The 71,823-nt window shown below is 46.3% G+C and overlaps 1 protein-coding gene across 2 annotated transcripts; it reads left to right on the forward strand.

The window, feature by feature from the left end:
- Positions 1–19,345: 19,345 nt before the first annotated feature.
- HLX (H2.0 like homeobox) lies at positions 19,346–29,745 on the forward strand. Of its 2 annotated transcripts, XM_028724591.2 has the most exons (4): positions 19,348–20,245; positions 22,802–22,981; positions 23,936–24,120; positions 28,785–29,745. In XM_028724591.2, the coding sequence occupies exons 1-4, from the start codon at positions 19,708–19,710 to the stop codon at positions 29,181–29,183; spliced, it is 1,302 nt and encodes a 433-aa protein (XP_028580424.2). In that variant the 5' UTR covers positions 19,348–19,707; the 3' UTR covers positions 29,184–29,745. The 2 variants fall into 2 exon arrangements, with proteins under 2 accessions (XP_028580425.2, XP_028580424.2); XM_028724592.2 differs by lacking the exon at positions 22,802–22,981 and having other exon boundaries at positions 19,346–20,245.
- Positions 29,746–71,823: the final 42,078 nt, after the last annotated feature.

Genomic DNA, 71,823 nt, shown 5'->3' on the forward strand with positions numbered 1-71,823 from the left:
TCCCCATCCCTGCCAAAGACAATAATTCCCCCCCCCCCTTCTTTCAAAATAAACATCGCCCTGGAATGTGCTGCAGCAAATGGCTGAGGTTGTATTATATTTCATGCAGCTTTCTAAACAATTTTCAACCCTTGCTGGCTCTCTGTCAAACAGAAGGCGACCAACAATAGCACAAGCCCATTAAAGCTGAGAAGGTTCCTTCCTGAGGTGAACATGGCCAGAAATAGTCATCTTGGCTCGCTTTTCCATTTGGCACTGGGGACTAATAATGCGTGTCCCACTAATGGAAATTATCTAATTTCATCCGAGCGCAGCTCCAGAGAGATCTGGGCTGACGCACAAACAATCAATACAGCCACATTCTTCTTGAGGAGTGGAACAATGGAAGGCTGGTGGAACCGTGTGGAACAACGTCACCCCAAAGAACAAACAGAAGGTGTAAAAATAGGCATCTAAAGCAGCCGGGTTGTTCTTCATTCACAGGGAAGAACAGTTTGTTGACTTCTCCCCTTGGCACACTTGGTTAGATGTGCAAGGGAAGGCCGACGAGAACCAAGAGAATAAATAAAAGCCATCTTTCCATCTGCGTCTGAATGTCCTAAGAAACCCAGAGCGTACATTACACATGCCTTCCGAACACCAACCATGCAATTCCCACTAGCAACGCAAAATCATTTTTCACTGAGCTGCTCATATACTAAGACTGGAAAAAGCTAGCTTTTTGTATGGTTTTAAAGAGTGGCTTTATAAAAATCCAAGTGTTTTAAACACATTAAAAACCAAGTAGTCCTACCTCCTACGCCAATCATGTCCACACATTTCAAGCCTAGTTTCAGAAGATTCTTTATTATTTGTTGTGTGTTTTTTTTCATACCAGTGCAAGTAGATATTGCACCAGTGCAAGCAATATTTTCTCAAAAGCTCTGTAAACCTACATAGACCTTCTCTGAAAATTGTCATCAAATGTCTACTTGATCAAAGAAGGGATTGGTTGGGCTTGATGACACCTAGTGATCAAGAGTATGCAGTACTAGCACCTCTCTTTTTTTGGTTAAAAAGTGTGACACTTATTGTAACATCTTTATGGTGAGTGCTGGCACCTATTTTTCTAAAGAAAAAGCAGTGGTGTCGCCTAAAAGTTCCTAGTCCACTGAACATGAGAAATAAAGATGGTCTCCTTCCTAAGGGTAAGGTAAAGTTAAAGGGACCCCTGACCATTAGGTCCAGTCATGACCGACTCTGGGGTTGCGTCACTCATCTCACTTTAGTGGCCGAGGGATCTGGCGTACAGCTTCCGGGTCATGTGGCCAGCATGACTAAGCCGCTTCTGGCGAACCAGAGTAGCGCACGGAAATGCCATTTACCTTCCCACCGGAGTGGTACCTATTTATCTACTTGCACTTTGACGTCCTTTCGAACTGCTAGGCTGGCAGGAGCAGGGACCGAGCAATGGGAGCTCATCCTGTCGCGGGGATTCGAACCGCCGATCTTCTGATTGGCAAGTCCTAGGCTCTGTGGTTTAACCCACAGCGCGTATCTCCCATCATACCTGAGTATTGGCCATGCTGACTGAGGAGGATGGGAGTTTTGGTCAAACAATGCCACAGGCTCTCCACTTCTGCCACAGAAGAAGGGCATCTGTGAACTGTATTAAGGTGAGGGAAGGAAATGAGGGGAGGCCTGGGACATGAAGTAGCAGCCACCGGGAAAGGAATTAGATGTAGAAGAGAGATGACTGCAGCCATAGAAAAAAAGAAGAGAAGCAAGCAATGAAAGTAGGAGAATATACCTCTTTTGCAAGTGTGAGAATAAGATCGCATCATGAAATGACAGCCAATCAGCTAGTTATTTATTGCATGCATATCCTTCCCCTCTTCCATTATGGAGATTAAGGCAGCATACATGGGATTCCCAAGCAGTCTCCCATCCAGACACTGACCAGATCCAGACCTGCTTAGCTTCAGCAGAACAGCTGTATGACATGCCCCAAGACCACATCCTTAAGACTTAGATTGAGGATAAACCTGCACGACTACAGGAATGTCAGTAATGGAGGTGAGGGGTTAACTGTGGCTCTGGGGTAGTCAAATGAGGTCTTCAGAAAGAGTCTGGAGCAACCGACCAGGGCTGAATCAAAAGAGGCTGGAGAGGAAGAAGCAGGAATAACAGTCATAGAAACACAGAATGGTAAGGGACCATGGAAGTCATGTAGTCCAACTCCCCCCCCCCCCCAATGCAGGAATCTTTCACCCATGACCCTGAGATTAAGTCTCACACTCTACCAACTGAGCTATCCTGCCTGGTGAACCCTCTAGGGCAGGCTTCCTCAACCTCGGCCCTCCAGATGTTTTGAGACTACAATTCCCATCATCCCTGACCACTGGTCCTGCTAGCTAGGCATCATGGGAGTTGTAGGCCCAAAACATCTGGAGGGCCGAGGGGGAGGAAGCCTGCTCCAGGGCTTAATCACAGATGGTGTGCAGCTTGTCCTTCTATTCTTTTTGCACCGCACTGCTCGAATCATGAATATTTCCACAGGCAAGGTACCAGACCAATGGACTATGCAGCCATTCCCCAAGCCCCGCTTCCAAGGCGTGGGATCCCAGGAATTTGCTGCAGCGGCATTTTGTGTGCTGCCTGTTGAAGCGCAGAGGTTGAGAGAGCGTCAGGCCAGCGGTCTGCAGTTTTACAAGCTGGAGACCAACACACCACACCGTGGCAGCTCCAATCAATGTGAGCGCTAAGGGGGAGTCTCTCCGTCCTCCTTCCTAGCTGCCTTTGAGCAGGGGGGTAGCTCAAGTGTTTCAAAGCCCACAGGAGCTTGAAGAGAGGAAACAGCGCAAGAGCCGAGGCGGTAAACAGTTGCTCGAGGACTTGATCTACCCTTCAGTAGATTCAAGCTCAAAGGCAACCCTAAGGGGCTTGTATATGAGCTACACAATCATACATGTTTATTAATTTAAGCCGTAAGAGTCCCAGTGGAGGCAGGAAGCCTGGCTGTGTTTTGACTGTGATGAGGCAAAAGGGGAGGCAATAGGACATTTTAAAGGGCCGCTGTTATGTTGGGGTTGGATGAGTTTCTTCAATGTACAGGGGGTGGGGGGTGGAAGAGGCTGCCAGGGCAATGGCCCTGGGCACATCTTTTAAGGGGACACTATGCATTTGGCTCCTCATGCCACCCTGCCAGCCTGCGCCACTTTGCAAGGCTGGGATCTGATCTGAATGATTTGCCAGGTGAACCTGCCTTGTGCCAGCTATCTAATTTAATATTGCCACTCTGCCCAGTGGCATAGCGTGGGTTGTCAGCACCCGGGGCAAGGCAAGTAATTTGCGCCCCCTAACCCGTGGATTTGCGCCCCCTAACCCGTGGATTTGCGCCCCCTAACCTGTGGATTTGCCCTAACCCCAGATGTTGCGCCCGGTGCGGCCGGCCCCCCCTGCACCCCCCACGCTACGCCACTGACTCTGCCTCCACCGGCAGTGGATTTCCAGGGTTGCAGACAGCAGTCCTTCCCAGACCTACCTGCAGATACCAGAGCTTTAACTTGGGTTCTTTTCCAGGCAAGACATGTGTTGTACTACTGCGCTTCTCTAACGCTGCAATCCTATGCACATCAACCTGGCATGAAGCTCCATATGAGACTCACTTCTGACTAGATATGTGTAGGGTTGCACTACAAGTTAGCTTATCTTATGATGCAGATCTACATGATTTTTAATCTGTGTTACACTCTTGGACAATGGAGGCTCCATGATCACTGCAGATGGTGACAGCAGTCATGAAATTAAAAGACACCTGCTTCTTGGGAGAAAAGAAATGACAAACCTAGACAGCATCTTAAAAAGTAGAGACATCACCTTGCCAACAAAGGCCCGTATAGTTAAAGCTATGGTTTTCCCAGTAGTGATGTATGGAAGTGAGAGCTGGACCATAAAGAAGGCTGATCGCCGAAGAATTGATGCTTTTGAATTATGGCGCTGGAGGAGACTCTTGAGAGTCCCATGGACTGCAAGAAGATCAAACCTATCCATTCTGAAGGAAATCAGCCCTGAGTGCTCACTGGAAGGACAGATCCTGAAGCTGAGGCTCCATTTTTTTGGCCACCTCATGAGAAGAGAAGACTCCCTGGAAAAGACCCTGATGCTGGGAAAGATGGAGGGCACAAGGAGAAGGGGACGACAGAGGACGAGATGGTGGACAGTGTTCTCAAAGCTACCAGCATGAGTCTGATCAAACTGTGGGAGGCAGTGGAAGACAGGAGTGCCTGGAGTGCTCTGGTCCATGGGGTCACGAAGAGTCAGACATGACTAAATGACTAAACAACAACAACAACAACAACAACAACAACAACAACACTCTTGGACTGTCTGTTTTCAGAGGCAGGTGAGCTATGCTGTCTAGAAACTGCAAATGATGACCTGGCTTCTTCTATTTTTATTTTTATTTTTTTTGTAATGGGTTATCAAATAGCACAGTGCAGCCACCACCTGGCTCCATCTATTGTTCTTTTCCTTGAACATATGCCATCATTCACTGGCAACCTGACAGCATCTCAGGTCCTTCCGAAGTCTAATAAACCTGAATTATAGTAAAGCAAATCTGAACTTTTGACCTTTTGTGCATTGCTTAGCCATTAAGGAAATGTCCATTCTTGTTTCTGTTGCATAGGAAAACCGTCTGCATCCAAACTAACACTGAGAGGCTCTTACATTATCCCTCCCCTCCGCCGGCACAACGGGATAGAACAGAGCAGTCTTAGAATTGCACCCTGTACTATTGCCAGTTGACCAGCAGGCGGCGCCAGAACATTCATTTTCCAGCGTGACCTTTCTCTTTGGGGACAGGTGTGCATATTAACCGGGAAACTGCAATTCTTTCCCTCAAAGAATTCTGGGCAGCGGGCACTGTAGTTTACCTCTCACAGAGTTACAATTCCCAGCAGCCATTTTTTAAAAAAAAATAATGATTATATTTCAAAAATATTAAGGAGGTACAAGTCCATAAGATGATGTAGTAATATATCTCTAAGCTTGTAGAGTTGTTTTAGTTCCCAGCAACCCTTAATAAATAAACTACAGCGCCCAGATTTCTTTGAGGTGGAAAATGTGTTTCAAATGTGCTTTAAAGGAACAGTGTGCCTGCAGCTCTTACCACTGACAATTGTCTTCCTGTGCAGTTAAACTAGATAGAGCTCTCTGTTAAAGTCAAGGACCTGGAACAATTTCACCAGAAGGAAAAACTCAAATTGGGTAATTATTATTATTATTATTATTATTATTATTATTATTATTATTATTATTATTATTATTATTATTATTATTTATACCCCGCCCATCTGGCTGGGCTTCCCCAGCCACTCTGGGCGGCTTCCAACAAAATATTAAAATACAGTAATGCACCAAACATTAAAAGCTTCCCTAAAGAGGGCTGTCTTCAGATGTCTTCTAAAAGTCTGGTAGTTGTTGTTCTCTTTGACATCTGGTGGGAGGACGGAGGGCGTTCCACAGGGCGAGTGCCGCTACTATAATATAATTATTACAATAATAATAATAATAATAAGGCTTTTTTTCAGCCAGAACTCTCTAGTGGCACCATTGCTGTTCTGGCATTTCTTTTTCTAGAAAAATAGCACTGATGGATACCCACGTACGACCAAGGTTCAAGTCCCCGCTCAGCCGTGAAGCTCACTGAGTGACCTTGGACACTGTAATACTCAGGTTAACCGACCTCACAGGGTTGTTGTTGTGGAGATTAACTGAGGAGGAGTGGGGAGAATCATGTAAGCCACCTTGAGCTCCTTGGGGCTATAAATGTGATAAATAATAATGTGAACAGAGACAGGGTTCCCTGGCTTCCTGCTTCTATAATACTAGAATTCAGGATTACCCAAACGAATCAATCCAATGGAATTTGATTTGCAGAGAGCAGCCCTGCAGCCACTGGGAAGCCAGTTTTAGCCCAGGGCTGGGTTTGAGGGCAGCGGCTGTCCAACAGGGCAGGCTTCTCTCTCATCTTGAAGTAGGTGAAGTAATGTACAGTGGTACCTCTGGTTACGTACTTAATTCATTCCGGAGGTCCGTTCTTAACCTGAAACTGTTCTTAACCTGAAGCACCGCTTTAGCTAATGGGGCCTCTCACTGCCGCCACCGCCCGATTTCTGTTCTCATCCTGAGGTAAAGTTCTTAAACCGAGGTACTATTTCTGGATTAGCGGAGTCTGTAACCTGAAGCGTATGTAACCTGAAGGGTACGTAACCCGGGGTACCACTGTATATTGCTAGCTCAAGAGCCCTCATCGAGACCTGAAGCCCAGAGTCTAAAATTACCTGCCTGCACTGCCGTTTTCAGCAAACCACCGTTTCCAGTGAAGGTAAGAGCTGTTCAAAAGCGGAAGGATGGAGTAAGTGGGCTCTCTCTCCTCCTGGAAGCAGAAAGTGACCATCTGGCAGCCCAATCTGTAGTACGTTTACGTAGCAGTTACATTCCAAGGCACCGTGCATTTAACTGAAGTTGCATATATTGGGAACACCATTGAAAAAGCCTGCAAAAACCTCCTTGCTCAGACTCCAACTCTCCACTGGCTTCAAAGGTCAGTGCAAAGGGAATGGGATTGCTAGATGCTGTTTTGCACCATTTTTGTTGTTTTTGCTGTCTTGGGGTGTGTGTGCCGTTTTTGCCCCTTTAAGTGCCACTTCCAGGTTTGAATAATGTGTGTGTGCACAGCTGTGTACATATTGGACGTGCATGAAATGGTTGTTGCCTGTATTGCAGATCCTGAAATAAGCAGGAAACTGGCTCTCATAAACACCAGCCAGCAAGAATGATGGGAGCTGTTGTTGCAGAGGCACCAATCCCCATCTGATCCAAATCAATGCCAATGTTGTCCAGACCATTTTCCAATGGATGCGATAGGCCTTCTCATATGGCCTCATTGTTTCCATTTCCCTCACCTTGTTACACCAAGAGTGGCTAACTTGTGGTTCTCCAGATGTTGTTGGGACTCTAACTCCCATCAGACCCGGCCAGCCAATAGACAGGGATGATGGGAGCTGAAGTCTAACAACATCTGGAGAGCCACAAGTTAGATGTTCCTGGGCACTTGACTACACAGACCTCATGATGACACATTCAATGGATCTTAGTAACATAGTAACATGCCTTATTCTCAGTCAGGACTCAGGACACCTAACTCAGTATTGTCTACCCCGAATAGTAGAAGCTCTCCAGGGTTTCAGACTGAAGACATTCCCAGGGATGCTCTGCCCTTGAGCCATGACACTTCTTACAGTCCTATTGTGTTAAATTGGGCTCAGCTGGCTCAAATCCAAGTATTTTCCCCTAGTTTGCTATGCCCATGTCATTCCTAATTAGCTGATAGGGTTATCAGTGCAAAAGAACAAAATCTTAATTCAAATTAACTGGGGGTGAAATGCAGTTTTGGAAAATGGCCATTTTGAGATTATTTGAATTTTTGAACTCTGTTGAACTTATCTCCGAGTAAGCAGATTTAGAAATTGCTTTCAAATTATTTAACAAACAAAAGACTTCTGTAGCCCTCTCTAATGCAGTGGGAAGTAAATCCCACTGAATCCTATGTAAGTTAAAGGTAAAGGGACCCCTGACCATTAGAGGTCCAGTCGTGGCCGACTCTGGGGTTGCGGCGCTCATCTCGCTTTATTGGCCGAGGGAGCCAGCGTACAGCTTCTGGGTCATGTGGCCAGCATGACTAAGCCGCTTCTGGCGAACCCAAGCAGCACACGGAAACACTGTTTACCTTCCCGCCGGAGCAGTATCTATTTATCTACTTGCACTTTGATGTGCTTTCGAACTGCTAGGTTGGCAGGAGCAGGGACTGAGCAACGGGAGCTCACCCCGTCGCGGGGATTCGAACTGCCCACCTTCTGATCGGCAAGCCCTAGGCTCTGTGGTTTAATCCACAGTGCCACCCGCGTCCCTCCTATGCAAGTTAAGGGTGCGTAAAATTGAGGGTTTGTGGGTGCTCTGTGGTTAGACAGGGTAGGAAATAATGAGAAATTATTTGGTGGGATGAAGCCATTGCAGGGTAGAGTGCCAGAGTAAGATGGAGGCAGCTTGGGTTCAAATCCTTACTTATTGGAAAAGTGTGTAGCCTCTTTCCACCTACCTTGCAGGGTTGTTGTGAGAACAAGAATGGCTACATGGCTAAACTCTGTTTCCATGGACAGAGACAGTAATGCTTCTGAAAATAATAATAATAATAGTAATAATAATAGTAATAGTAGTAGTAGTAGTAGTAATAATAATAATAATAATAATAATAATAATAATAATAATAATAATAATAATTTATTATTTATACCCCACCCATCTGGCTGGGTTTCCCCAGCCACTCTGGGTGGCTTCCAACAAAGTATTAAAATACAGTGGCCTGTTAAACATTAAAAGCTTCCCTAAACGGGGCTGCCTTCAGATGTCTTCTAAAAGTCTGGTAGTTGTTCTTATCTTTGACATCTGGTGGGAGGGTGTTCCACAGGGCAGGTGCCACTACTGAGAAGGCCCTCTGCCTGATTCCCTGTAGCTTTGCTTCTCGCAATGAGGGAACCGCCAGAAGGCCCTCGGCGCTGGACCTCAGTGTCTGGGCAGAACGATGGGGGTGGAGACGCTCCTTCAGGTATATGAGTTTCTGGAAAGCATTGGGGCAGGAGGGAGGAGAAGGCTCTTGTGTTTGGTCCTCTGTGGTTTTCCCACAAGCATCACTGACTCAGTCAGCCATTGGCCTGATCTAGCAGACAAGAGAGAGAGAGAGAGAGAGAGAGAGAGAGAGAGGAGCCATGCCCTTACTAAAAGAAACATAGGAAGCTGCCTTATACTGAGTCAGATCATTGGTTCATCTAGCTCCATATTGTCTACACTGACTGGCAGCAGCTCTCTTGGGTTTGAAGCAGGGGTGTCTGTCTGCCAGCCATCCTTGCAGATGCCAGGAATTGAACCTGGGATCTTCTGCCTGCAAGACAGATGCTCTGTCACTGAGCTCCCAGCCCCTATTTCGACAATACTTGGTCTTCATGGCCCAGAAGGCAAAGTGAGCTCTAGGAAAGTAATACAGTGGTACCTCGGGTTACATACGCTTCAGGTTACAGACTCCGCTAACCCAGAAATAGTGCTTCAGGTTAAGAACTTTGCTTCAGGATGAGAACAGAAATTGTGCTCTGGCGGTGCAGCGGCAGCAGGAGTTCCCATTAGCTAAAGTGGTGCTTCAGGTTAAGAACAGTTTCAGGTTAAGAACGGACCTCCGGAACGAATTAAGTACTTAACGCGAGGTACCACTGTACAGTGGGACCTTGGTACTCAAACACCTTGGTTCCCAAATGCCGAAAACCTGAAGTAAGTGTTCCAGTTTTTGAACGTTTTTCGGAAATCGAACGTCTGATGCGCTTGTCGGCTATTGTTTCCGGGGCCCCTGCACCAATCAGAAGCTGCGCCTTGGTTTTCGAACATTTTGGAAGTCAAACAGACTTCCAGAATGGATTAAGTTTGGCGCTTTTGTTTTTGCTATTTATTTTGCATTTTTATTTTTGAGGCTTTTTTGGTTAATTTGTTTTTGCAACTGTGTGGAACCCCGTTCAGCGACTGAATGATTGATTGATTGATTGATTGATTGATTGACTGATTGTCAATCAATGAATGATTGTGTGATTGCGGAAATGGTCAAAAGCCCCCCATCTAAAGAATGACTATCATCAGTGCAGGTAAGAAAAAAAATTAATTTTAATTTTTATCATCTACAATACTGTCTTATTTATTTTATAGTACAGTACATTGATTACTGTTTTCATTTTATGGATCGATGGTCTCGTTAGATAGTAAAATTCATTTTAAATTGCTGTTTTAGGGGTTGTTTTTAAAAGTCTGGAACTGATTAATCCGTTTTGCATTCCTTTCTATGGGGAAAGCGCACCTTGGTTTTGGAACGGACTTCCGGTACGGATTAAGTTTGAGAACCGAGGTACCAGTGTATAGCAAAAAGATCCCGGGTCAATGCCTCGGGAATCCTGCTTCCAAACCATTAGAAACCCAAATTGCAGGATAAGGCTGCTGCAGAGGTCCTTTCACTGAGCAGCGGCGAAAGAGGACAGCAAGGGGAAGGAAGGCCGAGGCGACCGCAAGAGCGTCACCAGGGGCTGACTGGGTAGGTTTCTGGAGGGTTTTGCAACGGAGATAAAAGCGCCGGAGGGTAATTGCAAGAGCGTTTATTCTGGCCCCGTGGCCCAGCGTGGGCTGCCTGCAGCCACTTCAAAGAGGTGTTTTAAGCAGCAGTCAAAGCTCAGCAACCAAAAAGAACATCGCACTCCCTGATGCAACCATCCCGCTGCACGACACTGAAAACAGGAAATGCCCAGTATTATCGCATATATTTCACTTACGTTGCAGATTTTCAGCATCCGGCAGGAATGCCCGTGTGTCGCTTTGGCACCCAGGTCCTTTGCAGGCAAAGTTGCTTCTGAGGGTCCCAACCAACTCCCTCCCTCTCCCTTGGGCTTCCGTACATTTCACAGCCGCCAGGCAAACAGACGTCCATCGGGCTTTCCTAAGCAATGGAGGAAATTTAATCTGGTGCGCCTGGAAACACAGGAGCCCTTTTCGAAATGAAAGCTGGCAGCCGCTCACGCCTTGATCCTGTGCTCGAGGTACACCCTAATGATTACAGGGGTTGCCTCAACCATTCTGGGCGACTTCCAGCAAAATATAGAAATACAATAAAACACCAAACATAAAAAACTTACATATACAGGGCTGCCTTGCTATAGGATCCGGCTTTAAGCATGCTTTGGATTTCCTTATTGTGGGGCGGACGTGTGGCCTTGAGTCAAACCGCTTGGACTTTAAATGATATGTGGACTGAGCCATTATTTAGACCGACGCGCAGCGCGATCCTAACCCTGTCTACTCATCAGAAGTAAGTCCTGCTAAATTCGGTGGGGCCCACTTCTAAGCAAGTGGGTTTTGAATGGCAGCCTTCATCGCCCTGACACTTTTAGGGTTGTGTTAGCGCTTGAGGACGCCGGGAGCGCGATTAATTCAGGTATAGGGAGCCTCTGGCTCGGTAGATATTGCTGGACTCCAACTCCCATCAGCCCCAGTGAGCTTGGCCAGCGGTCACGGATGATGGGAGCTGGAGTTCAGCACCATCTTCAGAGTCCAGAATCCTCACCCCTGAATTAGAGGAAGCAGGAAGGTGACCTCTCTCCCCGTCTTTTCACTCCGCTCCAGTTCCCGCGGGGACGAAAATGCCATTAAAATCAGTGTGGCGCCCCCCTCTCCCAAGGATGAACACCTGAGATTAAGGTGTTTAATCGCCTTAAAAGAGTCAATGCGTGTTTTTTAAAGCCCCGCCAAGGACTACGGTACCGATTTAGTCACCGGTTAGACTCCTTTTTACTTAGATCGTTATATATCGGTTCATACGCGCGCGTGTGTGTACGCGTGTATGTCTGCGTGTACTTACACCTACAGAGAGACTCCAGCTCAGAGGAAAGAAATGGAGTCGTGGGATGCCTTTGGGATGGGGGTCATCTATAAAAGGCAGCCGCAGGAAACGCCTAAACGGAAGGGGCAGGAGAGGAAGCGCAGGGGGGATTTAAGGAAAGCAGGAGAAAGCGGGGAGGGCGACGTGTTGGAGCAACGCCAGGCCGCCTTCAGTTGGGGCAACAAAGCAACCAGCCAGAGCAAAAACCAGCCACTTCGCCGTGGCGTGGCTGCCGCAACAAGCCGCAGGCTCCGCGCTGGGGCGAAACTCTCCTTCCTTTTGCAGGTGGGGGGGGGGGGTCTGGTGGGCATTTGCCCTCTCGTCTTCACCAGCCTTTCTTTCCGACCATATTGGCTGCTGCTCATCGTTGCATTTCCTTCAGCACTGGGTGCGCTGCGAAGGCCCACATTTGTTTGGAAACGCCGCACGAATTTTTGCAGGGTTTTTTTTGACTCCCACAGGTGCAAGTCGACAGCCGACGACTTGAGGACTTCTTTTTCTCCTTGTGAAAATTAGACTGTAACAGCCCATTCACACGTGCATGTGACCTTGCACGTGTGAATTTTTATACAAATCACAGCCATTACTTTCTCCCAATCCAAATTTAAACACTTATTTCCGTGTAGACTTCTGTAGGCTTGCGCTCTTAGTAGTAGTAGTAGTAGTAGTAGTAATAATAATAATAATAATAATAATAATAATAATAATAATAATATTTATTTATACCCCGCCCATCTGGCTGGGTTTCCCCAGCCACTCTGGGCGGCTTCCAACAAAACACTAAAATACAATAACCTATTAAACATTAAAAGCTTCGCTAAACAGGACTGCCTTTAGATGTCTTCTAAAAGGTTGGTACAGTAGTTATTTTTCTCTTTGACATCTAGTGGGAGGGCGTTCCACAAGGCGGGCGCCACTACCGAGAAGGCCCTCTGCCTGGTTCCCTGTAACTTGGCTTCTCGCAGTGAGGGAACCGCCAGAAGGCCCTCGGCGCTGGACCTCAGTGTCCGGGCAGAACGATGGAGGTGGAGTCGCTCCTTCAGGTATACTAAGGCTGAAATCCTATCCATGGCTGCCTGCCTGTTTCTCCCCTCTCAAAACTATAATTCTCAGCACCCTTAACAAAACTGCAGCTCCTGAGATTTATTTTTTTCCCTATGAGGAGGGAATGTGCTTTAAATGCACCGCGTGCACGCAGCCCATAACTTGCAACGTAAGAACAGCCTGCAGGATCAGGCCCATCTAGCCCAGCATCTTGCTCTCCCGGTGGCCAACCGGGTGCCCACGGGAACCCCAAAAGGAGGACACGAGCGCACCAGCAACCTCCCCACTTGTGATTCCCAGCAACGGGCATTCAGAAGCTTATCGGTCAATCCCCTTTCAAGGCCATCCAAGTTGGTGGCCCTTGCTACTTCTTGTGGCAGGGCGTTCCATAGGTTAACCACGCGCTGTGTGACTTGGGAAAAAGTAGTTTCTGAACGTGGAGGTCTCCAGAGCCGAGACTGTAGCCCCAAGGCGGCTCAGGAGGAGGGAGCCGTTCCCTGGCTGCAACCCCCTGCTTCTTCTGCTCCAGGAGAAAGAAGAGGGTAAGCAGGAAGCGGAGTGGCTTTGCAGAGCCCAGGTCATCTCCTGTTTTTGATAGGCTCCAAGGCGGCCTAAATGAGCGGATGCGCCTGCGAGATTGGGGGCCCAAAATAGAAGCGCCTTCAGTATTTTAGGATCCAGCAGAAATCCTTATTTCTTCCGGAGGGGGAGAGAGAGAGAGAAGAAAAGGAGAGGGGAGGGAGGGAGAAAAACACACACACTCCATAATGAGCGGGAGCGCTTCCCTTCTCGATATTTGTGCAACTTTATCTCGACCGGCAAGTTGCGGGGGTGACGCAAATCCGCCCCTGTGTATTACAACCACGAAAATAAATGCGAGGAAACCAATTCCCTTCTAGCAATGAAAACATAAATATACAGCTGCGACTTTTCCCTTTAATCTTCCCATCCGGGGGACTTCGCGAAAAGTCCCCGATGAACTCGGAGGGGAACTTAGCCCAGCCAGGCAGATGGGATGGAGAGCAGGATGAGGCCTGGAGAGAGATGCGCAGGGGAGGGAAATAAATCCTGACTCACCCCCCACAGAGCGATTGCCACCCTTCTTTCTGCCATTGGTAAATCCAGCTCAAGACTGTTTCCACTGACTGGCAGCGGTTTCCCGGGGCTCCAAACGGGGGTCTCTCTCACTCTCTCAACCCTGCCTGGAAATGCCATGTGAGCCATCGCTGCCCCCCCCCCCAATTTATTTTCCCGCTGGGAAAATTTATTTCCCAGCCCCGGTGACAGGCTGGATGCTCAAACCTGCAAGCCGCGGGCTTTATTTGTCCATTTAATTGCATGCCTTCCAAGGAGCTCAAACAAAGTCTCCTTGGAAGAAAATTCCCAGGTATAAAGAGGCCTTTCCTCGCTGGAGGTATTTATGCATAGGCTAGAAGGCCATCCGTCAGGGATGCTGGTGTGGCTGCATCCTGTACTATAGATTCTGCGTAAATGGTCACTTCTGTCTATGTAATTAGATAGCCCCGCCCTCTTCTCAAATCTCACAGCAACCCTGTGAGGTGGGCTAGACATAGCAGGCAATGTCCCACTGTCCCACAATTCCATTAAGGTCCATTTGATCCAGCTTTCAGCTTCTAACAAGGGACAGCCAAGAAGGATCACAAATAGACCCCGAAGGCGATGACCAGTCGCTGTTATCTGACTTCAGCATCTGGTATGTACAGGCAAACTTTATCTGCCCATGGAAGCTCTGTGGCTAGTAATAGTGGACGGACACATTGGCAGGCTAGTAGTAGTAGTAGTAGTAGTAGTAGTAGTAGTAGTAGTAGTAGTAAAGCTAAGGGTGCTTTCATCGACCACCTAACGTAAAGGTAAGCAGGAATCCTTGGGCAGTGAGTTCCGCAGGTCAAGTCGTGAAGAAGCACTTCCTTTCCTAACAGGGCAACAATATTCTGGGTGAAAGCTGCTGCCCTTTCGCTTTTTCTCTGGGGAGAAGCGATTTCTGGGTGGTTGTGGGTCTTTCGGTGCTCTTTCTAAAATAACAATAACAGACGGCTCCCACCCCGCGAAGAATCCCCCACCAGGGCCGCAGCTTTCCCTTCCCGCTCCATCCAAGGCGCGAGGAGGCGCAGCCCGAGGTCAGCCTTTTCATTGTAGCATATTTGGGAGAGTATTTCCTACAAGTTATTTTTAGATATCCTTAGGCATTTAAAAGTTGATCGAGCGGTTTCCCTTCTCCCCTCCCCCGCATCTTTCCGTTCCTTTATCCAAAATGTGCTCTGCCTCGCCCCCCCCCCCCCAAGATTATCCAATACACACAAAATAGATTTGGGGTCGTCGGCAGATCGGCTTCCTTTTTAGCACGGCGGCGACTACAAAAGGGCGAAGGAAAAGGTTTCGTTGTGAAGGCCAGAGGCCCAGCTCCACCTCTGTGAGACTAGAACGTGGCACCCATATAATGTATTTCATATTATTTCGCACATTACCTCGGTGATTTTCCGAGGGAGCTTAAATTTGTCTGGGTGTTGTTGTTGGTTTTTTTACTCCTTCCAAACTGAACAGTAGTATCTATCCATGAGACACTGATTCGTGTAACTGACGAGCCAATTCGCCATCCCTGACCTTAAATCGATCTCGACTCAGTTGCAACTTAGAACCGTAGGTCCCTGTCCAAACATGTTTACTTGAAAGTAAACCTTCCCTGATGTTCCTGTTCCTTAACTGAGACGATTTAGAAAGGAGGCTCCAGGCTGCGCTCTTAATACAACCATATGCAGGGAAGCGGAGTCCCGTTGAAACGAAAGCGAATGACTATCATTTTGCTTTTTAAGAGTTTGTTTTTTAAAAACATTTCTGCTAGAACAGGAATAGAGAGCCTGCGACCCTCCAGATATTGTTGGACTACGAGTCCTATCCTCCCTGACCGCTGACCTTGAATGAGGCTGATGGGAGTTGGAGTCCATAAAGATCTGGAGTGACTCCGATTCCCAATTCCTGGTCCAGAATGGGAATTTTGGGGATGCGAGCAATCCTCCAGAATTTGTCTAACCTCTGCCTTTTTCATCCTCTTCACCGGATTGAGAAAAGGTCTGTTTTTGCTATTCGAAATCCACCCACCCAGCAGTTAATTGGGCTTTTGTAATGTTTTCGTTTTCAGTAAATCAATAAATGGGACTTTCATCCCCCTCACTCACTGGCAATTCTTCCACTAGCTGTCAAGGAAAAGGGCTGCAGCCACGCAAGCCGGTCCTCATCCAGGTGAAACCGAAGTCCCTGGGCCATGATCCAAATAAATAAATCGCTTTTGATTTCAGGGGGAAAGTCCTTTAGTCTCATACGCGGTTGAAACAAGCGGAATCCCAACTTTGAAACGGACGGCTTCCCTTAATTTTTAGAGGCGGGGATAGTTACACTGAAGCAATTCCAATTATCTTCGGTGGCATTTACTCTCAAGTAAAGATACTCAGGGTTAGGAGCTCCTTCATACCGAAACACTAATTCTTGGGAAGCAAACCACTGGGATTTACCTTTAGAATTCCCCGAAAACTCGCCTGCTTTATTGTAACAGGGATTTGGATAGGGGTGCCATTTATTAAAATAAATCCTCAATGTTTGTGTAGGAACTTTGCAAGGTGAAGTTTTGCAACTCCTCTCTGTGTGAATAATGTGGGCCCCCCCCGAAAGAATTGGTTTTCTCTTTCACTCATGGCCTTACATTATTGATATTTGGGCTGTGATCCTAACTACGCTAGCTTGATAACTGGAGGAGTTCCGTCGAAATTGAGCAACCACCCTAGGATCCAGTCGCCAAATAGGGCTTGTGATCAAGTCGCCGATCATATCCATGCTCCTCAGGGAAGTGTTGATTCTTCTCCTTTGGATGCAGGCGCCCTCCCGTATTCTTCAGAGGACTGCCTGCTGTGTCAGTTTCAGCCTAATAATATCCATCGTATATTAATAGAAAACCACAATTGCAATTGATCAGAAGTTAGAAGCTGCAGTGATTAAATACTAGGCGTCCAAGAACGCAACCCATTTTTCTCTTCTAGCTGCTGAGAGGCCGCACCTCCCTCCCGAAGCACAATCGTGTGCCATTATGAGTGAACAGCACTCACTATCGTCCACAAATCTGTACATTAACCCGCGCATAATTTTGAATCTTGCAACAAAGGAAAAACAGCTCCCAAAGAGCTAAATGGCACTTGCTCCCTGAGAAGTCTGCACGCGATAGCAAGCGGTTGTTATCCCCCCCCCCCCCGAAAGATGCATGGACACGTCGGTTTTATCCGGCAGTGGAAGGGTACCTCGAAAGGTTTGAATCAGCTAAGCTTCGTCCTGTTCAGAAGGATGGAAAGATGTTAAACCTAAAGAGACCCCAGCTTCATCCAGGTGCGGGGCGGATACTAAGGGGAATTAACAGGCTGCAGAAAAAGGTGACAAGTCGGAGAAAAACGGAGCGGCTTTTGGCACAACCGACTCTGCAGGTGAAATGTTAAAATCTAAGCATGAGATTCATGAAATACTTTTAACGCTGGGGTATGTCTTCCCGGCACTTGATGTTCAAAATACCACGCCGAAAGATGTGCTTATTCTCTCGCAGCCATGTCCAGAGAAACACTCTTTTTACTCCTGCGTTAGTTAACAGCCCTTTGAATCGAGGATTGTGAGGCTTCCATTCAACAACTCTCTCTCTCTCTCTGTGTCCCCTCTCTCTCTGTGTATCTGCGTGTGCGCACGCGCGCGCGTATTTTCAAAAGAGCTGCACACAGCCCAGCCAGCCATGGCTAAGGCCATTTAAGCCCCCTTGACGTCAGTGGGAAAATGACGCGCAGGTAGCACACCCTCTCCCGTGGAAATCAGTGCCTCATTCCATGCAAAACTTGTGTGACTGGTTTTTTTTTTGGTCTTTGAGTCTCTACCTGCTCAGTGAAAACTCTTGCCATTTCCTCAACATTCAACCATTTAAAAATAAATTGACTGCCCGAATGCAAATGTCTTTAAATAACCTCCACTTTATCCTCAGCGCATTACAAGAAACCCTTCCGAAGTTAATGGCACTATTTCTGCTTCGACTATGGCTGTCAGTATACAGAAAAGATAGATTAAATGCTTACGTTATCAAGTAAATGTCAGCTCCTGTCTCTGTTTAAACCGTATGCACAATTTACAGTGCAATCCTAGGCACGTCTATTCGGAAGTAAGTCCCATTGGGCTCACTGAGATTCACTGCCAGGAAAGTGTAAATAGGATCGCAGCCTTATGAAGTGTATGGATGCCTATTGGTTTTGTGGAAAGACAGACTTAACTGATGATAGATTTTAAAACGTAATTTTAAAATAACAAGCAACCTTTTAATAGGATTCTCATTCACTTGAGCGAAGCGCCCTCTTCTAGTATTTCTGTTTAAGCCCAGACTTTTTTTTTGTCTAAATGGGATTATTTCGTCTTAACTAGTTGCTGGATCTGCAGGAAGCATACTGTATACCTTTGACTTTGGCGTTTATTTATTTTTAAATAGGATACCAGACATTTAAAGTTCATCACTTTGAGGATCCACTGACTTAAACGGGAGAGTTAAGCACTAAAAATTAAGCAACATTTAAACATTCCCATTGAACTCAGTGGAATAGAACTTTGGATGAGCTAGTAGAATATTGCGAATTCGATTGCCGTGGTTGTCCTAGGCATCCTATCGGAAATAATCTCTACTGAACCCCATGGGACTCACGTCCGACTAAACATACATAGGATGCAGATTTACATTTTTATCACATACAAATCAAAGGTCAACTATCTGGGCTGATATTTTTTGTTTGTAGCGCATTCTGAAGCAAAGGTTCGTATTGTTTGCGCTACCGCTCTCTCTTTTGGCGAGGGCTCTCTCTCTCTCTCTCTCTCTCTCTCTCTCTCTCTCTCTCTCTCTCTCTCTAAATAAAATATTAAAGTGTTTTACTGCACATTATACGAACCTGCCTTTTCCGGGCCAGACCATTAGTCCACCTAGCTCAGTACTGTATTGGTCTTATCGACACTTAACAGCGACTCTCCAACCGTGTTTGCAGGAACTCTACATTTTTTTCTACGCTACCTGGAGATACCGGGGATTGAATCCGCGATTCTGCATGAGCCACTAGACGGGGCCTTTCTGCCCTGCCCGAACAATTCAGAAGCTCATTTTGTTTTCAGGAAGCAGAAATACATCTCTATGAAGGTTTAATCTTTCTTCCCAATCCGCAAAATTTTAGACTGAATTAGAGAAGGAGACGCCCTTTCCATTAAATTATAGAGATCGAACATCTGTGGCAGTGCCTGATACTGCTGGACTCTGACTCCCAGCAGCCCCCACCCCAAAGGTCCAGGATGGTGAGAATCGTGGTCCAGCTACCCCCCCACCCCCCGCTAACGAGGCCTCCTCGCTCCCTCTTCCTCTTTGAAAGCGGCGTTGGGAGGAATGCGAATTGACTCCGGATTGTTCACCGCCTCCAGGAAACGGGAAGAAAGGCAGGGCAGCCCTGCGTCGGACCTCTTTGCGCCTCGTCCTTTGACAGGGCGCAGCCAAGAAGGGCCATTACAGGCTTTCGAGCCAGAATCTTCCCCCTTCTCCTTGGCGCAGGCAGAAGCAGCGTCGGGCACCCCTGACTCTTCCTCCTCCTTGGCGCGCAGGAGGCGTGGCTCGCTGCCGCCCCGCCCCTTCGTCCTCCCTCGGCTACACCTCCGCTCCTCCGATTGGTCGCCGGCCGCCCAATCCGCTGTGCCAGGAGAAGTATTTGCTCTTTTGACGCCGCGTTCGAAGGAGGGAAAACAGAAAAGAAAAAAAACCTGGGTTCGGGGGGAGGCGCTGCTTGGCGGAGCGAGGTGGGCGGGCGGCTCCTTTGCCTCGTCTCCGCGTTCCCCTCCTCCTCCTCCTCCTCGAGAGGGGAGTTTCTCCCCCGCGCCTAGTTGTTGTTATTTGGTTTGACGCGCCTGTCTTTCCCCGCCGGCTCGCCTCGCACAGCGCTGCCTGTCCCCGCTCGGCTCCCCCAGCGATGCGCGCAGGCCGAGAGGCACTCAGTGGGCGCTGACGATCTTCCTTCGACGGCCGCGGAACTTTTCCTCCAGCGGCAGCAGCAACAGCAGCCGGAGCCGGGCGTGGAGGGCTCTCCCTGGGCCCCGGCAGGATGTACACGGCCGGCCTGGCGCCCTTTTACGCCTCCAACTTCAGCCTGTGGTCGGCGGCTTACTGCGCCCCGTCGGGGCCCGGCTGCTTCCCGCTGGATCCGTCGGGTCTCAAGAAACCTTCCTTCTGCATCGCGGACATTCTGCACGCCGCCGCCGCCGCCAGCGCCGCCGGGGAGGCGTCGTCGGTGGACGGGCTGCCCGGAGCGCCCGCGCTGGCCGCGCACCTGGGGGCCGTGCATGCCCACTCGCAGTTCCACGCCGCGGCCTCCCCGCTCCGGCCCACGCCCCTGGTGGCCCCCGACGGGGCCGTCGCCTTCCCCGCCCGCCTGTCGCCTCTCTCCGCTGCTTTCCACCACCCTCACCCGCAGCAGCAGCAGCAGCAGCAGCACCGCTCTCCCGGAGGAGGCAGGGGCCCCAGCCACCAGACTCACCCCGGCTCGGCGCCCGCGCCCTCCAGCAAAGACTTGAAGTTTGGGATTGACCGCATTTTATCCGCCGAGTTTGACCCGAAACTCAACGAAAGCAACACGCTGAGAGGTAGAGAGAAAGCCGAGGGTTTATTTTGTTTTATTTTTTAAATCCCCACCCTCTTCCCCATCCCCACCCCATTGGTGAATTTAAGGAGTCCTGCTTCTGAAGCAGGAAAGGGGGTTTGTGCGGATTGACAGGGAACCCTCATTCATTCCAATGGACGTTGAGCGCAATTTCGCCGTCGATCGTGCTCATAGCTGTATCGATCTCGTGCGTGTGTCTGTATCTGTATAAAAATGCATGACTCTATGGATTATTAAAGAGGGAGGCAGTGAGATAGGCAAGCCCCTCCGATTTAGGAGTTTGATTCCTGGAATTATATGTATGGAAATATTAAATGATAGCCATGTCCATAATTTAAAAGATTCGTGCCTTAGAAGAATGACAGCCCGGCACAGCTGTCAACTTTTCCCTTTTCTTGCGAGGAATCCTATTCGGAATAAGGGAATTTCCCTTTAAAAAGGGGGAAAGTTGACAGCTATGCAGCCTGGTTCAGCTCCTGGCATTTCAGGGCCCCTGGAGAAGGGCTGTGGTGGGTACCCTAGCCAGGAAGGCGAGCGTTATTTTGCCCCTGCCCTTCATGTGGGTGGGCTGGGTTGCCCTTTGGTCTGATCCGCTTGGGCGCTTCTAATGTTCTCAGGAGAAAGGGTATTCTGGCGGCCTTCACCAGTTCGTGGGTAGGTAGGTGCAACCCCGAGTATTTGCGCTGGGTGAAACGTAAGTTTCATCGCGTAATCGACGTGCTCTTCGGGTGGGGAAGGAACCCAGCGCCTTCATATTTGTGCTGCTTGTTGCTCAACGGAGCGCACAGTTGAGCAATCGGCTTGCCTAAAAGTTTCAGAAAGCAGCAGCAGCAGCAACAACAAACAGAGGCCGCCAGCCTCCCCATTCCGGCACGTATTTACTTGGAAGTAAGTTTCTTGGATTTCGACATTGCAGTGAAAGCATGCTTAAGCTCACTTTCTTTTGAAACCAGTGCGACTAAATCATCGACGTATTTCTCTTGTCCCATCCCCAAACAACCTCAATTTTGGGATTGATCTTTGGGGTAGTGGGGTCTGGGCGAGAGAGAAAATGACCTTGGGGGCATATCCACCCCAAAGACTGCCAACTCTAGCATGGAGGCCTGGGGCACTGGATGAAAATAATACCCCATGGCAGTCAGGGCTAAATATTCCCATTGATGCGAACAAGTAGGAGCTGTACCCAAGGTGGTTTCACTTCTCCATTTGGTAAATAGGTCGTCAACGCTTGGATTCCGAGGGTGACTCACAGACAGACCTCTTCCCCTCCAGTGGGATTTTTGAGAGCCACTCCCCCCCCCAGTCATTATTGTTGTTGTTGCTGTTGTTATTGTTATTATTCTCTCTCGGAACCGAGCCAGATCCACTCCATTGCTAAGGCAAATCGCTTGGATCAAAACTCAGTGGGCCCCAAATATTCCTCTACACGCTTGGCTACAAAATAAAAATCCCTTGACCCCAACGGAACTTCTCTGCCAAGTCAATGCGTTCGCCATTCCCTTCGGACATAAATCCAAGAGTGTCGGGTTAAAAGTGTGCCGGATCACGAGCGGGAGCTCAATCCAGACGTGTTAGTGAAACTAATAATTACAGAGAGTGAACGCAGCTTTTTAACAGGGGCGCTGAGAGAAAGGCGTGTGTTTTCACGGTAAAGCGCCTCTATACCCCAATAATGTTGGTTTGGAGATTCTGCTCTGATCCGCCAATCCCATTTGCTTCTTTCTTGCTCTTTCTCCCAACACCTTCTGCCCTGGACCTTGCGGAATAGGAGGATCGCTCAAACCACCCCGAGCCAAAGAGCTTAATTGGGGAAAGTTAATGTTCCCATTTATTGCCATCAAACCTGCCCTGGTAACACAGGGTTAGTTCTCTGGGTTACTTCTCGACTTCAGTCCGGAGTACCCCCGCAGGAAAAAAGTTGGGGATCGCAACCCATCCTAAGCAAAACCACAACAACCCGCCACCCGCATCCTGAACCTAAGAAGGTTTACCCGGGAGGATAGTCCCATTGCTTTCAACCGGACGGGGGGGGGGGAGGGCTCGCTTCCAAGTCAAAAATAAAATTAAATATCTGTAATACCGTGGTTGGGTGTGAGTGGAAGAGGCAGCTTCAAGGCTCCTCCGCACACATTTACTCGGGAGTAAAACCATTGAACGGAACGGTGCCCCTTCTGGGTATAATTAGCAGCCTCGCCACTGTCCAACAACGTCGTGCAAAAGCCCACCATTCTTCCCGTCTGCCTAGACAAGGGTAAGCCGCGCTCCCAGCAGGGTAGGACTTTGGGGAGGGGGTTGGAAGTGGAGCCCCCCTCTCAGCAAATGAGCAGGAGGCTCCCCAAGAACAGCAGGATTTCCGAGTGAGGGAAGCAAAAGGCACGACCGGGCGGGGGATCCCGAAGAAGGGCCTCTCCATAAGACCTAATTCTGCCCAGAGTCTAAACTGCCTTAACCTGGCTGAAAGGGGCTTCAGGGAACGTGCGCCTTTTCTCTCTCCTTGCCTTCTTCTGTAACCGAGCTCTCCTTGTTCCTGTGCCCGCAGATTTGACTTCCTTATTAACCACCAGCCGCCCATCTGGGGTTCATCTCCCCGCCTTACAGCCTCCGGCCGGCCAGTTCTTCGCGTCTCTAGAGCCCATTAACGAGACCTCCGCGGTCCTGGGGCCTTTAAACACAACCCCAAGGAATTCCGTTCAGCACCAGTTTCAAGACACTTTTCCAGGTACAGACGCACCCTTCTTTTAAACCCGCATCCAGCGCGCACGGGGCGACCCCCTTCTGCCCCAAGCCATCCTTTCGCTCTGCTCTCCGGCGATCGCATTCCCAGGAACGCGCGCGGTTTACTTGGGAGTAAGGGCCGTGGGAGACAATGGGACTTACGGCCAAGCAAACCTGCAGAAGGCTGGATTAGGCGCCAGATCCTAACAACCGCGCCGTCCAAGCGCGCGTTCTTTAGGATCGCGGTAGAGGCGCCATTGCAAGTTTTCGGTGGCGGCGGCGGCGGGCTGTGAGTGCCCAGCTCCTTACCGTGTGTTTAGGAACGGTGTGGTAAGAGAGAGAGGATTGAGAGGGGGTGCTTGCGAGAATTTGGCCCCCCTCGGCCTTGCCTAAAAGCAATCCTAAAAGGCTATACTTGGAAAAAAAGTTTCCATGGGATCCACGGGCTGCTTACACTGCAAAGAGAAGTAGGTGCTGTTTGAAAAGTCACGAGTTTACAGGTAGCTCACCTTCAGGAAGAATCAGGGAATGGGAAGGGATATATGGGGGCACGAGCTTCAATAGATCTGATCTCCAACACTAACGGTGCCTAAAAGTAAAATAAAGGTCGAACTCATGTGTGGGGTAAACTCATAAAGTGGGGTGGGAGGGTGGAGTGAGTGCTTTGATATAAATCGAGAGTACCCGTTAAGTGTTCTTTTGCAAAAAAGGTGACATCTATTGCTAGGATATTCCCTAAGAGACCCATGTTTTTTTTATTAGTGCCCGAATCCTGAAGGTGTTGGGCTACCAGTGCGCCTCAATGAACGCGCTTCTCCCTTTGCTTCTTCGGAGCCTCATTCAACCTCCCTCTCTCTCTCTCTCTCTCTCTCTCTCTCTCTCTCTCTCTCTCTCTCTCTCTCTCTCTCTCTCCATTCCTCCCTCTCTCCTTCCTTGGTGCCTTCCTTCCACCCTGCAGGGCCTTACGCGGTGCTCACCAAAGACACGCTGCCTCAGACCTACAAGCGGAAGCGCTCGTGGTCCCGAGCGGTTTTCTCCAATCTCCAAAGGAAAGGCTTGGAGAAGCGCTTCGAAATCCAGAAGTACGTCACCAAGCCAGACAGAAAGCAGCTGGCAGCCATGCTGGGACTCACGGATGCGCAGGTAAGCGCTTGCGCGGGGCGCGGATCCCTGGTTCGACGCGCCAGGGAAACAGAAAACGGGCATAAGGTTAGGATCGGGTTAACTTAACAATCACTGAAATGTAGCATCAGTAAAAGTCTGGATGAGAGGACATTTTCCCTTTATTTCAAGAGGGCAGGCCTTTAATCATCATCATCATCATCATCATCATCATCATCTTTATGATGTTTTACAAATTCCAGAGAAGTAGGGGTGACGCACACACACGAGTCTTACGCCACTTTAAAAACTGTTTGATTGTGGTATAAGAGAACCCACGTAGTGAAATAAACGGGAACCTCGTCTACTAAGGCTGCGATCCAGGGCATGTTTAGGATTTCCCTGCGAAGCGTGCGCTCGATCCTGTGCATATTTACTCCAAGAGAAGTTCCTCTGAATCGCTAAGCCTTACATCTTTCTTTGCCGAGTTTGTTTGCGTTTGCTTCGGCGTAAACCAAAGCGGAGGTTTCGCCCCCTCCCACCACTGCAATCTTGAGAGCTAGCCCCCTTTGGGTCCAGCCGCACTGTTGGTGGGGAAATCAGCAAAGGATCGGGCTGCGCGTTTGGGACGGCGGGGATTAGACAACCGTGGGCAGGCGGAGAGAAGAGAGCCATTGAGATACTTGCGCTCCCCACCCCCCTCGCCTCGGGCTTAATTTGTAAAGTATTGCAGCGTTAATATGAGGTATCTTCACATTGCTTGGTGCTTAGTAATGCAGTAAATACATGTCGATTTGCTGAAGCGAGCAAAGGGGGGAAAGGGACCAGAAGTTCACTCGAAGATTTATGTCCGTTACACCCGGAGTGTTTGTTTTGGCTGCGAGTGGGAAAAGCCAGCGAGGAAGGACGAAATTGGCTGCGAAGGGAGATGAGGATTGGGGGCTTTGACTGTGAAGTGCAGCCCTGGTAGGAAACGCAACTAAAGAAGCGGGGAGGCCGTGTGATATTTCGGCCTTGTGAAGTGCTGCTTTGGAGGCAAGCTGCTGACCGCTAGACAAGGTCGAGGTGTTTCTGGTGGGGGTGAAAAAACACGAATGCTGCTCGTGGGTGCAAAATCTTGCAAGCCAAACACCTTTCTCCTCGAGAGACCAGCCTCTCCCCACCCTGGAATGAGCCGTGGAACAGTCCAGCAGGACTCATGGATATCCTCAAGGGATTTTTCAAAGTACTTTTCCAACCCCTTATTTCATTGTAATGGAAAATATTCTATAGGAGGAATTATATCCCGTGCACACAGAGACTATTTCCCCTTGGAAATAGAACCTGAGTGGTGTAATAACATCTAAGGCTATATGTTTGTGGTGTGTGTTTTTCGGAGTCTAGGGAAATATATTGGAATATATTTCTTCCTGAATACACACAGAATGTTAAGGTGTGCTGAGGAACGTTTATTTATTTATTCATTCATTTCTTTTACATCCCGGCTTTTTCTCTAAGGAGTTGAAGGTGGATTGCATAGTAATAATAATAATAAATAATAAATTTTTATTTATACCCCGCCCTCCCTGGCCAGGGCTGGGCTCAGGGCGGCCAACACCAAACAAACAAACAAGCAGTTAATTAAAATACAGCTTAAAATGCAGCCTCATTTTAGTAGTAGCCCATAAATCAAGACCATAAAGGGAGGAAACATCAGATATTCACTCGAGCCAGCTATCCATGCTGGTCCTACATGGGCCAGCAAAAAAGCCAAGGGAAAATTTGTATACCAAATCCCATATAAGGGGTCAGAGTAAGTCTAAGCCAAAGGCCAGGCGGAACAGATGTCAAATCCCGCAGGGCCCTAGTCTCTTGTGACAGAGCATTCCACCACTTCGGGACCAGTGCTGAAAAGGCCCTGGCCCTAGTTGAAACCAATCTAACTTCCTTGAGGCTTCGGACCTCCAATGTGTTGTTATTTATGGACCATAAGGTCCTCCGCAGTGTATACCAGGAGAGGTGGTCCTGTGGGTACAAGGGCCCATAGTTCTTATTTAATCCTCACAACAACCCTGCGGGATAGGTTAGGCTGAGAGCGAGCGACAGGCCCAAGGTCACCCAGTGATATAAGGGCTGAGTGGAGATTTGAAACCTGGACACACTAACCATTGTACCACATGTACTATTTTCATTCATGTTAACATAATTATATGCTGTACCCTACCTTTAAAAAGGATCAGGTTACCAGTGCATAAACTGGTCCCAATCCAATTATAGTTAATTTTCAGAAGCAACCAATCAAAACTTTTGAGTAAACATATATAGGTTTATGCTTCAGGGTGCACCAAAAGTAAAGGGATAAATTAGGTTACAACCCCAGTTACCTGAGAGTAAGCCCCATTGAATTCAATAGGCTTTACTTCTGAGTAGACATGGTTAGGATTAAGCTCATGACTATATTTTGTGGGATGAGGGGGCATATAGGTATAATAAAGAATACACTATGGCTGCAGTGCTGTGCATGTCCTACCGAACATCAGAGTTTTGGCTTTCTATACAGTGGGGCCCGGATTAGACTTCACCATGTTGAAAACTGCATAATTGTGACCACTGAACTTGAGAAAGGCAGTCACCTATAGCTGCTAAATCTGTATCTACCAAATAAGTACATTAATTAAATATAAATAAATCAATATTATGTAACCTCTTGCACCTAAGAGAACAAGCACAAATAAAGGAGACATCTAGGACATGATCCAACCCAAATCATGCACACTCCAGCCCCACTGATTTCAGTGGGAGAGTTCATATATGTTTACCAGTGTGATCATATGCACATTGGCTCAGAAGCCCCATTCACTCCAATGGGACTCACTCCCAGGAAAGTGTGTATGGGATTGCAGCATAAATCTCTCCTGGTTGAAAGCAGTGGGGTTTGATAGAGCTTGTCTTGGTCTGTGCCCTTGGTTTTTATAAGGACAATCCTACTGTCAGTTGGGAAAGACACACATACATGAAGAAGTGCAGCCCCAAATCGTCGGTGTTAACATATTTCCGTTCAAGTAGCATTTGCCTATGGAATATCAGAGATCAGCCACAAAGCCGGCAACATTGATTTCAAAGTGCAGCTGGTCTGCTGTTGCCTTGCCACCCAATCTAGTCTGGCAGCAGTGAATCTGGGACTCCAGTAGAAAATTGGCAATAATTTATGCTAACCCTTATGCGAGCTTGCAAAGCTGAGCACTGTACTGTAGAGCCTGCTAAACAACTAAATATCAGTAATGAAAATACTTTTAGCTAAAGAAGAGAGAGAGGGGCATGGGATTGGAGGGAGCGGGGAATAAGGGACTGTGCTGTTCTATTGTGACAATGTGGAAGGCCTAATAAGCTATACAGTAGACACATTGATTTCAAAAGATCACTTCCTCAATGATATTTGCCTGGATAATGCAGAGATAGCAACTGCCGTCCACATAATATACATTGAGTTGTTTATTCAACATTTAGATCTATTCCAAGTACATCCATTGACATCAGCTCACTTAGGCCCATTAATCCCAGTGAGTTTGCTCTGAGTATATCTGAGTTGCATGCAAGCTCCTTCGTTCCAGCAGACTGGCTTTCTTTCCCCTTTCCTTTTTAATTGAAGTGTTTCCATTCAATATACTCAACCCCAAGAGAGAACTACAAAGGACTCCGATGGCAGAGAAGAAAAACCTCAATGGGGATTTTGTGGCTAGTTGCCAGGAAAACACCTCTTCTAGATTAATACAGGAATCCTAGACATATTATCATTTGAATGCAGGTCCCATCGATTTCAACAGAATACCCAAGTGGGTTTAGGGAGGAGATTAATAAGTAAAGAGTAAACATCTTTGGACTGCAATTGTATGTGTATTGCCTAGCAGTTCCACTGAAATCTTTAGGGCTTACTTCTGAGTAAACAGTAGGATTGGCACTGCTACCCACCCACTATGGAAAAACAATTCTAGGTTTTGCTATAGCCTCTCTATGCTGTATTTTAAACAATATGTTCAATTTTCATGAGAGCCTATGATGAAAAATCAAGATGACAACTGCATTTACGGTCGTTTGTTTCCTTTATTTCAATTTTTTTTTTACATAACTGTTTTAATTTAAGGTAATTATTTTAAAAGATCGAAATAAGAGAGGCCATAGTAATAATAAGTCTTTGCCCTTTTGAACATACTTCCTACCTTCTCTAATTCATTTTTGTTCAAAAATTGGAAACAAGTGGTTTTCTTATTAAATTCAGATCTGCTCATTTCTGCTTAAGCTTGGGCTTGTGGGCTGCTCTTTCCCAGATCTACTCAGCACAATGGGATCAAGTGCCCATGATTCCTGTGATGGCAAAAATTATTGGAGTAGGGAACAGAGGGGGTACTATAATACAGCTAAGTTGTGGATGGAGAAAATATTTTCTCTACGCTCATAAAACCTTCTAATAAAAAATAAAGGAAAACTCACACAATATTTCACACGTGTTCAGAATTGAACCCTGAAATTTATTTATTTTCCTATGCCCATGAAGACTAGAATGTTTTACTCTTTTAAAACATGAATTCCTTATTTTTATATCTCTGGGCCAGGGGTACAAGAATATGGGCTGGAGGTTAGTGGTGCCCTGGACCTTGGGAGAGGGAGAATTGCAGTCTAGCCTCAGGTCCCCCATCTGATGCCCTGTGTGTCTCTGCTCTTACTTGCAGGTGAAAGTCTGGTTCCAGAACAGGCGCATGAAGTGGAGGCACTCCAAGGAGGCGCAGGCGCAGAAGGACAAAGAGAAGGAGCCAGAAGAGAAGCCAGCAGGGGGCGCTGCGCCAACCGTCGAGGGAGAGGTGGAGCGCAGCCCTAGCCGCTCAGAAGGTGAGAGCGAAAGCAGTGAGGCCGAATCCCTGGATCTGGAGCCCGGCAGCGATGCGGAACGGACTGAGGTGGGGGCCGACACCGAGCAGGCCCTGCAACGGCACAGCCCCGAGCTGCAACACCCGGCCGGATCGGAGACTGCAGTTCACCCTGAGCCGCCTTTGGCTCCCACAGGCCTGGACCAAGGCAGAGAACCTCTAAGGCGCCTGGAGCCTTCTTTTTGCCTACGGGACTCCCCATGACTGCCTCTCAGAGAACCAGCTATCTGTTTGGGAAGCCGCCAAAAGCCGAGTGATCGCCCCGCTTGGGAAATAGTAGCACCCCCTAACTGCAGGTGGGTGTGGGGTACAATAACCCCTAGGAAATATGTTATTTTTTATGAGGTAAACTACCTCTGAACTGCCAGATTGGGGTACTAACCTCTGCTGCAGGTGGGAAGATCAGAGGTTTCTCGAACTATGTAGGGCATCAGCCCACAGCAGTGAGTGGGCTGTGGGGAGAGGGCAGTCCTGCTCAGCCTCAGGATCTAATAGGAAGGAAACTCACAGAAGTAGCTCAGGGGAGACCTTTCCCATCTTTGCTGGCAGAGGAGCCTTCCCGGCTCCAGGAAACCACAGAGACCATGTCTTCTTCTTTGTCCTTCTCTAACTCCCCCACCTGCCTCCCCTCATTCACAATGTGAAGTATTTCACCAACCGCAACCCCTTGCCAAAATGTGTTGCTTTGTGTAATCTGGCCAAGAAATACTGCACTGAAAAAAACAACAACAGAAAAGAAGACTGTAAATAAATTGTTTGTTTAATTTGTGATGTCTGGTTTTGTTACTAGATAGAACAGCCTAGTTGGGTTGATCCACGACTGGGACACAATTAAGACCTTTAGAGGCCCCAAATTATCTTCTGTACCATGAAAATAAATAAAAACAGTATTAAAAAAGAGAGGTTTTGGTACTCTCATATATAGCTAATTCAAAATATAAACAATAATAAACCATAAAATAAAATTTTATTTTCCAAAATGAAACAAAACCTGCAGCAAGATGGAAAATAATGTTTATTTTTATATGCTTCCACTTTATTTATATTTGGAAAAAAATCTACTTTTTTCTAATTGCAAAGTCTTTGATCAGGTCCCCAGATCAGAACTAATTTTATGTAACACATCTGCTTCTATACTTAGTAGAGCTAAGGCATCCATCCTGCCCTATTGGCATAGTTCTGTTGTGATTTTTAATATACTTCAACTGAGAAAATGAACGCTCAGCTGAGCAATTTGTGACTATTAATGTTAAAAATCCAGCAGTGGAAAAATTCTGTGGTGCCCCCCTTCCCATGATGCCCTAAGCACGTGCTTATTTTGCTTAATGGTTAATCCAGCCCTGCTGGGACACTTAGAGTGAGACAACTCCTTGAGGCTCTCTAAGGTGGAAAACCTGTGTCCTGCCAAATGTTGTTGGTCTCCAATTGCCATCAGTATCAGCCATCATGGCCTGGCCGATAGCCAGTTATGATGAGAATGGTAGTCCAGCAACATTTAAAGGGCCACATGGGCATAGCCAGTAATTTTGTTGGGGGGGGGGCAGCCAAAATTGTTGAACATTTTTTAAAAGGAAATTACCCCATAAAGATGACGTCACATGGGGCAGGCTTCTGCTAAATGGGGGGCAGAACCTCAGATAATTGAGTAATTTCAATGCTTTTCAATAATATTTTTGGATCTTGGCTACGCCCATGGAGGGCAACATATTCCCCGCCCTAGATTCAACCCTTCGCCCACAATTCTCACTCACTGTAGCAGCAGCAGGAACAGACATTCCACTTATGATGACTGCTTTAAAAAATAATTTTAAACATCAAAGAGAAATTTGTGGACTAACTAAATCAGCTTCAGTTCTTGAGCTGAGGAAGCCACAATTGGTATGCTTTCGCTTTGCTCCTTTACGCTTCTAAATGTTTAGTGAACCTTAGATTATTTTACGCTGCAGAGAGTAGGGCCCTTTTCTTCTAATAGGTTAAATAAAACCAATGGTTTTGTCATAAAAAATTGCATTTAAATATAACTGATCACTTAGGGGCTGTCACCTTCCTCGTTTTTTATTTCTAGTAGATGTGGCTTTACTGTAGCTGAAAGCTGCCATTATAATAATAAATGTTTTAATAATAAACCCAAAAGAAATATTTAAAATAAAAGAATTGGTGCCACACAGGCAATCCTAAGAACAGTTTCTAAACAACTGGATCTCATGCTCCTGGAGTTAGAAACTAGTCTGCAGCCCTTTCTGCACTTACCTGGGAGTAAGCATTATTGAATTCAGTAGGTCTTACTTCTGAGTAGGTATGCTTGGCTTGCACTTTGAATCCGACTGTGTTTCACGGTGCTTCCTTCTATGTAGGTGTGCATAGGATTGGAACCTTAGTCTGCACACTTACCTAGGAATAAGCCCTGTGGAACACAGAGTAATTTCTGAATGCACTAGAATGAATCCCAAGTCTTGTTGAACTCTGTGGAAAGAATATTTGAGTCAATGTGTTTATTTTACGTTGGAGATAAAAGGATTCAGCATCTAAATGACGCAGCACCACTTACGGTAGATAGTAACGCTCTTAGATTACAGTACAACCAAATTTGCAGGGGGGAAATCTTAAAAATAGGTGGAGCTCCCCACCTGAATTATTACCTGAATCACAAACTGGAAATTAAATTAAGACTGAAAGCTAGCTCTCTCCCTCTCTCTCGTCCCCTTCTCCCGACAATGCACTCTATGAATGCATCTGTTTTGTCTTTATGTTACTCGTGCTGAATCTCCATGCAAGCCCACGAGGCAGGTCGGTATTATTCGCACGAGCTCCGGAGATTCCCCCGGGTTAGGCAAAAGAACCTGCTAATTATCTGGCTCAGATTAAAGGTTCAGAAATTCCGAGCCAAATTTACTCATTCTTGAGAATAGATCCACTGAAATAGATGAAGTTTTAGTTAGCCACGAAAAACGAGTCCCTTTGATTTCAGTGGGTCTCCTCTAAAGGATGACTCAAGTCTGGATCCAGTCCAAAGGGTTCACGCGCCTGGACTTCCATGTTGGGTCCCTAGATGTTGCAGGACTACAACTCTCATCATCTGTGTCCATTGGCTAAACTGTCTGGGCATGATAGGAGTTGTAGTCCAAAATCATCGGAGGACCCAAGGAGGTTGAGGAATTCCATCCGAAGAAGTCCACAGAAGGCGTCATCGGTTCCCACCAGTTGGCCTAGTCTACTTCCTCCGTGGTTGAGGAAAGCAACGAGAGTCTGTCTTCCCATAGACTTCTTCCTTCCCCAGGCAATGAGCCTAATAATCGCAGCTAAACGGAGCCTCCACATAATTTCTATCATTCGATCCGAGCCACCCGATCTGTTTGTTGGCTAGATGAGGTCTTGTTCTTCCACCTGCAAGCGGGCCACCCTTCTCTGGCCCAGCATAAATATGGCCCTCCATTATAAAAGCACTAAAGAAAGTCCAATCTAAGTTCATCTAGAGTTGCAGATTGAACTAGAAACCCAAGCAGGCTCTCCAAAGCGTCCAACAGGTGCCTGTAAACTGGCGTCGTTATCTTCTGAGCGCTGGCTGGAGAGTTGGCCTGGCTGAACTCAGCTGGACTTACTTCGGAGTTGGTAAGGTAGATAGTTCTCGTGGTTTAGTCAGGAAGTGATATTTTCCAGTCTTACTTTTTCCTGGCTTCGCAGGAAATTAAGACACAAATACACACATACACACCACAAAACAAATTCCTCATTCTCTTTCTTTGCTTATACCTCCCATACAAGCGGTAGGGGTGGTTCGAGAGTCTGTTAAAATATAAAGCCTACCGGAAAAAATATCGGTTTCTTTAAGAACGGGGACTTCGTCTTTGGTTTAGGAGATCCGAAGGAGGAAAACAGGATATGAAAGACAGAACTCATTCGGTTCCTAGGCCTTTCCCCAAAGCGTCATTTTATTGAGTTAAGAATAAGCAAACTCCAGCCACCTTCCACATTGCCTGGAATGAAGCGGCAGCGCAGTTCACGCTTCCCAGAAACGGGCGTGTTTTGCTTGACGCGTGTCCTTGAAACACACACGTGTGTGTTCTTACGATCTCGGCGGTTTTTTGGGTTCTGATTTTGACTGGTGAGATGGAGGACAATTTAGCAAGCAATCGGGTACAGGAGTCCGTCTCAAAAAGATCACCGCCGTCGCAAAAACCCCTCGAATTTTAAAAAATCACCTTTTGATTAATTTTTTTAATTGCCCCTTTTCATCCTCATGAAATATGACGTTCCTCGTATAAGCTTCGTAGCGTCAGACGCTCCACACCTTTCTTTGAAAGGCACAAAGACTGGGATTTATTTCACAGACAAGGCGTTTAGGATCCGGTCTCTCCGACCAGAGATGCCAGTTGGGCGCGCAGACTCGGACTGGGGGGCTGGAGTTGAGGCGAGCTCTTGAATTCTCCTCCGTTTGGAGGCTGAGTCCCTTCTCAGGAAAAAGGGGGACTTCTGCCGCAGAAAAAGGACTGAGATTTAAGCTTCAGGTATTCAAGAGCTGGAGAGGTCAGTCACGCTGAATTCAGCTTGGAAGTAATTGCAAGCGAGTTTCACTCGACCGAACGAGCGAGCCTCCCCACATATTTAAACTGTCCCATAGCCAGGTAGGATAAGGGTCAAACGACCTGTCGAAATCTGAAAATGATCCAGGCGGTCAGTGGTACAATTTCAGGCCAGAGACTGACTTGCATCGAAATGTTTCCCGGATTGAAAGTGTAGCCTTTGGGATGGCACGAGAGCGAGATCCCGATAGCGCGCCGCTGGAAAAGCACTTTTCAGAGAAGGGAAATCCCAGAGTTCACATATGCAGGCTAAAGAATATATGATTCCATGACTCACCGGCATGGAACATTATTTCAGAGTGAGATAGAAAGCTGTGATGATTCTTTTTTTCCTGGGTAGCCTCTCCATCTTAAACACACAACAAGGCGCTTTGAAATGCAAAGAGGGTCCCTTCCCGGCGCGCTCGGCGTTTGCGCGCGTCCCGGGCGGGCCCGCTTCCAACATCTGCTTAGGACTGGGGGCTGGGGGGGGGTAAATAAGTTCTTGTTTTTAATATTAACTCTGTTTCTCAGTCGCTTCGGGGGTTCACGCTCAGGACAGAAAGGCGGGGATAAACTCCTAAAATTAGGATATTGAATAGGTATTGAGGATGGAGTCTCCGTCGTTTAAGAAGTTCAGCCTTACTGGTCGTGGCGCAGGAAATTTTAGACTCTGCACTATACGATATTTAAGGGATTTGGGGTCGTCCCCAATTCCTTCTTCCAAAATGTGGTGAGCCGGCCCAGCTTGCGTTGGGGGCCCCTCGGCTCAATCTGCGGTGAGGAAGGGGCTCTGGGGTTTCTCCCCAAAGACAACATCTCCCACTGCTCACTTGGGGGCTCCGTATGTTAGAGGAGCCCAGCCACGAATGCCATAATTTCATATTCATAAAGATTCGAGCGTTCCCCCCTCCCTTTCCCAGAAACACAATGGACCTCTGTGTGCAGCTGAAGTGAAAAATGTTGAAAAAGTCCTGTTGATTTCAAGGAGAGGGTTGAAAACCACCTGCTTAACACTCAGATTCCAAAGAATAAATAAATGGTGCAACGCTTCCTATGGGCGGGATCGGGCCCGATCGCTAAAGCGAATTGCCGAATATATGCCCATATATACGTACTGTGCACACACGTATAAAATAAGGAGTCACACAAATATAGTTGCTGGCGAAGCGAGGCCAAGGAAACATTTTTTGTGAGGGTGTGCCTCCTGCAAATTTCATATTTGTCCGTCAAGAAACGGGCAACGGCACAATAATCTGGAATTAATGCATGGTTTGAGGACGGCCTTGCAGGCTTGCTTTTTACCCGGCACAAAGCGTCTCTCAAGAGCTGTGCAGGCAGATTAAAATGATAGATATCTATATTTTTTCCCCTTTAAGGAAAGTCTTTTTTTCTTTTCTTTTAAGGGAAGTCTTCTAGACCCTGGGCTGGGGATTTATGCACGCTTCCAATTCAATGTGTTTGCGTGTCTACAAACAGACACACACTGGGTTGGAAACGTGTATATAATCCCGGCTCCAGGAGCTAAGAGATCTCGCTTTTTGAAATATATCTATCTAGATATCTGTATATGGAAGGGAGTGAAGAACAAAAACAGTCCTCAGATACCACGGTGCAATCGTAAGAATGTTTACTCGGGAGTAAGTCTTACTAAACACAGTCGGACGCAGTCCCTAGTAGGTAAGTGGTGTTGGGGCTGAGGTCACGATCCTGTGCAAACCTACCAGGGAGTAAGTCCCGCAGAACTAACTGAGAGGTCCTTCGGAGTAAACGTCCCTAAGGTTGGGCGGGAACTGGCACATTTCCAGAACAGGTTTACTCCCGGAGTAAGCCCCATTGAATATGAGAGGGATTTACTCCCAAGTATGTGTGTGTAAGATTGTAGCCTAACAGCTAAGTTAGCCTCCCAGTAAGCTAGGGGGACTCTTAATTAGCAGCAAAACCGCTCTGGGAAGACTGATTCGGAACAAAGTGGTGCACTAACAGCTTTGGCGACGATCCGGCTTGTCAAAGGAAAGCGTTTGGCGCGTCCCTTTCATCGCAGGTGAAGGCGAGAAAGTCCAGCGTCTGAGAAAGGACCAGGACGTCACTAAATAAAGGACTGGGGTGATATTCGCCCTATAGCGAGTATTTTTCATTGCTATTAAAAATACAACCTAATACGGTGCGTCGTTCGATGTTTTAGGAATTAACATTTCGATTCGCCACTCAGTTATACAGAAATAGTGACATTTAAGAGGATCTGTGTAGCTGTGCTGCTCCTAAACGTTCAGGCCCCATTAGTTTATATGGGTATGATTTCGGCCTGTGTTTAATATTGCCCATTAGAGCTCATTGGAACGGTTAAGGCTGTAATTCTATTGAGAGTTATGTGGGAGTAAGTCCTGTGGAACTCAGTGGGGCTTACTTCTGAGTAGACACATATAAGCTTGCATTGTCAGGTTACAATCCTGTGCACATTTATCTGGGTCTAAGGCCCACTGAATGCAGCTAAGCTCTTTTCAGAGAAGACATCCCCGGAGGGCATTATAAAAGTAACTAACTAGTTATCCAAACGTTATTGAAGGAACACAACCAGGGAAATCCATATATATTGGCTTTGTTGCGTTGGAAACTGAAGACTCAACGATCTGCAGAATTTTAATTTTTAATGTTTTTATTTTGGTTTACAACAAGATCTGAAAATATACCGGAGGAAAAGGAGACCTGAAATGTGAAGCATATCTCGTTGAAATCATTTCCCTAAGATCAGCCTGACCGACCTCTGGGACTACTCTGAAGTAGGCGGGTTGGTCGTCCCAAATACACGAGTCTTCGGGCCACACCGCTGCGAAGCGATTTCCTTTGCAGAAAGTAGAGTTTTATGCGCATGACACGTTTTCGTGGAAGTAAGGCCGACAAAGTTCAGTGGGATTTATTTCCAAGTAAGCGAGTGTAGTATCGCCATTGTTGGGGAAGGATACCAGCGGGACATTGAGTAAAGTAGCGGTGGAATATTTACATCATTGGTCCCCCCTTGATTCCAGAAACTCATCCCGGTGTCCCCTACCCTAATCAGAATAGCGGTTTGCACGACACACTAAAGTTCAAAATAGTAATAATAAATTGCACGTTTATTCGAAATCCAGTTAAAACTATTAGTTAATTAATTCAACAAAACTGATGAACTTGATCCAGTGACACCAGCTTTTCAAAGTCTGATAGCCAATTACGCCCCTAGCGCCCTTTGCCTCGCAGCGCCCCCGACTGTCCGCTTTGGGCACCGCTGTTTTAAATGATGAAGATAAAAGCAGCAGCAGCAGCAGCAGCAGCAGCAGCAGCAGCAGCTGAGTTTTGTTCCTAAATCCGAATTTACAGACTGCATCTTTAGGTTGGGATCCCACCAACCTTCCTTGGAAGTGAGTTGCCATTGAGATCAGGGCGAGGGACTGACTCCCACGCCCACGTCGCTTCAGCCCGGCGGTGCCAACGTGGCGATGGGTGGCTTCTCCAGGAGGACTTGGAGGAGAAAGGCCCGCGAGATGCGTTCAAAGGGGAAGCAGACAGTCTCTCTCCAACGCGGTCTTGGCTTTCCGTGCTCAGCAGGCAAAAAGAAAAAGAAAACTCTCTGAAAAGAGGAACCCCATTTATTCAACCCAGCCCAGAGAGCGAGAGAGAAAATGGTGGTTTTAAAAATGTATATCTTTCGAAATGGCTTTGGAGAAGGCTCAAAGAAATCCCGGGCACTTTCTCCTTGAAATGCACTTCGGCCGGAAGCTCTCCGCTCGCTTTCCTTGGCAGGACATTCCCGCCCCTGAAAGTTGGTGGGGTTTTCCTTCCAAAGAAAGCGGCCGCGATCTTAGGAGCGCTTAATTGGAAGAGGCAACCCCTCCGAGTGGGCAGGGGAGCTGCTCCTTTGCATGTCAAACGTGTCTTACTTAGCCTGGATCTACTTGGTCCAACTAAGCGGCCCTTCTCACCAGAAATGGCCTGGTCCGATTTCTTTCCTAGTGTTGAAACTCCCACTTACGACTTGTTTTGTTAGGCACCAGAGGTCTGACATGACAACTGCCACTAAGTCATAAATACCTTCTTTAGAGGTAAGGGGTTGGGGAGGGCGGTGGCACTCCAGCTGCAGACACCCCTGGGGGAAAAGGATTGCCTTGACCCATTGCAGTCTGGATTCAGGCCTAGTTTGGGGTCCGAATCAACATTGGCTGGCCTGATGGATGACCTCCTTTCAGGGAAGCAGGAGCCTGATCTTGTTGCTCTTTGCTTTCGATACTGCTGACCATGGTATCCTCCTGGACCATCTCAAAGAGTTATGAGTTGTTGGCCCTGTTTTATACAGTGGTCCCACTCCTACTTATGGGGCTGGGTTCAGAGAACAGGGTTTGGGGATTGGGCTTCAGGCCCTATTTTGTCCCTAGTGCTATTTAAGTTCTATAATAAGTCATTGGGAGAGGTCATGAAGACATTGGGGCACAATTTCACCAGCATGCTGGTGACACCCAGCTCTGTTTCTGTTACATTTTGGTCAGGAGAAGCAGTGACTCTTCAGAACTTGTGGTTGGTGAGCTGGATGAAGGGCAGTAACCTGATACTGAGTCCTGATAAGATGGAGACTCTGTGGGCAACAGGTTTCCAGGTTCAGGAGTTGGGGTGCTGACTGCTTCTGCACAGGGTTGCACTTCCTCTGAAGGGACAGGTATGTGGCATGGGGGTGGGTGCTCCTTGATCCATCTTTATCACTGGAGGCTCAGGCGAGGAGTACCTGATACTAACAGTGTTGTGGTATGCCAACCATGCCCTTTCCTGGGCATGGATAACTTGGCCACTGAATGCATTGGGAACTTCACAGTTGGACTACTGTGATGCACTACATGGGGGGCTTCCCTTGAGACTTGTCCAGAAGTTGAAGATGGTGCAGAGTGTTGCTGCTAGGTTGCTGAGCGGCTTACCTGAACACGTGTGTATTACACCTGTGCCCCAGAACTGCACTGATTGCGGAATAGCTACTGGGACTTATTGTTGTTGTTTAGTCGTTTAGTCATGTCCGACTCTTCGTGACCCCTTGGACCATTGCACGCCAGGCACTCCTGTCTTCCATTGCCTCCCGCAGTTTGGTCAAACTCATGCTGGTAGCTTCGAGAACACTATCCAACCATCTCATCCTCTGTCGTCCTCTTCTCCTTGTGCCCTCCATCTTTCCCAACATCAGGGTCTTTTCCAGGGAGTCTTCTCTTCTCATGAGGTGGCCAAAGTATTGGAGCCTCAGCTTCAGGATCTGTCCTCCCAGTGAGCACTCAGGGCTGATTTCCTTCAGAATGGAGAGGTTTGATCTTCTTGCAGTCCATGGGACTCTCAAGAGTCTCCTCCAGCACCATAATTCAAAAGCATCAATTCTGGGACTTATTACTAATCAAGAAAGCCTTGCACAATTGGGCACAACCAGGTTGCCTGGAGGACCTCCTGCCCTTTATAGATGTGCATGAGCACTGAGATCATCGGGTGGCATTGCCCCCTAAAGAATATCATAAGGGTGACAAAACAGGCGCAGGATAAGCCTCCCAGTTTCACGGCGTTCACTCTGTACTAGATTGCATTCATTTGTAGCGCTCACTTACTTCGACGCAGTGAATTTAGAACCGGGTGGGACTCTTCCTTCCGACTAAAAAAGTTCGGGGTGGTTTGTCAAGAGGTTTAGTTGCTCCTCAGCCTGTGAGCTGCTTGAAATTCACGTAGTATCCTAACCCAAGAGAAACGCTGCGATTGAGAAGAAAGCAGCTTTTCTTTTGACGAAATGAACTTGCCCTCCAAGATCACCCCAGCACTAAGCCGGTGAACTGGAAACTCTTTTGGTTTCAAGAATTACATAAAAGAATCACGTCGGGTGTGGAGAAGAACCGTCGTCCGCGCCTATTGGGGTTGATATGAGAGTCGTAGTTCAGCAGCATCTGGGGGCGCGGGCAAAGGTTCCTCACATCTGTACGTTAGAAGTAGCAACGGGAGTCTCTTCTCGCGAACTCAGAAATAAGTCCCGTTTAGCCAGAAGGGCCTTCCTCACTAGTAAATGTCCTCGGGTCTTATAAAATTCAGAGGCACTTCACTATCAAGGCTTGAATTAACGAGCTGGTGCAGAGTCGCTCCAGGAGATACGCTTCCAAACTTAAAAAGGGCTAGGATCCAGAAACACTGGGGTTTCCTCCCTCCCTTTCCTTCCATCATAATAATGAGTAGGTTAAACCTACTCGGCTTAATCGAGCTGTGGATGCAACAAGCTGATGGACTCTTCTACTCCCTGGAGCAGCAACTCTTCAGCAGTTTCCCCGCGTGCTTTCCAGCCGCAAAAACTGACCAGGAAGCCTCGTGGCAATGGACCAGCCTCCAACCAAACCAAGACTCGGACGCGGTGGGAACTCTGCTTATGGACAAGAGACATTTGTTCTTAGTGCAGAGAGGAAGCGCTGGTTTAGGCAGGAGGCGATTCAGGTCCTTTGGTGAAGGCGGAGACGTTGAACGCAAACAATCAACTGATGCGGATGTGCCAAGGGTACACGTAGGACGCACCCCCCAGCTTAAAATGGCCTCTAGGCATTGGTTATCTCAAGCACCCTTGCAATAACACTGTATCAATACTGTATGATACTCATCCTCATGAACGGGAAGGGGCGAGTCACTCTCTCTAGTATCAGCCCCTCCGCATCTGTAATGTGGTGACACCTGAACCCGAGACTCACTCTCCTTTCACGGCACCAGCTCTCAGCTCGTCTCCTATCCATTAGTAGCCTTTAACACGCTGGTTTCTTTGATCCTTGCACTCTGCGCATCCCTTCGCTGTTTTGTTTCTCCAGACATGCGAGGCGCACGTGCAGCCTCAACCACCAGCCAGAGGCGAAGGCTATAGATTGACCACGTGGCTGCTGGCATTAATAGTGAGCAACCCGCACGCACTCCTCGAGGTGGTCCGCACGAAAAAGAGAAAGGGCGTCTCTATCCACAAGCCAAGGAAGCTGGCGTGCTGGCATCATCCGGAATTTGGTAGTCAAGTGCCGTACAGGAGTCCCAAGTTTGCCTTGCAGGTTCGACTGGCGGTTTAGTACTAGATTGTATAACCATACAATCATTACATTTGTACATCTGTTCTGGGAAGCTTTTAATGCTTGATGTCGTATTGTGTTTTAATTTGCTGGAAGCCGCCCAGTCAGATGGGCGGCATATAAATAAGTTGTTGTTGTTGTTGTTGTTGTTGTTGTTGTTGTTGTTGTTGTTGTTGTTGTTGTTGTTGTAACCTTGGGCTGGAGTGAGGTTTTGGCGCCACATCAACCCTTCCAGGAGCAGCTGGGCTCAAAGATGGTGGTTGGTCCAAGGTCCCCAAGCGAACTTCAGGCTTCTTCACACCTACCTCAGAAGCAGACCTTCAAATGCATCCTTTATCCAATGAGTGTAATGGGCACCAGCCAATCAGAACGAGGAGGAATTAAAGCACGTGCTTAAAGCTTCCGTACTGAGATATTTAAAGCAGGAATGAGGAACCTCTGTCCCTCTTGGTGTTGTTGGGCTCCAACTCTCATCAGCCACAGCCAGTCTGGCCAATGGTCAGGGAATGATGGGAGTCCAACAACCTCGGGAGGGGCTCAGGTACACAGCCCTACGCTGGGCTTGAGGGAAAAACAACACTGAAGATCCAAGGAATCACTCCTCTGCAGTTTCTAGGCCATGGAATCCAACGAGAGAAACCTGAAGAGTCCTTTTGCTTCTCAGGCCAGCAGTTCTCGATCGCGCCTTTTGATTGGATACGCACAGACTTCCATATCCGGCCCAAAGCGGTTGTGTTTGGATTCTTGGCTCGTTTAAAAGGCACATGCGAAGTCACTCCGAAGTAACTGAATGCCAAACGTTCCAGGCGAGTCCCCGGTGCGCGCGACGCAGGACCCCGCTTGGCTGATGGGCTCCCCCTTTCCACTTCCCTCTGGCTGCGATCCTCGTAAACAGCGATTCCCCAGAGGAAGGAGGGCCCTCACCTCTCCTCGCCCTTTGCGCTCGACTGGGACTCCGCTTTTTCAGACCCAGCAGATGTAAGGAGGGCGAGCCATTAAAGCGAGCTGTTATTTTCCCTCCTCCTTGATGGAGGTGCACCGGGAAGGTCGCGGCTGCGGCGGAGGATGGGATTCCGGCTCCAGATCTCCGCCGAGTTGTGATGGGGGCCACCTGGCTGAAACCAGAGCGCCTTAATGGGTTTAGCCTTTGCTAATTGGTGTCTTAGAAGCGGAGGGGAGCCGAGGAAGCGCTTTCCTGAGCTTGTTTAGACATCTGCAGACTACAGAGCCCGATCCACCAACTAGTGTTGTTAGCCGGCTTCGGCTGGGGAGGGCGGGATATAAATAAAATTTATTATTATTATTATTAGTCGTTTATGCTGCTGTGGGGTGGCAGAGGGTCGGAATGAGGAAAAGGGGGAGGTACAAAAATAGGGTGACCCCAAATCATTAGGCATCCCTACAAGAAGACCCTCTGAAGCCATTGAGGGCCTTTTTGCTTTGAGAAGAATGCTTATCCCAATATGAAAATAGGTTTCTTGCTTCAGAAATGTTGTCTTCATCAAAATGCAAATCTAATTGATCAATTGGTCAGCCAAACCTATATAATGAATCAATTAAAGCCCTTCTAAAAATCTAGTTCCTATTTCTTTTGTTGTTTAATCTTGACTATATCTCTCTCTATGACCAAGTCTTTAGAGCAGCAGTTACTGTAGAAAAGACTTCTTATGTATGCGACGACAGCTGCATGGATGTTGTTAGCTCAGAGATGGAAAGAAGATAAAGTCCCTACCAGAGAAGAATGGCAAATGAAGCTGTTGGACTATGTCGAAATGGCAAAACTGACTGGAAAGCCCAGGAACCAGGAAGACCAAAAGGAGTGGGGGGAAATTACAAGTTACCTTAAAGACCACTGTAAGCAGCTGAAAACATTAGCAGGATTGCAATAATACTTGCAACGTAACAAGAACTATAAATATAATGATGTTATAAAAAACTTGGTTTGTTTAAAAAAAGATGTAGTAGAAAAGGTTCAGTCATAGAACCCATCGAGGGGAAGGTGGGAAGGCCAGAGATTCAGGAGAAGCTTCTAAGTTTGAATGTGTGGTGGTATGATTGTAAACTTAAATACGTAAAACCAAATAAAATTATTACATATAGAGCAGCAGTTACTGTCCTGTGGTCCTCCAGATGTTTCCTACAGTTCCCATTATCCCTGACCATTGGCCATGCTGGCCAGTCCCTGATGGGAGCTTGAGTCCAATAACAACCAGAAGGTCACAGGATAGCCATCTCTGCTTTACAGAGTGGTAAATGCATAGAATCATAGAATTGTGGAGACCCTGAAAAGGACCCTGAGGATCACCTAGTCCAACCCTCTGCAATGCAGGAATATGCAGCTGTCCCATATGGGAATCAAACCTGTGACCTTAGTGTTATCAGCACCATGCTCTAACCCAGCGGTTCTCAACCTGTGGGTCCCCAGATGTTGTTGGACTACAACTCCCATCATCCCTGAGCTCTGGCCTTGCTAGCTAGGGGTGATGGGAGTTGTAGTTCAACAACATCTGGGGACCCACAGGTTGAGAAAGGCTGCGCCTAACCCATGGGTAGGCAAACTAAGGCCCAGGGGCCGGATCCAGCCCAATCGCCTTCTAAATCTGGCCCATGGATGGTCCAGGAATCAGTGTGTTTTTACATGAGTAGAATGTGTGCTTTTATTTAAAATGCATCTCTGGGTTATTTGTGGGGCATAGGAATTTGTTCACTCCCCCCACATATAGGCTGGCCCCCCACAAGGTCTGAGGGACAGTGGACCGGCCCCCTGCTGAAAAAGTTTGCTGACCCCTGCTAACCAACTGAGCTATCCAGTTGTGAAGTGGTATGGCACGTGGGTGGAATACAAAATATGTTGGGTTCAGTCACAGGTAGAGAATAAGACAGCTTCCTATATTCCCCATAGTGAAATTTAATATAGGACCATAATCTATTGGGGTGGATGGGGGATGGTCTTCATCCGTACCCAGTAATAATAATTTATCCAGAACAGTCCACTGCATCGTAAGTATCCATTGTGGCTGCTGTCCTGCTGCTCCTGCACACAATACTTTGCATGTGTGTTTAAGACTCCAAGTTAAAAAGCTCAGCGTTGGCAGTGCAAACTGCTTTGTGCTACCAGAGCACACTCCCACCAACCATCATGGTTGCTCCAGTAAAGAAACAACCAGGAGCTCACTTTAGAGGATGTCAGCTGTGAGGCAAATGGGTGTGGTTTGTGAGCCTTGCAGGCCAAACCTGGATCCCTGCTAGGTCAAATTTGACCTGTGGGCTGGAGGTTCCCCATCCCTCTCCTAGAGGCAAGTGCCACTGAATGCAATTGGTCTCATTCCCAGGTTAATGTGTATGAGACTGCAGCCCTGGGCTGCTTAAATCCAAGGAAAAACAATGGGATGCAAGCACTCTAAAGGTAAAGGTAAAGGGACCCCTGACCATCAGGTCCAGTCGTGGCCGACTCTGGGGTTGTGGCGCTCATCTTGCTTTATTGGCCGAGGGAGCCAGTGTGCAGCTTCCGGGTCATGTGGCCAGCATGACTAAGCCGCTTCTGGCGAACCAGAGCAGCGCACGGAAACGCTGTTTACCTTCCTGCCAAAGCGGTACCTATTTATCTACTTGCACTTTGACGTGCTTTTGAACTGCTAGGCTGGCAGGAGCAGGGACCGAGCAACGGGAGCTCACCCCATCGCGGGGATTTGAACCGCCAGCCTTCTGATTGGCAAGTCCTAGGCTCTGTGGTTTAACCCACAGCGCCACCCGTGTCCCAGGGGCAAGCACTCTAATTGCATGCAAAAGCACAGTTCCTGTCTGCCCACCCCCAAAGTGTTGTAAACTGTTTTTGTTAAGTGGAAAGCCCTCAAGAAAGTCTCTGTCTGTTTGTCTGAGACACACACACACACACACACAGAGAGAGAGAGAGAGAGAGAGAGAGAGAGAGAGAAAGAGGAGGAGGAGGAGGAGGAGGAGGAGGAGGAGGAGGAGGAGGAGAGAAAGCTGCATAGGGAACAATAAAACCCAAGTTCCCCTTGTTTATTTATGGTGATGAGAAATCCATTGACCCATGAGTCTTTGTTTTCAGGTCCGGGTAGATAACTTGGAGGTTGGGGAATTGAGCAAGTTATCAGGCTTCAATGGTATCAGAAAGCAGCTTCTCCTGTAAGAGCAATTAATACAACCTCTTCCAGATGGTCAAAGTCACTCATATGCTTGTGTCATGGGAAATGGACCAACCCCTGAGTTTATTAAAAATATTGGGAAAAGAAACTGGATTGTTCCTGCTTGCTAGTGACTTATAGGACCCTCCCCTTCACTGCCACAGTTTTTAGCTCTGCAAGGGATGAGAAAGAAAAGTTTGGGAAAGAAGGCTGATGAGAAGGCCAAGGGATTATTTGAGGTCCTTTTGAAATTGTTGCCATTAATCACACACCGTGAGCTATAGAGATCATGATCGAGAAAGGGTTTTGTAGCACCTTAAAGTCTATCAAATTTATGACGGCATAAGCTTTCGTGAACTAGAGGCAACATCTTCAGATTCATGAAAGGGTTATCCTTAGGTGTATGGTGTATGTATTATATAACATATATGGGTGTGTGTGTGGGGGACTGTAAACAGTGAGGTAAGGTCAAAAGGTCTGTCGCTTATCTGAAAATCATCTCTAATGCTACAATTGGATCTGGGGGGGGGGGAGAAACAAACCCAATTGGAGGGTCGTAAGAACATAAAAGAGCCTGCAAAGACTGAGACAGGTGGGCCATCCTTGGATAGAAGAAGGGAGGCCTAACAGGGGACAGGCAGCTCTTTTAGCTGAAGGACGCCCTTCTCCCCTGAAACTCTAGTATTGCACCCTAGTGTCCTCCTTGACCTACGTTCCAGAGTGCTGCAACCCAAGGACAGCATTTTTCTTAAGGTCAAGCAAACATTTCTCTCAGCAAACTCTACTCTCCCCATTAATCTCAGGAAGGATCAGTTTCAAGTTGACTTCCTTGTTGTTGAAATCTGGCTCATTCTACTGCTTTCCCACATCTCTTCTGGATCAAGTTCCCTTTCAAAATAGCGCTCTCTCTCTCTCTCATGCAGTCCTTATGTCATTGAGGTTTAGTGGCTCTCATTAGCATGGCATCTCAGCAACAAAATGGTGACAAGTCTTCAGAAGAATCCAAACTTTGAAATTAGCAACATTTGTAACTCCAAGGGGGCTTTAATTTAAGGGAAGGGTCACTATGAAGCTTAGTCCTTGAATCTCTCTTGGTGACGTAGGAGGAAATCTTTTTCTGCTCTTCAACACGTGCCACCTAGAGCCAGAAGATTTCTAGGATGGCCTGAGCTAGGATTCCAAATACTAAAATACTGTGATCAATTAGATGGGCTTAAGCCAGGCATGGCCAAACTTGGCCCTCCAGATGTTTTCGGACTACAATTCCTATCATCCATGACTACTGGTCCTGTTAGCTAGGGATGATGGGAGTTGTAGTCCCAAAACATCTGGAGGGCCAAGTTTGGCCATGCGTGGATTAAGCAATTGATTTGGGCCTGGCTTAAGCCTTATGAATCAGTTGTTTATTTATTTAAAAACATAGGCTGCTTTAAAGAGTGGAAATCTCTCTCAAGGTGGCTTCCGCAATAAGAGAATAGGATACATTTGGAATGCTGAAATCATGAACCAAGTTTGGAGAACAGATGTTTAAAGGAGACAGATGATGGATCTTATTATTACTATAGAGTTGTTATTTAAATTTGGAAGTGTGACTCTTTTTGGAATATCAACATTGTTTCCAAATTGTTTTCTGTGACAATAGACTCTAAACACACACACTTCATCTGCATCTGTTTCCACATCCAAAGATATGGATATAGATATATAGTTGACATATCTATCTATCATCTATCTCTATCTATCTATCTATCTATCTATCTATCTATCTATCTATCTATCATCTATCTATCTATCTATCTATCATCTATCTCTATCTATCATCTATCTATCTATCTATCTATCTATCTATCTATCTATCATCTATCTATCTATCTATCTATCTATCTATCTATCTATATCTATCATCTATCTATCATCTATATCTATCTATCTATCTATCTATCTATCTATCTATCTATCTATCATCTATCTATCTATCTATCTATCTATCTATCTATCTATATCTATCTATCTATCTATCATCTCTATCTCTCTATCTCTCTATCTATCTATCTATCTATCTATCATCTATCTATCTATCTATCTATCATCTCTATCTATCTATCTATCTATCTATCTATCTATCTATCTATCTATCATCTATCATCTATCATCTATCATCTATCATCTATCATCTATCATCTATCATCTATCATCTATCTATCTATCTATCTATCTATCTATCTATCTATGTATATTTATCATCATCTATCTATCTCTATATATAATCTATCTATCATCTCTTTCTCTTTCTATCATCTATCTACCATCTATCTTTTTGGCATCTGTCGTGTGTGTGTGTGTGTGTGTGTAGGGGATAGCTAAACCACTCGTGATGTCCCTAAAATTGTATTAGTGACCCTTAAAAAAAAAAAAGCCCATTCTATTGGATTTTACTCTTAATCAATTGGACTACAGCCATTGGTGACCATCATGGATATGAGTCAACCAAAAGTTATAGGCATAGAGTTGAAGCAACATTTTGGAATTGCTGAACCCTTTGGAAGGATTGTCTTACTCTGTTGGTAAGGTAAACCAGTATTTAGACTAGATTAAATGGAGAGGTGAGGGGGAAAAGCCATTTCAATAAAACAGGGGGAGCAAGGAGTGGGATGGGGTAGAGCACTTTAAGATCATAGGAACCAGAAGCTGGGATTCCCTTCTGGGAAATCTTCCCAGGCCAGATCACAGTGGCCAGCAGGGTCAGAAGCAAAAGTGGTGGAGCAAAGAGTGTGAATTTTGCTGTTGTTCAAGAGGTTTGGGTCTACACACACATATCCCTGTTCTTTATCCAGGCAAGCAAGAAGCATAATCAGACTTGAAGGACATGTTCCTGTGGGATGTGAAACACAAGAGCAGTCAAGTACAACATTCCTAGAGTGTACATGTTTACACATGGAGAGGGATGTTTGTCCAGCCAGCAGGTAAACTTCCTGTTTCCCTCTGGGCTGAGACAGACTTCCTCTACATGTGACTAGAGGTGGGTGTGGCCTCACCTGTGCAGGTAATGATAAAAGCACAGGGCAGGGCAGCCATCTCTCTCTTCCATCTCTCTTCCATCTCTCTTTCACCACATGCATCGAAGAAGCAACATCTCTCCTGAGTGAAAGATGCCCTCTTGGCTCCCAGCCAAGAGAGGACAAAGGGACTATCTTCCTATAAGATAGATTCCAAGTGTATGTTACTTCATTAAGCCTAAGTCTGCCTTCTGGGATCTGATTGTGAACAGGATGTGAGTAAACTCTTTTTATACTTTTGTAAAAGACTGTGTCATCTCTTCTATTTTATGAGGGAATAAGGGGAAATTACCAGAATAGTAGTTATAGAGGTTTTAGAGAGCCTGAGCAAATGCTGCCATTGCAAACTTAAAATAAATAATAATAATAATAATAATAAATTTTATTTATATCCCGCCCTCCACAGCCGAAGCCGGGCTCAGGGCGGCTAACAACAATAAAACAGTACAAAAGTTTTACTCTGCTGAAATTGGGAAACTTGTTAACACAAGTTGGATAAGGATATAATCAGACAATATCTCCTCTCCTTCATCCCTGAACATTCCCACAGTTCCAACCAGGCAAGAAACACTCTAGGGGAGTACAACGCTGGGCCAATGAAGGGTAACATAGAGAGTGTTCTGAGGGCCAGATAGAGAGGCCTGATTTGGCCCTACAGGACCTTCCCTATCCTTGGCCTACCACGACCAGCAGCAACTCTTTGTGGTTTCCAGGCAAGAGTCTCTCCCAGCCTTGCCTGAACCGGGGAGTGGGACTATTTGCATAAAGCAGGCATTGGGAAGGTCTCTGGATGTTGCTGAACCACAATTCCCCTCACCCCTGGCCATTGGCCATGCATACTGGGGCTGACGGGAATCCAACATGAATGCAATGGATTCAAGTTATAAGGAAGGAGATCTAAATATCAGGAAGAACTTTCCCACAGTAATTGTTGTTCTGTGGTGGAACAGCCTCCCTCGGAAGGTGGTGGATATTTTGAAGCAGAGGTTTGGACGGCCACCTGTCATGGGGTGCTTTGGTTGAAATTCCTGCTTGCAGCGGGTTGGACTAGATGACCCTCAGTGTCTCCTCCAACTCTGCCATTCTCTGTTTCTAACATGTTGTGGCTATGGAGGGGTGGGGGATCCTCACTCCTGCCTGGACTTTTCTCCTTCTGCTTCCCTCACCTGCGCTCTGAAGTGGTACAGTCCTCCCTCTGCCACCTGGGGAGGACTCTACCACCTCTTAGCTTTGTAGCGGGGAAGATCCAGGCTTGGACGGAAACGTTGACCCCCCCAATTCCCTCAGTTTACCCCTTCTGATGCAGGTTCCCTTTCTCCTCTCTCTCTTCCAGTTAGCGGTGGTGGTGATGATTTTAAAAGCATGCGATGATCTAAGCCCTAATCCTAATATGATGCATCATTTAGACAGGATAACGATGCCACCTCGTCGAGGCCGGCCTCTTTACACAAGCCATTTGCTGCATCGCGGAGTCATCAGGGCCTTGATGGATGGCCAGGGCGGGAACGTCTTCTGCTGCCTGCCCCTCCCTCCCTCCCTCCCTCCCTCCCTCTCTTTCCCCGACCCAGCCCTCGAAGAATGCGGGCGGCCCGAGCCGTCGGGGCTTCTCGGAGCGCAGGGCGGGCGGGAGCGGGATTTATAGTCTGTATATCTTTGCTGGCTCCAGATCCCGGCGCGGTAATGGATGGGTCTCTTCTTGGACGAAGGCGAGCCAGGCGAGGCGCTGCCCGGCCAGCCGGCCTTGTATGGTGCTGCGCTCTTGTCTCGCCCTTAATCCGCCCGGCAGGCCATAAACTTCTCGGGCTTAAAGGCGCGGCGCGATAACAGGCCGCTTTTATGGATGGAGAGAGAAAGAGAGAGAGAGAAAGAAGGAGGGAGGGAGGAAAAAAAAGCGGGGCCTTCCAGCCCCCTCCCTCTTCTATAAGGACCCCCCGCCTCCACCCAGCAGCAGCCATTAGGGCCAATATTGACATTTTGCTGTGTATAAACTGCGGGCTTGTTTGGTCATAAAAGCTCGAGTGGGTGAAAAAGGGCTTAAAATACTCCCAAAAACCTCAGCGTGATGGTGGTGCAGGGAGGCAGGCAGTCCCTCTTTGCCGCCAATATCTTTCTTTCTTTCTTTCTTTCTTTCTTTCTTTCTTTCTTTCTTTCTTTCTTTCTTTCTTTCTTTCTTTCTTTCTTTCTTTCTTCCTTCCTTCCTTCCTTCCTTCCTTCCTTCCTTCCTTCCTTCCTTCCTTCCTTCCTTCCTCCCTCCCTCCCTCCCTCCCTCCCTCACCGCGCCGTCCCTTAAATGGGAGTAGACTAACCCAAACTGAACTCCGAAATGTTTCATAGAAACACAGAGAGGGTCGGGCCTCCTCGGAGCCGCCCTCCCGCCCCCAGCGCCAGCCTCATTCCCGGTTTCCCGTCCAGTCCTTCACTGGAACCAGTTAAGTCTCCTTCGACCACCCAGTGGGGACCCTCAGCTTCATCCCGGGCATCTTTGCTCAGATGCACAGGGGTCCTTACCCCCTTTCAAGTGGTGGTGGTGCGAGGGCGACCAGGGATACAGCCAGCCTTACTTCACAGCAGGCAGCGTTAAAATCCTATCACAGTGGTACCTCGGGTTACAGACGCTTCAGGTTACAGCTCCGCTAACCCAGAAATAGTACCTCGGGTTAAGAACTTTGCTTCAGGATGAGAACAGAAATCGTGCTCCGGCGGCGCAGCGGCAGCAGGAGGCCCCATTAGCTAAAGTGGTGCTTCAGGTTAAGAACAGTTTCAGGTTAAGAACGGACCTCCGGAGCGAATTAAGTACTTAACCCGAGGTACCACTGTATTAGTCCCCTCGAGATTCAGGACTCATCGCGTGCTCAAGTCTTTCCCACCAGAGGGAAAGGATTGAAGAGCGCTTTCCCGTTCACAGAAACCACTGCCCCACTATCCGATTTCCTAGCGCGCGCGCGTCTTCTGAGAATACTCCCCATTAAACACAATGGGACTTACTCCTAGGAGAGTGTGCGCAGGATGGCAACCTTCGTCAGGCTCGCTCGGATAGAAATCCCGCGTATTGTGGTCCTTTCCCCCAAGGAGCGGCTATTTGCTTTGAGCAGGTTGCCAAACACCCTTCAAGGTGTTTAGGGACAACGATGTTGCGCATCAACTGATTTGTTGTCTCGGATTTCTGACCTGGGAAACAGTTTGAAGCAGCCTCCGGGGCTCGGATGCATTTGGATAGAATAAACGGTTGCCTCTTTGGAAATCGCCCAGAAAAGCAAGCATAGGCTGTGAGCCGCAATGTGAACATAAGAGCCGTCCTGACTCGAAATGACTGCGTTATAGTTGGCTTGCCAGCATCCCTAGGACTCGAGCTTTTGTTCCCTGCCTCAGTTTCCCGACTGAGGAAGCACACGTTTTAAGGGAGATATTGTTGAATGTCTTGAGCAGGCGCTTCTATATACCCCGCATCATAAAAAAGGGGGGCGACAGTGAATTTCTGTAAGATATTTCAAGTACCCGCTACGGTTTCACCCCCCGGATCTGAAATATCGTAAATCACGAGACTCTTGATCTCAGGGTTGTGGGTTCAGGCTTCACGTTGGGCAAAAGATTCCTGCATTGTAAGGGGTTGGACTAGATGACCCTCGTGACCCTTCCTACTCAACAATTCTATTATTCTATTCATGTTTCTTCGAAGGCAGTCCTTATATGCGAGATTACAAGTCTGTTTTCTTTTTTGTTCGTCCGCAAGAAATACAAAAGAAACAAACAAACATATCTGCATCGAGTAGCCCTTGCTAAAAAAATTAAAATGTTGGAAGGATTCTTCGTTTATGAATTGGTGATGGTACAAAAATCAGAGGCTAACTTTCGAAAAATTCCGCAGAAGACCTTGAGGACTAGCGCGATGTTGGGGCAGAATCAGTTAGGGTCGGGCTTGAGATCGAAGACCTCTTACTCTTCTGGTTTCCCCTAGATTCTAAAGAATACATGTACTAAAAAAAGAGATTTTTATCTGGTGTGTTTAAGTCCGGAACCTCTGTTTAATCATATAGACTTAAACAAGACGCACCCCACTTGTCGGCCGCTTTCATCATCGCGATTCTTGACGCAATATTGGCGTAAAATGCTGATTTCTTTTTACCCCTTTTTGTTCTTAAACTTCAATCCGCCCCACCCGCGGGAGTTTCGTTGCGAGAAACAATTGGATCAGATCATCTGAACGAAAAAAAGGACAAAATTTATCCGTCCCACTTCCCTAAGAGAGAGCGAGAGAGCTGAGGACAGGTCACCTTTTTTTGGAAACTGGTAGGAGGGGGGCGGGGAAGAGGGTATATTTTCATTTAAGAATAAAGAGTCATGATGCGGCACCTGAATTTGGTGTTTCCCTGTACTATGGCGCGGAGTCCTATTCCAGAGTTAAAAGGCAGATAGAATAGTCATTATATTCATCGCAAGTAATATTGACAGCATTGTCTCTGTACTTAAAAATATCTCCCCAGCAAACCATCTGTGGCACTCGCCTCTGTATTTTTGTGTGTGTGTGGAGGAGGTGGATTTTAAACAGTGAAGTTAGGGGAAATATACAGAACAGCCACCATTCACAAAACTGTCTAAATCCGTGAGAGATTATATGTGTTATGTTATTTATAACATTTGTATACCGCCCTTCATCCTTAGATCTCAGGGCGGTTCACAACATAAAAATACAAAATATAGAAACAAAATACATAATAACACCAAACCGACAACCCCCTCCCTCTCCCACAACACACTATCGTCTGTCCCTCTGTCTCTGAGCACTTGCTTGGTGCTCTCTCTGCCTGGTTTTCTGGATCCCACCGAGGGGATCCCCTCGTCCTGCATTCTGTCTGCGACCAGAGGGGCCACTTAGGGAACGCCGCAAGCAAGGCGTTGTAGCAAATGCCCCCCCCCCCCATGTTATGTTCCGCCCGAGCAGCTAGTATTCAGAAGTATACAGTACACTGCCTCTGAGTGTGAAGATTTCGTTAAGAAATCAGGGCGAAGAGCCCTTTATAGACCGCCCCCTCTTCCATAAATTCCTTTGGAGAAGCCATCTCAAAATGACGTGTCTTGACAGCCAACTCGGAAGGTGTTTTCAAAACGTGCTACCATGTTTTGCTTCTTTGGGATTTTCTCTTTTTTCCCCCCTGGCATTGCAGTTTCCCCAGGGATACATTTTTATATCTGAACACACGCGCGCGCAAATAGATGAATAGATAAAATATATATTATTATGCAAATAGATATGTTGCATTTGTTATTTATATCGCGTACAGTAATTGTTATTTTTGTAAACCCCCTAGACACTCTCTTAGTATTCAGCGGTGTCCCAGCGCTACCGGGAGATTCTGGGGGTCGGACCTGGGAACCTGCCAGACAGATGCTCTACTACCGAGTGGCAAATCTTGAAGCGCAGGGTCCCTGGACAATGGCCACAGCCATGGCCCCTCCTAGCCAAGCCCCTTCCAAGATTATATACAATCAGCTGTGTTTTCTGTGGCCAGACCCCATCACACCGGTCTCTTGAAACTGGAGCCCCTTGTGCTTCGGTGTTACTAAATGCTTAGATTCGGAGCACACAGCGGCTAAAAAGTTAGTATTTTTTTAAAAAAATAAATAAATCTCAAAGCGGTTTAGAAAACGATGACACAACAAAATCGAGAGAGAAAAAAATCACAACCTTATTTTAACATACAAAAGTATGGTTGTGAATTTCCCCCTCGATTTTATCACTTCGTAAACCGTTTTGAGGTTGTTTCCCGCCCCCCTCTCTTTACAATCAAGTGGTACACGTTTTTATGAAATAAATAAAGACCACTGTTTTTGCTCAGACTTCCTTTAGGCGGTAAGTACTGTATGATGTTCCTTGGGCTTCAAGCCAAACGGAGGTGTAGCAAACGTACCCATCATAGCTACTCAGAAGTAAGTTCCAATGAGTTCAGTTGCTCCCTAATAAGTGAATTCAGAATTGCAGCGCTAGCTACATTTAGGTCCCATTGAAATTAATGGGGGCTCCCTGACTGCTGTTAAATTAGTCATGCTTAAATCCCCCTGAAATGAATGGCATTTAGGCACAATTTGGATTTTTCCATACCTTCCTTGACTTGGATATAGGGAGAACTTCTGTGACCCTCTTCCTCATTAACTTTAGGAGAGTGGTTATTTTAAAGGTTTCTTACTGGTACTCAGTTTTTAGAATATTTGGAAAGTATACTTTGGGGACTGTTATATAGTCACTCCAAGCTATAAATTAATCAAAGATTTATTCCTCAATCAGGGGGAAAATGCTATTAAGATTTGCTATGCCCTGGTCTGTGGGAAAATAATTTCCTTGATTGATTTTCCCCTAAAGACTCTAGGAAGGTTTCTAAACTCTGTTATGAACAGTCTGGTCTTTCCTATCTTCCGGATGAGGTGAAAGAGGAAGACCTCCCGAGAAATGCATTTTCCATCTTGAATCTCACTTTGTGTCTTTTCCATAGTAATTCTTGAAAAACCCATCAGGAAAAGAAATCCAGGATTGTGGGGTTGTAGGGTTTTTTGTTGTTTTTTATGGTCTATCTTCTACCAGGTTTTTACTTTTTACTTTTATTTTTTTGCACTGGTGGCCAGTATTTTTGAAAGAAAGATGGGAAGGAAAAGAATCTGTTGCATGGAAAGCAGTTGGATTTGAAGAACGAAAGGAATGACTATACCACGGACTTGATGACTTTTACTGCATGTCTTCTGTATGGGTCAATGGGTCGTAATCACTGCATGATGATGTTCATATTGCTGGCAGAAAGTATGATCTCATTTTAAGCGAATGGTTGGAGATCCTCCAAACTTGAGGATAATCAGGAAGTTAGGTTAGTATGGTGAGACACACACTGTCTATGCTAGGCTTGCTTTTTGGTTCCATATGCAAGCTTAATAATAATAATAATAATAATAATAATAATAATAATAATAATAATAATAATATTTATACTCCACCCATATGGCTGGGTTGCTGGCTTAGTTGTCATGACTTCTTCCAAAAGAATTATCAGAATTATAACATGGTGAGGTTGCAAAGAACTGTTTTTTAGCTATCCCTTAGTCCCCTTTTGTGGGAATGTTTTAGATACTAGGAGATGATATATTGATTTAATAGTATCCTTCCTAACTCATGCTTGTCAGTCAGCAGCAGAGCGACATTCCCAAATATATAGCAGGAAGCTAATTGGTAGATTTGTTTGAATCTCTTTACTTAAGCAATCCAATCTGGCTTCGTTCAGATTGGAGTATATTCCTGGTAAGACCCCTTTTATCCCTCCTAAAAAGAATAAAGACACAACAGTCTTCTTTTAAAAGTATAACAAGTTTACGCACATTCAGTTCACAGATGGATCCCTGAAGGCAGGCTTTAGCTTGTAGTTACAGATACAGTGTGGCTTACACCCTTGTAAGGATGGGCCAGCAGTGCAGTTCAAGTGAAGAAAAGGCATCAAAAAGAGGAAGGTGGCTGCGTGACTGGACCTTTTGTGGGGTCTGCAAGGGTCACACCCACCTACCTGGAGGATTCTCCAGACCAGGTGTAACAGGAAGTTCAACTGGTTGGATCAACATCCCCCTGTCTGTGTCCATTCTAGGCAAACAAAGAATGTTGTATTTGACTGCTCCAATGGATTACATCCCACAACTGTCACACAGAACCAGAACTTTGGGGGTTGCCTCAGGGCTGGTGCTACCATGAGCCTTTCTGAGGCAGTTGTCTCATACAGCACTCTGGGAAGGGTGGCAGATTTGGCTCTGGGTGCTGTGCCCACCTCTCTGCCTTCTGCCTGCTTGATTACAGTGACTATGCCTTCTTGTCCCTGGGGCAGTTTCTTGATATTTCAGGGTTGCTATGTATCCTCTTTTCCCAGGACATGCTCTCTTTCTCAGGGTCAAAATTTCTGCACGCGTGGGGGGGGGGTGTTGGTTAAAAAAATTGCCGAAATGTCTCTGCCTATACTTTCTGTATGAGACATAGACATAACTGGTGACTGAAGACTTGCTTTCATCTTCTATTCTCCTGCCCCCCTTAGCAATATATCACAGCATCATTCTATAGCCTACATATAGAAGGGGAATTTAAAATGAGCATTGTCATAGTGTTCTCTTTTTTTGCTCTTCAAAATATGGCAACGCTATCACATCCCTTTCCATTCATTCAGGCAAGTGCTCCTCCCACCCTATCTTCCTGGTTTCTCCCCCAACATGCTGGCCTGTCTCTCACCTTTGCACCATGGCTTATTGGCTAGAGATTGAAGCTCATCCCTCGTAAAGCTGGGAACCTGCCTATCTGGAGCAGCTGCAATTTGAGTGGGTATCTATGGGTTAGTGGCTTGACAGAGGTATAGAGAGGAAGGGAAAGCCAGATGCCATGAAGTAGGGAGGGGCAATGCTGTGGTGAAACCAAGGGGATAAAATGGAGGAGATGTATGTCAATAGCTGGGATGGATCCCCTCCCCAGTTCAGTTTGCAGTCTGGAAGAGTCTTCAGATGGCATAGGACAGGGATGGGGAACTTATTCCAGACCAAAGGCCACGTTTCTTCAAGGGGGACCTTCCAGGGGATACATGTCAATGTGTGCAGGAGCAGAGCCAAAAGCAGGTGGAGCTAAGGATGTAATTCTTGCCTTCATCAAGTAGGCAACATCCCAGCCATTCAAAACCCAGAAGTTTCTACACACCTAAAGTTTCTTTCCATCCGCCATCAAAGCAAGGAAGAGACCTTATTGTAATTTGAGAACATGCTCTGGCAGTAGGAAGCACTTGAGGAGCAGGGCTGGTGATGCCTGTGTGGCCTGGGGAGAGGGTGTGGCAAGGGGGAGTCCTGAGGGCCAGATGCAGAAGCCTGCAGGGCCACATTTCCCCCTTCAACCTGAGGTCCCTCCCCCAGCATAGAGGGAGGTTTTTGCAGACTGACACTCCTATGCAATTTTACTCAGGAGAACACTCTACTGAAGACAGTGGGAACTAACTCACTCTGGGATAGCTCAGCTGGTAGAGCATGAGACTCTTAATTTCAGGGTTGTGGGTTCAAGCCCCACATTGGGCAAAAGATTCCTGCATTGCACAAGATGACCCTTGTGGTCCCTTCCAATTCTATGATTCTAAATGAAATTGTCAGCGGTGTAGATAATTTTAGACTCTGGACTTAATGGACTCACACCTCGACTATTCTTATATAATGTGTATTACCTACCAAATGTGGCAAGGTAGCCCTGCTATGTCTAGAAGCCCTCCTGCTCATTCTGCTGAGTGGGATCCTTGGTGTCTGCCCATAGGTTTTGCCCTGGTGGTACTTAGTTTGTGCCTGCACAAAAAAATCTCTAGTTACAGCAAGGTATGGTGGGATGAAAATGCAATGGCTGCTCTCCCTCTAAAAATGTAAAAGCCACGCGTTACTCAGAGCTGTCTCCTGTAGGAATTGGAGCACACAGGCCCCTTGTAAGGCAGAAAGCAGAAGTCAAGGAACACGCTGTAGTCCTTGATAGTCACAAAGCTGGGGATTTTGGAAGCAATCAAGGGATGCTGCAGATTAGTATTCACTACAGCTAACTATGGGTCCTACCTTTTTTGCATGTCTGGGGCCTAAAGACTGCAGCACTGAAAGATCACGCATTGAAGCCACCAATCTTTTAAAGCAAATATTATTTGACCATTTTCAATGATGGTTTGATGGCAGCCTCTACACAACGGAGAGCATTTCGGAGTGGAAAGGGAGAGACTAATGGATGTAGAACCTAGCCCTGGAAAATGGATTTTCGTTTGCTCAATTGATTTTGTAACAGAATTTTCTTTTTTAATGCTTCTCCATATCACCGCGCTGAATTATGTACAAGGTAATCTAACAGAGCACAGCAGGGAAAGATTCCTTCACTGATTCATTTCTTAAAATAACCAGTGTGGTATAGTAATCAGAAAACCAAAGCCAATCAACCCACAGAGCGAAGTCTCATAGTGCAGGAAAGAAATGTTAAACGGCTATTTTTCTTTTTAGAACTCTCCTGAAATTCACTTGGCAATTTTTAATAGTGTACCTTGTGTTCATTTTCATGAAGATTTATTTTAAACTGATGCTGTTGTTACTGGATGGCAGTATTCCTTGTCCCCCCCCCCCCTTAAACTGAGGTTACAAGCATACTCCCCACAGTAGTGGTTAGGACTTTTATTTTTTTGCCTATCCATTCAGCATTTGAAACCAAAAGTTACTTCGATTTCCATGACCACTAAAATGTATAATACAATCTTCCCAGTGGGGAGGCTACACAATTTGAATTTTTTGAATGGCTTCTCTGTAATGCTAGATAGAAGCAATCATGTGCATTTCCTTCAGAGAAAGTGGATCCTGAAAAGTTTTTTCTCCTTCTCTCATAAATGACACTAGGATTCAAGGTCATGTAATGAGGCCGAGTCATGGGAGATTTCAGGACAGACAAAAGGAAGTACTTCTCAACACATTTCATAGTTAAACTATGGGCTCCACCACCACACTTAATTCTGGAGGGGGCGGGATTATTGGTTTGTCGTTGTTCTTATCTTTACTATGCAAATTCAATAGATAAATAATAAATATAATATAATATCCATATATTATATTATATGGGACCCCTGACCTTTAGGTCCAGTCATGACTGACTCTGGGGTTGCGGTGCTCATCTCGCTTTATTGGCCGACGGAGCCAGCGTACAGCTTCCGGGTCATGTGGCCAGCATGACTAAGCTGCTTCTGGCGAACCAGAGCAACGCACGGAAACACCGTTTACCTTCCCGCTGGAGCAGTACCTATTTATCTACTTGCACTTTGACGTGCTTTCAAACTGCTAGGTTGGCAGGAGCAAGGACCGAGCAGCGGGAGCTCACCCTATCACAGGGATTCGAACTGCCAACCTTCTGATCGGCAAGTCCTAGGCTCTGTGGTTTAACCCACAGTGCCACCCGCGTCCCATAACATTGCTTTATTCTGTATACTGATCTTTGTGATCTGCCCACGGAGCTACATTTGATCCTACCTGACAGAGTCAGACCGTCATCAGCAAGAAATTGGTCTTTTTAGTCTGCTGCTACCAGGCTTATGGAACTCTTTGCCTAATGAAACCCAGCAGGCACCATCTGTAATGAATTTTAGAAGCAAACTCAATACTTGGTTATTTCAATAAGCCTTCTTGTGTAAATGATTCACTGTTTTAATAACCTTGCCTGGTGACCAATATTTCATGCTACTTATTGTGCTTTAATGTTATTTGTTGTTTTGGTTTTAACTGAGATGCTTTACTCCACACAGATAGGTTTTTAAATGAGTTTGCAGATGGCTTTAAAAGTAGATTAGACAAATTCATAAAGGATAAGGCTAGCAATGGCTTCTGGCCACGATGACTATACATTACCTCTTGTATCAGAGGCAGTATGCGGAAGAAGGCTTTTCTGCTTCCTGTCCGGTGTGGGAAACCGGATGCCAGGCTAGATGGGCCTTTGATCTGCTCCAGCAGGTCTCTCTTTATCTTCTTCTGTTATGTTCTGAAAAGAGAGTCAATTCACTACCTTCAGAAAACAAACAGTGGTGCAACACACATAAATATATGCATGCCTTGATCTTAGCAAATATTCTAGAAGGCTACTAGATGGCTAATCTACTACCTCAAGGATCATGATGGCTAAATGTACTACCTCAAGGATGATTATGATTATTAATTAGTTTTATACACCACCCTTCATCATAAGATCTCAGGGAGGTTTACAGAACAAATTACAGGATAAAAACAAGTAAATAATTAAAGCAAAAGAGAAAACGATAACCCCCGCTTCCCACAGAGACATTTAAAAGGCTGTAGAAAAATAATCAGCAAAAGTCCTGATTGAAGAGAAAAGTTTCTACCTAGTGCCTAAAAATATATAATGAAGGCACCAGGTGAACCTCCCTGGGGAGAGCATTCCACAAATGGGGAGCCACTGCAGAAAAGGCCCATTCTTGTGTTGCTGCCCTTCAGACAGAGGCAGTATACATCATAATACCAGTTGCCAGAGAACAACAGCAGGAGAGGGCGATTGCATGCCTCAGGGGCTTCCCACAGGCGTCTGGTTGGGTACTGTGGAAACTGTGGGGAGGTTTTTTTTTGGCTCCATGGGCCAGATCCTTAGCAGGATGGACCAAATTTGATGTGTGGGCGGGTTTGCCTTTCTGTCAATCACATGTCAACACATGATCGGAAGGTGGGAGACCGCTGCTGTGGGGAAATACCAGAGAGAACTTTCCTTCCCTATCTGATAGGTCTTTGTTCTGATCCAACAGGGCTTGTCTTATCTTTCCCATGGCAGCTTGCTTATGTTTAACTTGAGCATCACCAAGATGGAAACGGCCACCCAGCCCATAGCTGTCAACTTACAGATTTGAAAATAAGGGACCAGCAGCCTTGAAAATAAGTGACCAGCAGCCAAAATAAGGGACCCTGCAGCCTCACCTGTTCCAGGCACTCCAGTCTTCTTGTCCTCCTGCAGTCTGGTCAAACTCATGCTGGTAGCTTCGAGAACACTGCCCAACCAACTTTGTAACCAGAGGTTCAACTGAATAGAATCTGAATCACATGCACCACAAGGCCTATTGCAGCCTCAACTTAGGATGGCTCCCCGGTCTGGCTTTGCACTGCAAAGTTTGCAGCAGCACGTGCAACAAAATGGTGTCCAGCATTCAAAAACTCCCTCAGCTTGCATTAACTAGCCACACACAAGGCATGCATGCTCCACCCCCCCGTCGTTCTTAGACTTCTTATTGGTTGAGCAACACAGCCAAGCAACACAGTTGGAGCCTCCCTCCTCCCTGGCCGGCAGGGAGGGAGGGAGAGGAGCTGCTTCATTTGAAATTTAAGGGACATCATTTAAGGGACTTTTAAGGGACATTCATCAATAAGGGACGGCAGCGGGACATGGCACTGGAATAAGGGACTGTCCCTTCAAATAAGGGACACTTGACAGCTATGACCCAGTCATGTATAGTGATGTGCCTGAAGAAGCTAACCACCTTTTGGCTTCCAATCCCTGCCCCGAGCTACAAAACCCAGGAGGTGTGGACCAGTGTACTGGTGAGTTGTGTGAGGCTTGCTAGTCACTAGATGTGCAAAGACTTTCCTGCAGGAGATACGAAGTGCAGCCTTATCCAGATTTAGCAGTAAATTATCCAGATTTAGTAGTAAATATACAACACAAGTTTCAACAAAAAGTAAAAACAAGTCCTACAGAAATTTATCCACCTAATCTGGAGACCCGGAACTAACCATGTTGCTGCAAAATGGAGGATCCTCCCCCAAAGGGTTGAATTCTCTCACTTCCCTGATCCCATTAATTAGCAGATTTCCCATCTGATGGATTTTGCAAAAAGCTGCACATTTGATGCTAAGATGCATTTCAAGCCACGTGTTCTTTGGTCCTAAGTTTTATTGCCTTTTGTGCAAAGGTCCTCCTCTGAAATGCTAAAGGGGCGTATTGCACAAAGGGTTTCCTTTCCTAATGAATTTGCATGCATGCCTTATAAAACTTGTGCTTAACGCTATAACCAGTTAATCACAGCCATGAAACCATAAAGAGACTTCAGCCCTCCAGCTGTTCATAAGAGACTTTTGGATCACGCTTGACAAGTTAGCGCATGAGCCCTGCCCATCTGTCTGTCTTTGGAGAGCCAGAGGTTACTGAATCTGAGCGAAGCCTCAGTCATAATAAGCCAGTGAAAAGCCACCTGTTGCAATCCAAACACAGACCATATCCAGCTTGACAGAGAAAAATATAAACAATGCTGAGAAGATTATCCCCTTTTTCCTTTGCCCCAAAGATTCCCATAGTAGTAGGACAGCTTGAGTTCAGGCAGCAGCCTTGTGAAGCTGGAAGAGCTGATACTGTTCTCATTGAGCGGGCCTGCAGTTTGTCATATACACCACAACTCCCCTTTTGAAACAGCCCAGTGAGGCTTCTGTCTTGAAGACACAGAAAGCAATCGGATGATGCATCTTCCAGATCAAAGAGGGATGGAGAATATTCATAATTAGAACTCCAACACAATCACTTGGCAAGATGATAGATTTTAAGTGAGCAACCTCCCAAAGACAGAGGAATTATGGAAAGGATAATTTTTGCTTTGAAACTGCCCCCCCCAACCTCCTATGAATGGATGGGTCTTTAATACTACTGGGAACTGGAAGCTTCCCTTCCTATGCAAATAGCAGCTTTGAGAAAGGGGGATTTTCACTGTGATGGCAGTAGAGGGTTAAAACCATTCATCTGTGCTGGGTAGTTCATTTTATTGTTGTTTAGTCATTTAGTCGTGTCCATCTCTATTTTATAAACTGCTCTAAGTTGCTTTTTAGACTCCGTGCTTGTTGTTGTTGTTTAGTCGTTTAGTCGTGTCCGACTCTTTGTGACCCCATGGACCAGAGCACGCCAGGCACTCCTGTCTTCAACTGCCTCCCGCAGTTTGGTCAAACTCATGCTAGTAGCTTCGAGAACACTGTCCAACCATCTCGTCCTCTGTCATCCCCTTCTCCTTGTGCCCTCCATCTTTCCCAACATCAGGGTCTTTTCCAGGAAGTCTTCTCTTCTCATGAGGTGGCCAAAGTATTGGAGCCTCAGCTTCAGGATCTGTCCTTCCAGTGAGCACTCAGGGCTGATTTCCTTAAGAATGGATAGGTTTGATCTTCTTGCAGTCCATGGGACTCTCAAGAGTCTCCTCCAGCACCATAATTCAAAAGCATCAATTCTTCGGCGATCAGCCTTCTTTATGGTCCAGCTCTCACTTCCATACATCACTACTGGGAAAACTGTGGCTTTAACTATACAGACCTTTGTTGGCAAGGTGATGTCTCTGCTTTTTAAGATGCTGACTCAGTGCTTAGACTGTGATTTCCACAGATCAGGAAGGGGAACCTCTGTGTTACTAAGCTGCTCAGTTCCACTGGAATTCTGTTCATGCTCTGAGACTGTCTGTGTGATTTGGCTTGGCATCAAGCAATCAGAGCATCACCGTGGTCATCAGTGAAAGCCCCTATTGTATGAGTTGGTGTGGATCCCAGCATGTAGCAGTCACAAGCAGAAGGTTGCAGTCAACTCCAGTACTGCGTCTAATGCAAGCAATACCTGTGATTTGGTCACTGATCAAGAAATACTTTCTGCATTTCCTGAGAAATTCCCAAGTTATGGTAACTCTTTTTTCATCAAAGACAAGAACACCTTGCTAATAATCGATTGCCTCCATTACTTGTCTTTCATTCTGTGATAAAACACTTAATTAACCCAGTGAAGGATGCTTAATTAACTAAATGAAGGACACTTCATTAATCAACTCAGAATGTCTCAGGATTTTCTGCACTGACCAGTGGCTACTCTCTAGGTGGAGTCTTTCCCTGTCTTACCTGGAGATACCAGGGATTGAACCTGCGACCTTCTGCATGCAAAGCAGATGCTCTGCCACTGAGCCATGGCTATAGTAAACCATAACCAGCCCCATGATAGGCTATAAAAGGTAAAGGTAAAGGACCCCTGGATGGTTAAGTCCAGTCAAAGGTGACCATGGGGTTGCGGCGCTCATCTTGCTTTCAGGCTGAGGGAGCCGGTGTTTGTCCACAGACAGCTTTCTGGGTCATGTGGCCAGGATGACTAAACCGCTTCTGGTGCAATGGAACACCATGATGGAAAGCAGAGCACACAGAAATGCCTTTTACCTTCCCGCTTCAGTGGTACCTATTCATCTACTTGCACTGGCGTGCTTTCGAACTACTAGGTTGGCAGGAGCTGGGACAGAGCAACAGGAGCTCACCCTATTGCATGGATTCGAACTGCCGTCCTTCTGATCGGCAAGCCCAAGAGGCTCTGTGGTTTAGACCACAGCGCCACCCGCATCCCGATAGGCTATAACCCATTCATGGCAATGCTCCTGTAAGTTACAGTGACAAAGAAACACAACTCTTTTCTTTCCTGATTACTTTCTACTGTGGGACAGGTAATTATTCCAGCTCAGCTTTCCCATGTCTTCCTATTTTCTGTATTTTCCTAATTGCACTCACCTCTGACTCTTGCAAGATGGGAAAACTATTACTTTGTCTGCAACCTTCCCCCTCTTTCCAGGTTCTTGCAGCACAATTAGTCTGTAGGACTCAGCCTCATAGCCCCAGAGCAGAGGACTCTCTGCCTCTAATCTCTTCTCTCTATCTTTGCATTAATTACAGTATATAGTCCAGGCAATGTGTAAGACATTATTAACCCTTTCTATTCTGCATATTTCTAGAGTGGCATTTCAGACCAAGGAAGAGAGAGATCTTGTAGCACAAAAAGACTTGTGAAGCACAGATGTGGTTAAGAGGCAGTCCAGAGCAGGAACTGCAACTTCTCTCTGTTCCCCCAAACTCTCAAACGCCTTTCCCTGCTTGATAATTGGTTCCTTTAATCCTTCTTTTGCTCACAATTGAAATTTGTTCTTCACTGGAAAATGACAAGTTACGAGGGCAACCCTCACAAAGAAACAGTTTTCTATTGGTTTAGGGGTTGACATCACCCAAAGCTTTATCGGGGTGCAAGGAGGCTCACAAAGGTCACCCAGCTTTGCTAACTGCTGGGAGGAACAAATCCTGCATCTTTTCTACTCCAGTACATCTTCTCAGGCTGTGCACGCACCATAAATTTAAAGCACATGGCTTCCCCTCAAGAATTCTGGGAACTGTAGTTTACCCCACCACAGAGCTACAATTCCCAGAAGCTTTAACAAACTTTGATGCTTGGAGGTTCCAACAGTTTGACTTCACCTCCAAATTGTCCTGAGATAGATGGATGCCAGCCAAGAGGGCTCCCACTAAAATATTGGAAGGGCCCAGGTAATCCCTGCCCCACATAATTAATCACATGACGTGATGCACACACACCATTTGAATGCCCACAACTTTTTGGGGGGTCCCTGGACCCCTCAAATATTCTAGGGGGGCCTGAAGACCCCTTGGTCCCTAGGAATGGGCTCCTGTGCCAACCAAGGATCCTATGTGAAGGTAGCAGCAAGACACTGATTTCTCATTGGCCCCTAATCTTGCTAAGAGTGCCTCCAGATTTGTATAGGATCCAGTTTCTTGCATAAAGCAGGGATGTGTCCTTATGGTCCTCCAGATGTTGTCAGACAATGCCCAGCATCCCTGATCATGCTAGCTGAGGCTAACCGGAGCCTAGTAATATCTGAAAGGCCACAGGCTTCCCATCCTTTGTTTAGAAGAAAATACCATCTCCCAGTACCCTCCTCCCTTTCCCCTTTGCTTGCATGACTGCTGCTCTCTGGATTGATGGTTTCCATATTTCCCCCCACAATGACTCCCAAATGTTTTTCCTGATCAGCATGCTCTCTGGCTGTTCAATTTTAACACATCATTCTTAGATCAATTTTTGCAGCAGCCAAATTATTTCACATTTGCCTACACTGAAGTGAATTTACCATATGTGGAGCCACTCACTTTAAGGATGCAGATCTTTCTGAATTGGGTTATTTAACTCTCCTCGGTTGGCTCTCTGCATCTAATTTTAGCCTTGACCACAAATGCTGGACCTTTGTGTCAGAGACCCCTTGCAGAGAGAGGCTTACTCAATAGGTTTCCCAGATGCTGGTGGCTGACACCTCTGGCCATTGTTCATCAGCTTAAATGCATGCAAATTGAAGAGCTAAAATTAAAAGTTTGAAAAAAATCTGGGAGGTTAAATCAGTGGGAAATTCAGCCAAGTGATAAATACATGTGACCGAATTGAATACTCAGGCATGTGACAAATCACCTAGCAGCCTGTGCCTGGGTCAGAGGGCAGCCTTTCTAATAAGGAAGTTCCTTTCATAGCTAAAGTAATTTTTTTTAGAATCGAATTCTCTTACCTCTGGCAGCTTTGTCATTCTCTCTCATTTTTTATTTTTATAGAGAGTTTTCTAGTAACAGCCATACTCTCAGCAATCTAGCTCTATTTTTATATACGAAATCATCACCATTTCTTGGCCTTTAATCCACTATTTCCCATCAAGTATATGAAATGCTGGGCACTTCCAGACGGCCAGTATTTTGAGGGAGGGATTCAAGCGCATTCTGGGAAATGTAGGTTTGCGCAGGTAAAGTGGATTGAAGGGCTCTGTCTGCCTCATGCAACGAATATAGTACTTAATTTTTTTATATTTAAAAATTACTTTTTATTCAAAATTAAAACAAAACATATTATCTAGAAACATATCATCCTTATTTCCCCCCTTTCCCCCCTCCCTCCCCTCCCCCCACAGAACCCCCCACCCCCCGACTTCCCTCAGTTCCAGTCTTTGATTTCTCAAAAAATGCTGTTTTCTGCATGTTACACAGTTGTATAGATCCTCAAACTATTTACGGTAAGTAATAATTATCAATAAAAAGTTTGTGAATGTTTATACAAATATGTATAGTACTTTAAATAAGAAACGGACTTAGGAAGGTGGGGGGAATGCACTGAGAAGTCTGAAATGTTTAACATAAACATGCCCCACAATGAAATCAGGATGAATGCAAGATAAATGCTGATATATTTATTTATTAAGCTTCACCTACACTTTGGAACACCCTGCCTATTGGGATCAAGCAGGCACTTTCACTGTACTCTTTTCAGCACCTGCCAAAAACTTTTTGCTTAGGCAAGCCTACCCAGAGATTTAGAAGGCTGATGCGAGTTTTAATCTGTTTTTAGTTCACTGTTGATCGCAACCTTTCCAAAGTTTTAAATTATTGCTGTCAATTGTTCTTAGCGACAATTTTATTGTTTTTATCATTTTTGTGTGTGAACTACTTCGAGGTTTTCTTTACAATCAAGCGATCTATACATGTTATGAAATAAATACATTTATATCCCACCCTTCCTCCTAAAGGAGCCCAAGGCAAACAACAAGTGAAAAAACAATTTCTAAAAACACACCTCAGAAAGAATTCCAATACAGATGCAGACTGGGGAAGATCTGAACTTAAAAGGCTTGTTGGAAGAAGAAGGCCTTCAATGGGTACTAAGCGGACAACAGAGATGTTTAAGGGCTAATGTTTAAGGGGAGGGAATTCCAAAGGGACTGGCAGAATGCTGATGAGTGTGCACTGGGTGAAAGAGGGCTGACTCAGGAGAGGGGGGCAGTTGTTTGTGGGCACTTCTTGCAAGCAGGGGCAGCTTTAGAGCTGGAGGGTGGAGCACAGGATGGGCTGGAAGAACAGGAGAAAGAGACAGGTTCAGGCAAGTGAGGGCCCAGGTGCCTCCCCACCTTCTCCCAGAACCAGGAGGGGATTGAAAAGGGATGAGCAGAGGAAGTTTCCACACGGGCACAGTCTCTGGTTACGTGCATGCAGCTCACCTGGTGAAGATATATAAACTGGTGGAGGGGGGGTGGTCCCCTGTTGCTGCAACTGCTCCATAGAGCACAGACCTGGGGATAGCTGCCTAGGTGCTAGATTGGTTTGAATAGATATCCAGAGCTGTAGAAGCAACGATGAGCGTTATCTTTGACAATAAATAGTTGACTATCTGCTGTGTGCATTCCTTTGCCTGGGAAGCACCCTTGGCAGGTTACAAGCTAACCTTTAAGCAAATCATGATGGAGGCTCAACAAAAATGTAGCTTGGGGGAGGCCATTATAATCAAATAGCCCCAAGCCATACAAAGCAACAACTGCGCTTAGGGGTTCTTTCAGATTACTAGTTAATTGAGAAGTCATCTTAATTTGTTTGTACCACATTTGCATGGAGGGAGATTATGCAGCCTCACTGCTGATCAAGCATTCATTCTGAGTCATCTGTGCAGAGGCTATCATTTATTTGTTATTTATTAGATTTCTTACTTGCCTTTTGCCAGAAAATCCCAGGGTGGGTTACAATTCTAACCCATACAGTTATAAAACAGTTATAACCATGTAACAGAAAAGTGTAAAAGCAATTAAAACCCATTCCATATAGAAACCTCCCTCTCCCAATTCAAGGAAATAAAAAAAAATACTTAACTAAAAGTAGAAATAATCAGGATATTTGAAATTGAAATGCTCACTGAGGTCACTTGGATGATGTTGTGGTGCATTCTAGTGATGCAACTAGCAATCCGACTGAGCAATAGGTGTGGCTTCTGCAAACTGGCCAGTTGTGTCACAGGTAGCTCAGTTCTGGAACAGGACAGGTGGCTGTCCTGCCCCTTTAACATAAATCCTGGCTACGCTCATGGATTGGAGGCGGCACCCAACTCTCCCCTGCTTTTTCCCTAACACACCAAATCTTATACCCAGTAGTATGTCCTGGTGGTTGGCATGTGAGAGATGGCAAAGATCCCTGAGATTGGCAAATGTCAGATTGAATATAAAATAGGTCTTTAACCAGTGCCTAAAGGCCAGTGGTGCTGTGGGTTAAACCACAGATCCTAGGACTTGCCGATCAGAAGCTTGGTGATTCGAATCCCCGCGACGGGGTGAGCTCCCATTGCTCGGTCCCTGCTCCTGCCAACCTAGCAGTTCGAAAGCACGTCAAGTGCAAGTAGATAAATAGGTACTGCTCCGGAGGGAAGGTGAATGGCATTTCTGTGCACTGCTCTGGTTCGCCAGAAGCGGCTTAGTCATGCTGGCCACATGACCTGGAAGCTGTATGCCAGCTCCCTTGGCCAATAAAGCGAGATGAGCGCTGCAACCCAGAGTTGGCCACAACTGGACCTAATGGTCAGGGGTCCCTTTACCTTAAAGGCCAGTTATGAGGAGGACATCTGCATTTCCCCAGGGAGTGAGTTCTAAAGTCTGGGTGCCACTACCGAGAAGGTCTTGTTTCATGTAAGTAATTTATAAGCTAGCTGCTACATTATAAGGCTACAGAAGCGGGGCTTAGCGGAAAATTCAAACGTGGGAAAATTAATCCCCTCTTTTTGCAACAAACAGAGTCCTCGCCCCTTTAAGATGAACAAGTCAGAAAAGAAATAGGCCTTCATTTTTGGGAATGAACAAATAAACAATGAATGAACAAATAAAAAGACCATGTGGAAGTCTTCAGTGGGAAACACTTAAAAACAGCTCAGATGTTAGGATTACACTGTGTGACAGCCTTCCATTAATCTGGGAAATGCAGTGATTTCAGCAAGGGGCCTTATCATATTTTTCAAAGGTCAAATGAATCACCTTTAAACTCATGAAAAGGTAAACAAACTGATGCCTATGTGTAACTTTTTGGAGTTTACGAGAGATTCTGGTGCTCAGAATACAGAGAACCCCCATAAATCCTGCTTTCACGCAAAGCGTCCAACTCCTCTGGGATCTGCACTCCCATTCAGGGCAATTTCCCCTGGAAGTATTATTAGGAAATATTAAATCACGTCAAAGTGTAAGCCCCTGTAGGTAACATAATTTTACAAGAGACTATTTCCTGCTAGCAAAACGTTACCATGTTTAGTCGAGAGGGAGGGATCTGGAGACATCTGCAGTGCTGCAGAGTGCCAACTGAGACTGCATAAACAAAGTTTATGTGCATTGTATAGGAAGAATTAACCACACAAAATTACAGCCTACATTATTTTAGTGCCTGTCATGTCCAGGTTGGGTACAATCACTGCATTAAAAGTTGCTTAAAGGTAATTGAAACTCCTCTTTCGGTGAATTATTAAACTGTAGATATGCAACTCATTTAAATACATGCCATCCTATAAATGACTAAACCGTGCAAGGATATAAATGTCTTTTAAAGAGCATTTGAGCAAAGTGCTTAAATTATAGGCTATTATTCCTACATCCATGCCATAACGAGACCCTGTCGGGTGTAAAAAAAAAAAAGGAGATTGCCTTTAAAATAGTGCTTGCAGTTATACTTCATGGCATTACATGGAAACAGCTTTACAACCAAGGACCTTTAACAAAATGAAAAATGAATCAGTAATTTTACTGGTGGAACACTATCCTAAGGTGTGCCCTTTCTCAGCTTTCTATTCCAGACCTCCCTATGGGACCATTCAGGGTTAATTATTTTTACTGATGGGCACCTCTCTAAGGCAGCCTGAACTTCAACTCCACTAGGATGAGCAGTCACAAGACTAGATGCTTGGCTGGAAGTAATCTGAATTCTTCAGACATCCCAAGTGGGAGCTGACCTTGGCCTAAGTGGATGTCTAGAAGACATTAATGTGAGGAGAATTTTAACTCTATTCCAGCTAAGATCATAAAAGTAAGGACACAGATAACTGCCTAGAAGATCAGGACAAGCTATCTGCATTGCTCGTGTGAGAACCCAATCTTCTGCTGGGATTGGTTCAATACCTTGGAGGGTCTTTTTAAAGACAGAAATGTGGGATATCTTATTTTTCATAAATAAATATTACAAAACCCATGAAGCAGCATGAGTGAAACCAAATATGCACACATGAAAATGCCCAGAGCTTTTAGCTGATGCAATCAGATGAATGGAGAAAAGGAAATGGAACTGAAAACAACTCTTGTGGATTTCGTACATGTTTATATTCAACCACACATTAATCTGGAACTGTGGTTTGTGTGGGGTTTAAAAAAAACACTATCCAAGAATGGAAGCACTGTAGTTGCTCCATTGAATACCAAAAGTCATGTTACCTGTTTTTCCCCCATAACCACCTGCCTCATTCCCCACCACACAGCACCACTCCTTAACCTCTCCTCTCTTCTTTTCCCATTCCTAGATTTCCTGTCTAATGTAGATTATATGCTCTGTGCACAGACACTATGCCACACTGCTGTGTTGTAGGATGCATAGAACACTGTTAAAGAGCATCAATGTGGTCACTGCAATTCAGAGATGGCTTTCATCGCAGGCTATAGCCTGCTCACTTCTGCATTCTTCATAACCAATTCACCAATTCTGGGTTTCAGGTAGCCTTGTCTCCTCCTTCCATCTGATAGAGACCTGAACATTGTAAGCTTGGGGAGCCCAGATTATTCTGCAGAGAGTCTTCTTATGCACTAGCTATTTTCATTTATAGCCTGCTCATCCTCGCTGTGGGTTAAACCACAGAGCCTAGGACTTGCCGATCAGAAGGTCAGCAGTTTGAATCCCCATGACGGGGTGAGCTCCCGTTGCTCGGTCCCTGCTCCTGCCAACCTAGCAGTTCAAAAGCTCGTCAAAGTGCAAGTAGATAAATAGGTACCGCTCCGGCGGGAAGGTAAATGGCATTTCTGTGCGCTGCTCTGGTTCGCCAGAAGCAGCTTAGTCATGCTGGCCACATGACCCGGACGCTGTACGCCGGCTCCCTCGGCCAATAAAGCGAGATGAGTGCCGCAACCCCAGAGTCGGTCACAACTGGACCTAATGGTCAGGGGTCCCTTTACCTTTACCATCCTCCCATAGGAGCCCAGGGTGGCAAACAACAAGTGGTAAAAGAATCAAAACATTTTCAAAACTATTCCATTGCAGATAAAGACTGGGAAAGATCTTTACATTCTGTGGAGAGGACCCCTTAATACGATGATATCTGCAGGGAACTTCATTAACTATGAACCCCAAAATTTGGGACCCACTCCAAAGTGAAAACCCCGTGTTTTGCAGTGGCCCCTGCAACTGAGTAATAAATACATCAACCTTGGGCAAAACAAAAAAAAATTCCTTCCAGTAGCACCTTAAAGACCAACTAAGTTAGTTCTTGGTATGAGCTTTCGTGTGCATGCACACTTCTTCAGAAGAAGTGTGCATGCACACGAAAGCTCATACCAAGAACTAACTTAGTTGGTCTTTAAGGTGCTACTGGAAGGAATTTTTTTTGTTTTGACTATGGCAGACCAACACGGCTACCCATCTGTAACATCAACCTTGGGGTTCATTGTCAACAGCCAAAGTTCTCCAGGAGGCCCTTATCTGCAGAGAGCAGTGACTGATTGGGTATATAAAGAGTGAAACGAATTTCTCTGGTATCCTGGTTCCAAGCTGTATAGGATTATGTACACCAAAAGCATCACTTTGAACTAACAATCACCTTGAACATGGCCCAGTAGCTAATTGGCAGCCTGTAGACC

This window comes from Podarcis muralis, chromosome 3, assembly GCF_964188315.1.
Source record: "Podarcis muralis chromosome 3, rPodMur119.hap1.1, whole genome shotgun sequence".
Lineage (NCBI taxonomy): Eukaryota > Metazoa > Chordata > Lepidosauria > Squamata > Lacertidae > Podarcis > Podarcis muralis.

Bases quoted from the DNA above. Each gene is read 5' to 3' on its own strand.
- HLX (XM_028724591.2), top strand. From the start codon at position 19,708: ATGTACACGGCCGGCCTGGCGCCCTTTTACGCCTCCAACTTCAGCCTG. The intron at 20,246-22,801 runs GTAGAGAGAAAG...CTGTGCCCGCAG, and splicing joins CGAAAGCAACACGCTGAGAG to ATTTGACTTCCTTATTAACC. The intron at 22,982-23,935 runs GTACAGACGCAC...TCCACCCTGCAG, and splicing joins GTTTCAAGACACTTTTCCAG to GGCCTTACGCGGTGCTCACC.